General features: G+C 35.7%; 1 protein-coding gene across 4 annotated transcripts; it reads right to left on the bottom strand.

The window, feature by feature from the left end:
• Window positions 1-27,576: 27,576 nt before the first annotated feature.
• LOC121318115 (sodium-coupled neutral amino acid transporter 4-like) lies at window positions 27,577-65,342 on the bottom strand. Of its 4 annotated transcripts, none has more exons than XM_041254424.1 (16): window positions 65,222-65,342; window positions 48,501-48,755; window positions 47,894-47,987; window positions 47,695-47,810; window positions 43,907-43,980; window positions 43,706-43,798; window positions 42,449-42,530; window positions 39,161-39,243; window positions 39,015-39,073; window positions 37,358-37,618; window positions 37,180-37,259; window positions 36,303-36,403; window positions 34,714-34,838; window positions 30,212-30,356; window positions 29,268-29,365; window positions 27,577-28,106 (listed from the first exon to the last, which is right to left on the bottom strand). In XM_041254424.1, the coding sequence occupies exons 2-16, from the start codon at window positions 48,617-48,619 to the stop codon at window positions 28,005-28,007; spliced, it is 1,632 nt and encodes a 543-aa protein (XP_041110358.1). In that variant the 5' UTR covers window positions 48,620-48,755; window positions 65,222-65,342; the 3' UTR covers window positions 27,577-28,004. The 4 variants fall into 4 exon arrangements, with proteins under 4 accessions (XP_041110358.1, XP_041110359.1, XP_041110356.1 ...); XM_041254425.1 differs by lacking the exon at window positions 65,222-65,342 and adding an exon at window positions 64,898-64,999; XM_041254422.1 differs by lacking the exon at window positions 65,222-65,342 and adding an exon at window positions 54,330-54,452.
• Window positions 65,343-72,089: the final 6,747 nt, after the last annotated feature.

Below are 72,089 nucleotides of genomic sequence, written 5' to 3'. Positions count from 1 at the left end.
AAGATACTGACAACATGCCCCACATGTCATCCAGTTCCTATCCAGTTTTAAATAACTTTAGCATAACTGAGGCAGAAGTGTTAAAGGGACTAGGAGCTCTTAAAATAAACAAATCCCCTGGGCCGGATGAGATCCTCCCAGTAGTACTCAAAGAAATGAAAGAAGTAATTTACAAACCGCTAACCAAGATCATGCAGCAGTCTCTTGACACAGGGGTGGTACCGACAGACTGGAAAATTGCAAACGTAATACCGATCCACAAAAAGGGAAACAAAACTGAACCAGGTAACTACAGACCAGTAAGCCTGACTTCTATTATATGCAAACTTATGGAAACTATAATAAGATCCAAAATGGAAAATTACCTATATGGTAACAGGGTCCTGGGAGACAGTCAACATGGTTTTAGGAAAGGGAGATCGTGTCTAACTAACTTGCTTGATTTTTTTGAGGATGCAACATCGATAATGGATAATTGCAAAGCATATGACATGGTTTATTTAGATTTCCAGAAAGCTTTTGACAAAGTCCCGCACAAAAGATTAATTCTCAAACTGAACGCAGTTGGGATTCAAGGAAACGCATGTACATGGATTAGGGAGTGGTTAACATGTAGAAAACAGAAAGTACTGATTAGAGGAAAAACCTCAGAATGGAGTGTGGTAACCAGCGGTGTACCACAGGGATCAGTATTAGGTCCTCTGCTATTCCTAATCTACATTAATGATTTAGATTCTGGTATAGTAAGCAAACTTCTTAAATTTGCAGACGACACAAAAGTAGGAGGAGTGGCAAACACTGTTGCAGCAGCAAAGGTCATTCAAAATGATCTAGACAAGATTCAGAACTGGGCAGACACATGGCAAATTACATTTAATAGAGAAAAGTGTAAGGTACTGCACGCAAGAAATAAAAATGTACATTATAAATATCATATGGGACATACTGAAATTGGAGAAGGAATCTATGAAAAAGACCTAGGAGTTTTTGTTGACTCAGAAATGTCTTCATCTAGACAATGTGGGGAAGCTATAAAAAAGGCTAACAAGATGCTCGGATACATTGTGAAAAGTGTTGAATTTAAATCAAGGGAAGTAATGTTAAAACTGTACAATGCACTAGTAAGACCTCATCTTGAATATTGTGTGCAGTTCTGGTCACCTCGCTATAAAAAAGATATTGCTGCTCTAGAAAGAGTGCAAAGAAGAGCGACCAGAATTATTCCGGGCTTAAAAGGCATGTCATATGCAGACAGGCTAAAAGAATTGAATCTGTTCAGTCTTGAACAAAGAAGACTACGTGGCGACCTAATTCAAGCATTCAAAATTCTACAAGGTATTGACAATGTCGACCCAAGGGACTTTTTCAGCCTGAAAAAAGAAACAAGGACCAGGGGTCACAAATGGAGTTTAGACAAAGGGGCATTCAGAACAGAAAATAGGAGGCACTTTTTTACACAGAGAATTGTGAGGGTCAGGAATCAACTCCCCAGTAATGTTGTTGAAGTTGCCACCCTGGGATCCTTCAAGAAGCTGCTTGATGAGATTTTGGGATCAATAAGCTACAAACAACCAAACGAGCAAGATGGGCCAAATGGCCTCCTCTCATTTGTAAACTTTCTTATGTTCTTATGTTCTTAATTTTAGCACAACTAGATTTGGACTTTCTGAATTTGGCTTGGGGCAATGAACCCCCAGCTGACAGGGTAGGTCCAATCCCATTGACCTTTATTACGACTTGGGATCCGATGATATGCGACAGAATCTAGCTGAAATTATCACTTCAAACTGGTGTAGTTGAACAGAATACATTTACAGACGTATCCAATGTTGAAGCTCTTTGGGTTTTGGAATATGTGTAAATATTCCATTCAAGATGAACATTTCCGAATGATATGCCAGGAAAGCTAACACCTTAAATTAAAATAAATGGTCAACCATTTGCAAGCTTTTATTTTTTAACAAATATTTTTATTCATTTTCCAATTTTCTCCCAATTTGGAATGTCCAATTATTATTCAACCTGGCTCACCACTGCAGGACTCCTTAGCTGACCTAAACCTTACCCTGTCCAGGCAGTGCTTGGTCAATTGTGTGCTGCCCCCTGAGAACTCCTGTCCTCAGTGGCATAGCTTGGATTTGAACCAGCAATCTCCAAGCTATTGGGTGTATCTTGTATTCCAGCAAAGTGCCTTTACCGGATGCGCACTCGGGAGCCCCAACATTTGGAGCTTCTTGACATGATGAATAAAACCAGGTATAGTAAACTGTAAACACCAGAAGGAATAAATCAAAAACCATAATAAGAGATTTAAAAGTATATGAAATTGCTAGAACTTAAACCCATATTTTAGTATTTTCTGCATTTTTGTCCTAAATTACCAGGTAGTAAAGTAAAGTGAAAACAGTAAAACTAACAAACATTTAAATTGTGAAGAACACTGTATTTTATTGTTTCTAAATAATTAACTTAAATTCTAAAAAAAAAAAAAAAATGTTATCGCTCTTCCTGCAGTGATTAAGAGGACCGATCCCAAATCCCAGTGCACTAGAGCGGCCATTTGAAAAATAACTTTGAAAGAGATTTTAAAGTTATACATGTAAAAAGTTGTCAGGATGTTTACAATGAAAAGAAAAATTGCAGGTACGTTATTTAAACAGCTGCAGCAACAAGGGGGGACATCTAACGTTATATATTTTTGGAACCCTGCTACTTGTTCTTTGAGTAAAACATATACCATTATACATAGAAACATTTTTTTATGGAGTGTCCATAACGGCATTTGACCATTGAGATGACATTTTTCATTGTAAACAACACAGCTTCAGTTAATAACATGAGAACCTGATGATTCTGATGTGGATTCTATGAAGTAAAGCATGAGCAGCTGAATGCTAATGCACCTAAATGAGGGGCAAATACCATTTTTTTTCAAACATGAAGCAACAAGAAAGCAAGTTGTAGAACTCTAAGCGCTAGTCACTTGCACTGTTGGACGTGTCAGTCCTGGTATCTCATATCTACATGAACACATCAATCACATCTAACTGCAACCTGAACAACATGCTATTGATTCTGCAGACCAAGATTGAGGACAAAACTGATGGCATCAGAGCACAGTACAGGAGGTACCTACAGAAACATTCTACATCCTGCACACCTTCATTAGATGCTGAGCAACTGCGCGACCTGAAAACATTTGAAAATTCCCGTGGAAAAACCCTGTGATGATTCCTATTACAAAATGCTATGGATCTCAGTAACACAATGTTCACTCTTCTGCACCGTGCTGACCCTGTTGTTTTTGGAAGTGAACTTCTTGATTTAGGAATGCACACGTAGAATATGAGAATAGAAAATTCCAGCTTAGGTAAGTGATGTTCTCTACTCCAAAGCAAATCTTTGAAGCTGTAAAAAAACAATGTTTCTGAGTCATGTGTCTGAGCAGGCTGCCATGCATTTGAGGGTTTTATGTTGTGCCACCACATCAAAAGCACATTGAAATAAGCTTGTTACCTGTATAGTCATGAATCTTGTTCATGGTAATCAAACCTAGTCAGTAAAATTTTGAGGACAGTTGACCTAGTTTTGCCTGAAAACTGCAGTATCCTTACCCTGGATTTATTCTGTGGTGTAAATACACAGTTAATGGTCTCCAATCATTTTCATGTATGTCTTTCAACTATAAAGGCATTCCACATGGCAATTTTGAGGTATTTTCAGTTTTATTCAAATTTATGCATTTTCTTTAATAACTTGTCTCATTGTTCAGCTCATTGAGTTTAAGAGGCATTTAAATCCCCCTTAAAGCTGCAGTGTCACAAAATCATGTTTCCATAATAGACTTTCTACATAGAAGTAGCCCACCAGAGAAGTGGGTCAATGAATGGCAAGAAATGCCCAACACCATCCAAACAATCGTCAACAAATTTAACATAGCTTAATAAACAATAGAGCAGAAGGAGGTTACAAGACTGTGGCAAAATTGTATGTAGGTGCAAGAACACAACAGTGATCAATGAACAGACAATGATAATCCAGGTGCAATGGTGTTTTTTTTGTACTATCCAAAGTCTGATGACAAAACAGCAGTAAACTATAACAATGAGAACAGGCAATACAACGACGTATATTGCTCTGTTGTAATCCACGGGTTGGTCCCGAAATAATAACAATTCCGTTTCCTAAACACCCACATGTAACAGAAAACACAAACACAAGTCCACAGTGAGTGATTTAGTGGTTGCGTGTAAATACATTTTAAACATTTTTTGCAGTGATGTCCGGATATGTGCTGGCCCTTAGTAACAGCTCCGGATCATGCTCAGCCATTTAATAATAACAAACAATAATTCTTTACAAAACAAGCAAAACACTCACAATTACAATACGCAGTCTCCTTCCGGTTCAGCTCTAACCATACAAAGGAACAGATCACTTCACTGAGCCCCCTTTTGTACCATGACCCCTTGGTTAACTAATGTAACCGCTCCACCAATCAGTAGCTGCCATGTTTCCCTTCCGGGTCACTGATTTAGTGTATTGTAGATGACCCTTTCTAAATGACCTGCTTACTTCTAAACCTGGGAATGAATTGTCTGGCCATCCAGTCAATCCACATATCCCATGTCTTTGCTACTTTCTTCTCCAAGTAGTTTGACCATGTTGGTACATGTTTCTCTTGTGATTTCAAATAAAAGTTACACCCTTTTTTTTATCGTACTGGTAATTTTGATACCTACAGCTATAGGCAAATGTTTTGCCGCACCCTATAGGATTAACACATTTTGCTTCATAAACTCGAATGAAACCTGCTGAATAATGTTACATTAACATATTAAATTACAAACCGCTTTGTAGTTTTCCATACGGCTTCTGGTAGACTTTTACGATATAATTTTGTAGTTTCTTTGATTGCATGATGTTAAATAAAATATCTAAATTATTTATTTATTTATTTATTTGTGCCAATGCTGAAATTCTAGGTGATACAAAACTTTGGGCCATAACTGTAGTTTGTTTTTCAGAGTTTCTTTGGTATGTAGTATACCATATGTTAATAACTAGAATCACACATTTTCTTTTGATTTTCTGAAGGTAATATCACTTAAATCTTTTATAGACAACAACAGTAACCTTATTCCTATGCACACGTGTCAGGGTTTAAGCAGAATCAAATGCATAGGTTCAGAAACATTGATTACTCAGAACCTCAATGAGTTTGGCATGTTACCTCGATTTTGAATTTAAAATAAATGACAAAAGGAGACCTTGTGCATGTAATCATAGTTACTGATGAGACTTACTTGCACTATAGAGATGTATGATTCAGATCAAAGTGCCGTGTTCAGGTGTGGCCACCTAATACAAAATGATGGTGTGCAGACTCAACAACAACTGAAAGACATGATGTCTTTTTTCTTAGGAAAGCCACATGACTTGCATGATTGATGACATTATGGGCCAAGGGGAACACCCCATATCCCCTTGCAAGCTACCTTCACAGCTGGAGAGCAACACAAGACGAGTTCAGTCAGTGTAACTTGATACAGAGTCAAATGTCCAGTTGCTAGGCACTTGATTTGTAATTTATTGTCTGTTTCAAGTGCACAGATGTCAAGTCTGTCTAAACAGCATAAGGTGTTAAATGTGTGTGCTTAAAACTATATGTTGGGTGGACTCTTGCGTAATTTATAACTTCAAAGAACTGTGCAAGGTATGAGGGGTCAGTTCTGCTTTGTAGAGCAACTCTTATGCACTCTGCAGTTAAAAAGATGATTTACATCATCTTCATTTTCCTTGTATTTAATGTTTCACTTGTTTAATATGTGTGATCTGTATTGTTGTTTCTGCATTGCTGTCATGCTTACTAGCAATTCCAGCAATGCATTGCTTACAGATGATTTGTCAAGGCTCATTGTGTAGAAGTGAGAGTGGGGAGCTTATTAGTGTTGCACTGTACACTGAAGCCAATATGTGAATGATTGTGGACTGAAGCCTGTGTAACTCTGATATACTTCCCCACTATCAGCCTTAAGGAGCTGTTTCAAGGAACAATGTTTGCTGGACTAGTTTGCACTCATGAAAAATGATCAGAACATAAACAACAATAGAGTACGATATAGAATATACATTAAATATTAGGAAAATGTAGATGGTAACTGTGGCTGGGCTGAAGTGCTTCCGGTTTAAATAGGTGTGTGAATGTAAGTTTGGAAGGGATGGGGTTAAATGGGGCGATGGGGTGGTTCCCTAATTAGGTAATTGAGTGCTAATTGGGGAATGGCCACATCTCTATAAAGGAAGGAAAAATCCTTTTTTTGATAGTGTTGGAGGAGTTTGGGAGACGGTCCAGTGAAGGCATGGCTCAGCTTGGACAAGTAGAAACATTTATTAACACAAATAGAACAAAACAGGAACAAACAAAACAGTACAATATAGTGTCTAACAATCCAGTCTGTGCAGGTAAAGTGAGCCCACAGGGAACACTGGAAAAGAGTCCATATAATTATAGCTGGAGGTTAAATATCCTAAACCATGTCACTTACAATGTCCCTTTATGAGCACATGTTAAATTAAATATAGGTTTGAGGAGTGCCATTTTGATAAGTACAATAACACACAGCAGGGTGTTCAAATATAGTCAAATATCTGCTTGGCCAAGCTGTTTAATGCAACTTTCCTTTGCCTTGTGTCGAACAGCCCCTCTGGGCACAGTATGCTAATATTGGAATTTTCAGAATTGCTGAGTTGAGAATAATAAATCTTATTTCTATTATATGATGTTGCTGGGTTCAGGAGTTCAAAATAGTGAATAAAAGTGTGTGGTTCTGGAATTGAGAATGTAAATGAGTAAATTTAATCAAGCATCTATCTGTAGATATCCATGGATTATACCTAAAAATAATTGGTTGCTGCAATACAAGTAGATTGTCTGGTACTGTAGATCAAATTAACCCCTTAGTTTTACCTTTGTTTGATTCAGTGTTTTGCACTTTGATTCAGCTCACTTGTCAGTAATGCCCCAAGTAATGTAATTACTTTACTTTCCAGAATTAATATTTTAATCTTGCATATGTTTATAGAAAACCTTATTGCCCTAAATACAATGGTTTTATTAAAAAAAATAAAAATAATAATAATAGTAATGTATGCATGTTTATTAGTATAAGTCCTTCACGTTATTTACAACATGAGGATATTCAAAGTTGTTCATATTCTTGCAAGATAGGGCAGTGTGGAATTAATGGGAAGGTGTCATTTTACTAATTTACCAATATTCCATTTGATTGTATGCATGCACACTATAACACACTATTATTAGGACTTACTCACTGTCATATGACATACTATTGTCAATCACATGCACATTACTATATTTATCTTAATGATGTTTTCATCTATAACAATGCCTTTGTATGCTAATTATATAATTTTATGTGGCAATGTGGGCAATAATCCTTACTATCAGCAAAGCAGGTAACAGAAATAATGACCCATGATGTCGTACAGAACACAAAAGCCAGAACACTTGTAGTTTTTTTTACCCCTGATCTCAAACTCGAGTGCACTGGAACTGACATGTTGAAAAGAGCTTTGAAACAGTCTTTAAACTTATAAGTGTAAAAAGTTGTCAGGATGTTAACAAGTAAAACAAAAATGACAGGTAAGTTATTTATTTATTTTCATTTTTTATAGCGTTTTTTATACAGTAGTATCTCAAAGCACTATACAGTACATAGTAGAAAAATCAAACCACAACACAACTGTAAAACTTCTACCACAATCTTACCATTTAAATAATATATTCCAACAGTATAATAAATATGGTTTCACACACATGCATATATAGATAAATATACTTACATACCCACATCCATACATCATCATCATCATAATAATAATAATAATAATAATAATAATAATAATAATAATAATAATAATTAGAACTGCCAGGCAGTTTTACAGCTTCCAAGCTCAGTACCAGTTGGATATTTTGGCAAGCTGTAGCACTGCAGCACAAGTGTCAGCAACAGATCAGTTTTATGAAGCAGTTTCAATTCAAAATACTGCATTAGTTCATTATCTCACGATAACTTTAAACACCATAGTAACCATGACCCTATCTACACACTGTAATGAATTAAGCTAATTTTACATTTAGCTTTAAGGAGAGGTCAAAGGTAATTAGTCACGATCAAGGTAATGCTTTAATAGAGTACATGTGGGTTCCTAAATGTGTTGGATAGTAACCATAACTCTATATGCACTATGAGAAGATATAAACTACTTTTACATTTGACCTTACGTACGATCATATGTGTTCCATAGTAACCATAAACCAGTCTGTACTTTGTAAGGAGTTATAAGCTAGTTTTTTTACATTTGACTGAATATTTTGAAAGGTTTTTAAAGAAATGTGTCAGGTGCCCATATTGGTTTACGCACAAACACCATTTTTGAAAAAGTCAATTGTACTGACACAAGGATGATGCTTGTCAATCAAATAAACCATTTTTCAATTGAAGCTGTTTTCTATCTAAGAAGAAAATGTAGGTCTGGTGGCCATCTTGTTTTACGAAAGAACACCATTTTGCCATATATGAATTCAACTGTCCCCAGGATGACGCCAACCCAGTTCAGAGTTAGTTGGTTAAACGGTTTGCAAACAGAAGCAGTTTGATGTCTGGGCGTGTTTTGGCAAATTTGATGGCTACCATTTTGCTTTGCAAACTTGTAGCTGGTTTGGTTGCTGATGACGTATGTGAAGTTTCAGATCAATTGGTTCATCGGATCTGGTAATACTGGTTAGAGTTATTCATCATTCTGCAGTATTGTTTTTTAATTTAAATGGGATTGTTGTTGTATTTGGTGTTTTATTAAAAGCCTTATTTCAAGTGATAACCCCCCCAAAAAATCCCCTGTATCAGCCAAATTGAATTGAATAGCAATCCTAAGCTTGTAAAACTTTTTTTATGTCTATTATGTGCTGATGTTCAGATGTGTTATTTTAGACCATGCAATAATGTTCCAGCGAGCCATCTTCACCCCCACCACTAACTTGGTCTTTAACAGACCCATAGAAACAGTCAAAGGACATTAAAGAGAAAGTAGAGGGGTTCTGATAAATATAACATTATATATTCCCAAGTGTTGGTACAACTGTTTAAGTAACACACCTGTAATTTATCTTTTCATTATTAACATCCTGACAACTTTTTACACTTACAACTTTAAAGTCTGTTTCAAAGCTCTTTTCAAAATGTCTGCTCTGGTTTGAGATCTGTCCTTTAAATTAACGGTTTTCAACCCCGGTCCTGGGGCCCCCTGTGTCTGCTGGTTTTCATTCCAACTGAGCTCTCAATTACTTAACTAGACCCTTAATTGAACTGATCGTTTGCTTAATTAAACCTTTTTAATTGTTTGCAGCTCTTAGCAGTTGCATATTTCAAGTTAGCTATACCATTTTATAAGTAACTTGAATTTTGCAACTGTTTAAGAGCTGAAACCATTAAAAAGATCTAATTCAACAAATAATCAATTCAATTAAGGGTCTAGTTAAGTAATTGAGAGCTCAGTTGGAATAAAAGACACAGGGGGTCACCAGGACCGGTTTGGGAACCACTGCTATAAATCACTACAGGAAGAACGATCAAAAAAATAGATAGTGCAACCTTTGTATGAAGTTGCACAGAATTTTAGATATTACAAAACAGTTAATGAAACACAAAGAACTCAAGCTTTTTCTCAGAATGGTGTGACTGTATCAAAAGACTTGTGGCTAAGTTATGAAATACATGACTGCTACCACTGTTTTTCAAGTCAAGCAATCAAAAGGCGATGTAGATTTGGAAGGCATCCTGGGGATTGACTGTTATTTGGTAATTTCCTTTCTTGTGTATCAGATGTATCACTGAATATAAGGTCAAGGGTTCAGTCCCTGGTTGCATTTGATTTAAAAAAAAAGGATTTACAGTAAATAAATGTAGTGCTAACTGAAAAAAAAAATCATCCTTTAAATAAAAAAACCTTCAGGGACGTGGTCTTTTAAAAAGTCCTTTGACTGTCCAGCTGGAGATCCTCTAGGTGCTCTCCACAGAGTAACCCTTTCATTTACACTCTCTCAATATGTAATAATGAATAAGCATATACAGCACATCAAACCATGGGACTGAACGAATATTGTGCTTGTATAATGTTTATTACACAGAACTTCCAAAATACCCTGGTGTTTGTACAATAGTCTAATCATATACACAAATATTGACAACATCTGTTGTAAGGACTGTTCTAAGCCTGTTTTGGTTAGTTGGAGTTTGCAGTTGCATATAATCTTATTCAAATGTTTCAGAGTTTATTGGTTTATTCTAAACTACGGTTTCACCTAATCATTCCTTTATAAAGTCCATAATGTTCTGCCAATAAGCCCATAGTTTTATAATGAGAAATTCAACTGCATGCAACTCAAGAAGTGTCCATTGCTGACAAATGGTATTTGTTGTTGGCCATATTTTATAGCTATTGGATATGTCACTGATTCTCATTGCAATTTATGAACAAACAAGCTTCTTCTAATAGTTTAGAGCTTCATAGACATGACAAAATTCTGGCCCTGCCTTCCTTAGAACAGGAGGTAATAGTACAGTGTGGCAGACTTTATTTAATAAGCTGGCTAAGGTGAATTTCAGCTTCAATGCAAGAATGGAATAAACACACGTCATTTTCTTTTTATATCTTTAAAGTAATCACCACCTGCTTCTCTGAGGTAGTTTTACTAGTTAATATACGTTTTCCAATGTGTTCACTTGACAAAGCATTTAACATTGGCTTGAGACAGATACAGTAATGCTTGAGGACAGGTATTTTGAAAACACTTTGAGCTCCCCAAGGAATAAATATGTTTCTATCTCCTTGGCCATTGCTTGGATCTGTCTTCCATTAAAACTGCATAGTGTGCCTCATTCAGACGGGTTGAGGAATCCACTGTCCTATTTTAAAACTTTTCTTTTGTAAGATTGAAAACCTGCTATATTGATATGGAATTTGCCAGGTACTTCTTATATTGATTGTGTTTTTTCTCTGATCTCTTCTGTGGCTACTCATTGAATACTAGAAACTTGATATAGTACTTTAGCAGAGAACTGCATGTACTTTACAACACAATTAGTTCTGATTTGGTATGCTGTACTCCCATATAATAAACTTTAAAGAATAACTAAATTAAATTAAATGTATAACTGAAAGGGACATAAAATCAAAATACAGTGTATACTACATATAGGTATTTGTTACTGAGCTATTAGCTCAGTAATGGTCCTATTTTATGGTAATATTCATTCAAATTGTGCAAACCCTGAACATACCATTGTGATAAAAAGAAATGTGCAGTAAGTGATGCAAAAACACACCCATATGTTTAAAACACCAACAGCTTTTGAAGTCCCATGGGTTCTAGGAGTTTAAACAGTTATTGCTTACATTTGTTGTTATGCTAAAACGCTCCTGTCTGCCAAAGGACAATAGACAAATCATTCTGCAAAGTGTCTGCGTGAAATTGTTGGGGTGCTTTTTAGCACTTTCTATCTATTTCATTTACTAGATAGATACAAAACCAGCACAGGCACAATCAAATCCTGTGACTGTATGTAAGACAGATGTTCTGCAAGTGGTATAATGTATTGACATCCAAATATACATTTGCCTCCCTTACACGTATGCATGTAATACATGAGTTCCCAACACTGTCCTTTTGGGACTGCTACTGTAAGTCCACAGGGGAGGTGAGTGGAAGGGTTACAAGTGAAATCATAATGAAAGTGTTCTCAATTAGACTGTAATAGCATTATAATAAATGGCACACATGGTTGTGTAAATACAAAGCGCTTATATCATATGTCTAATTACAAAATTAAAATTTGGGGCAGTGGCTCAGGTCAAAATAACCCAATTTCCTTTTGTAACACATATGTAATTAAAGCGCCTTGACCCATAATTAACTTTTATCTTTACTTTTCTATTAACTATTCATATTGGAGCATTTTTTTAAGTGTTCCAATTGAACCTCTAGTTTTACAAACGTGACCAGGTTCTCCCTTCAGAGAACATGTCATTCTGTCCTTGACAATTAAATATGTATGTTGTCTGGGAAGTCTGTATAACATTTACAGAGGAGTGGACTGCATGTTTCATTATTTTTGTGCAGTGTTATTTTAGTTATCACTCTGATGTAGCTTGGGAATAGTTTTTGTTGTCTTTTCCCATTATGTTTCTATATACAGTTCAAATTGTTGTACTGGGAAACCTTTTTTTTTTAATCCTTACAGTATCTAGCAACAATTTAGTGGGCTTCAGATCCCAGGAAATGCCTGAAGAATGCATCTTGCCCTATAAAGGCGTTTATTGGCACATCCTTAACACTTTCTGGATTAAATAAGCCTCTTGAGTTCATCATCTATACATTTATAGTAAGTTTGGGTATTAAGATTAGTGCTGTCCAATTTTCTTATACTGATGGATCATTTCGTTTAATTAAGATGAAATATATCAGTGACAAACCCACTTTATTTTCTACTGCATCACATGGCACAAGTGATGATCTAGTCAATGAAAAAAAAATACTTAAGTAGTCTCATGAGACTAGACATGAAGTCTTGCCAGCATAACACTTGATAACTGTTACACAATTATCCCACAGAGCTCTGGAAATCACAACTTTAGGTGAATCGATGAAAGAGGTGGACAATTACAAACATTGTTAATGAGAAATTATTGCTGTGAAGTGATGAACTTTGTCGTTCTTGGCATGAAAATATAAACTTTCGAGGTTGATGGGTTCAGAAATAATCGTACATTTCTTAGTTCTTGAGCTAAGTCCTTTCCTAGATAATGGTAAATATCAACTTTTGACTTCTTTGTCACTTGCCTTGTATGCAATAAAGCAGTAATGAAAGAATGCATAAAGTGTACAAGCAGATAACACTGATAATCAAGCTTTCTTGTGTTCAGTTTCATTGGGATTCTAAATCCTGCTATCCCACATTACCTGACACAGTACAGTTAGGGTGTCCTTGATCCTACAATCAAAATGCTATTTGGAAAAACAGGAGATTTTTATATGTATAAATTGCTTTCATTATATGCAGTGAAGCTAAAAGATACCATCAGGAATAATCCCATGATGCTGTAGCAGGATATGAGGCAGGATTAGCCAGTGCACACAAACACACGGAAACAACAAACGTCAGTCATCTCACAATATTTACATTTCATTTTCTTACTTGAATTACTGTATTGTTGACATACTGTACCATTGACGTACTGCACCCTTGACGTTTCCAGGACTCAAGACTAAAATAACTTGATGCTTGTAAGCAGATTAAATTCCCCTTTCTCTTCATGTGTTGATGTAACAGGAGATTACTTGTTTGTCCAACGCATTTGCTTCTATGCAGTCATAGCAGTATACTTCAGATTCAGTATTGGTTATTGTTTATTTGTATCACTGAAATATAGATGTAACTGAATTAAGCATTAATTTCCAACACAGCTGTTAGGTCGAAGACGAGGGCACTTAAAGACCACTTAAAGACCAGGGCAATTATCTACAAGTAACAACCACTGCAGATGATATTGATGCTATACACCCTATTATTCACCCTAATCTAAATCCAAATTGAATAACCAATTTCAGGGTCCCAAAACTAAAAGTGAATATATTATCAACACAAAGAAAAAATATGAGAAATTGGATTGAAATTGACGAGAGGAAGTCAATATTGCTTTAATTCTATTTAAACTGTAACTAGTTTGGTACAAAAAAAGTTGTGAAATTGACTTTTTGGTAACATTACATTAACTGCAAACAGATTTACACATTACATTGTAACTATGCCTACTAACACTGTAATTAGGTGTAGTAAAAGTGTATTTATTAATGAACTACTATGTAAATACACAGTAATTAGAGACACTCAATGTAAACTGTTAACAACTTTTTAAAGACAGTTCTGGGCAGATATCTTATATGTAAGAGAGTAAACATTGAACTGCAGTGTGAGACAAATTGATTACAATTTAGACAGGTGTGTAGAGAGAGAGAGAGAGAGAGAGAGAGAGAGAGAGAGAGAGAGAGAGAGAGAGAGAGAGAGAGAGAGAGAGAGAGAGAGAGAGAGAGAGAGAACTTAAGAAAAGGTTCAAGCCAGTTGTAACAAGTCCATTCTACTGTAGGTGTCCTTTTGCTCCCACTTCTAACCACAGAAGAGATGTAAACATTGAATAATTTGTATACACAGTTAGGGACATTCTCTGATTATTCTACCTGCAGGGCACATCTCATACAATGGTCGTACTGACAAGATAAAACCACGTCGAAATTTAGGAATACAATCCTTTTAATTACAATATTTAAACTAGAAAAGATTTAAGGGGAAGTCGCCATGGTGACCAACTGCTAGCTATCAACTGTACATTCTTCAGGGGTACAGCATTTACAGGAAAAAAATGAAACAACATTTTTTAGTAGTAACTTTCAATAGAGCATTTGCTATGTTTTCTTTATTTTAACCCTCTCACCAATCTTATATGCATTACTGTCTGATGTCATTGATATTGAAAAGTACAGAATGCTGTATGCGGTTTATGCTTACTAATTAAATGGTATTATTAAATTAAAATTGAGTTTAGCTGAGACACCATGATTAATAAACCTGCTTTTTCCATAGGAGTTCCTCAAAATAGTGGGACCTCAGTTTAACACCGCAAACACTATCACAATTGTGCATTTCTGTAGTCCTCCAACAGCTCCAGCAGTCTGGGGCCCAAGTAAAGATTTTAACTTTTTTAAGCCCACAAGAGGAATACAATTATAATCAAAACGCAGCAGGGTGTCAGTGGCAGGGCGGAGCTAGGACACTTTTTATACATGCAGGTATTTCCTACATATTTCCAAAATTCTACTTATTTAATAGAGTGAGTAGGATCTCCTAGTGGTCTGTGAGTACTACTTGTCAGAAATTCATAAATCATATATTATTTTGTTTGTGATTAACTGTATTTTCTGTTTTCTTCTTGAAAGTGAGCCATGTAATAATAAGTGGTCAAAAAAGGACAATGGCTATATGGCATACATTGCTAACAATATACATCGTTTTTCTCACAGTGCAAGGAACATACCTTGTATTACATTATTTTTTTTACTGCTACAAGGAATAAAAATGTACCTGTGTCATCTTGATAGAGGGGGCAAAACAAATTTAAATAAGCCTGTTTTCTTGTTTGGATAATTTGCCTTTCAGCTAACAAGTTCAGAAACACTTTATGTCTGTAGGTAGATAATTTAGATCTTTTATTTAACATGATATAATCAAAGAAACTACAAAATTACATCACAGAAACCATAATAGTAGTACAGTACAATATTTCATGTTAGATTTTGAAATGTCACATTTTTTCATTTTTGCCAGTTTGTTGTTAATGTATGGAGACCTACAGAGCGATATGTAATTCAGTATGAATTCAGTGTAACATTATTCAGCAGGTTTCACTCGACTTTATGAAGCAATTTTTATAGATGCACTATCTAATGATGTATAAACTTAATACGAAATACCAATAAAAACAAAATTACGTAAGGCACGTTGGCATACAAGAATTAGTCTTGTGCAAATAAAATGCAGTAGACTAATTTAGAAAAAGCGCTCTGTATTCAAAGCTGCACAACAAACATCATTGAAAACATCTTGCAGCATTGAATTATGCATGCAACATTCATTTCACTTTTTGGACCATATAAAAAAAAAATCTTATTTTAATTTAAAAAAAGAAGCCTTACTTTTACTAAAACACCAAGAATAAGGCGCAGTAATGATTTTCAAATATAGTGAGTTGGACACAGTTCCTTTATAGTGATAGATATGATGTCATTTAATCATAATGTTTGTGGAGCTTTCTCAATGGCTATTGCTTCATTTCACTTTATTTGATTTATCCAACTGACAAAACAGTTTTCAATGGTCTAAACAACAAAGAACAAATGCACAAAAGAACAAAAGAACACAAGAACAAAAGAACAAAGGAAAAAGGAAAATCTTGTGAGTAAAGAAACCAAAACCTACATTTGCAACTGCAAATTCTGTAAATATTGTAAATAAATCTCTGCACTGTGGAGCATTGCAAAGTCAATTCACATGTCTCACCCAGCTCAGTGGATACCCGCAACCCTCTTTTACACCATAGTAACCTTAAAAATACCACGATAAGAACACAAGGAAGGTTATGAAATCACAGCGAAGCCAAGGTAAACACAAAGAAAATGGCCAGTGGGTAGGCTATATAACCTAGATAAACTCATTGAGTGATACCATGCTGAATGAAAGAGCCGAGGCCTCAAACACACACCTTTATGCAGCTCATTTACTGCACCATTGTTTTTCTCATGGCTTGTTCTGTGCTAATACAAAATCCATAAATTGGCTAGATAAGCCACAGTCTATGTGGATATAAATTAAGCCAAGCGACTCTGCCAGCCCTGCATGTCCATTTTTTCTTGAAGCAAATTTAAAGAAAACATTTCACATTCAACAGGGGTTAAGTAATTTACTCTATATGGAACTCAGTTGACAACCCTTAAATCCTGCTATTAAAAATCCCTGAAACAAAAGTTGTTATAATTCTGATAATATGCACCTACATTAGGGTTTGTCTTTACCATCCTTTATCATTATTTCCAAGACATCCCTAAATAGGCAATACAACTACAATGTATAGATGTACCGCTAATAAAGAAACCACATGTGAATATTTAACTGAACTATGTATCAGTCAAATGAAGAAGTAATAAGGAGTGTAGGAACTCTCTTATCAGAGTCAAACAAATAATATGCATGGTGTATGCATTTCTCTTAGGAACAGTCTTTTCTGACTCAATGTTTTGTGGTGTGTGCCATCATCCTATAATTATACATTGACTTTCCCAGCCACGCTATACATAACCAAGTTTAATAAAAGTTAACACAGGGGGTGTTATTGATACAGTTACACATGTTTTTTGTTTCATCAAGAAAGTCTGTAAACATTGATGTTTATTTGTCCTATGCAACACAAGTGCTTATGTACCATTTGAAACAGTAAATACATACATGTTACTCAGTAGCTGTAGTAAAATAATTGCATAACCACCTGTATGATGCAATATTTTCAAGACTTACAACATTTTGAAATACATGTAGGCTGTTCACATTGGGTGTTGGTTAAATATTACTCAGAGCATAAGTCAAAGCATGTCCTTATTCCTTTGTTCCCCCGCCTCTTATCATAATTGCAAGGAAATATTACTTGAAGCATTAAACATTTTAAAAAGCAACATGATTTCATAAAAAGATTCCACCTGTTAATTTATACATCTCAATTACTTTCTGTCTCTTTAAGACCTGATAATCTAAAAACAGATGTACAGTTAGTTACTGTAGCAGTCTGCAGTCAACTGTTAATTTGTGAGACTGTGTGGTCCAGTGGTTAAAGAAACAGTCTTGTAACCAGAAGGTATCCAGTAAATATCCCAGCTCAGCCACTGACTCATTGTGTGACCCTGAGCAAGTCACTTAACCTCCTTGCGCTCTATCTTTTGGGTGAGACGTTGTAAGTAACTCTGCAGCTGATGCATAGTTCACACACCCTAGTCTCCTATTTTGTGATGGTGATCCACTATGAAAGGCGCTATATGAAGATTATTATTATTATTTAGCGAAACTAGGTAAATACAAGTATAAAGGGGATTTTAGGGAAACAGACCAGTTTGAAGACAAACATCATCAAAAAAGTATAAGAAACACATAAACTACAGAATTTGAAGACATTTACTCTTTTGACCAAATTACTACTTGCATGGCTATGTGGACTGGTCCTTGTCTGTATCTTTGTCCTTAAATCCTTAAATAGGTGTCTTTTATCTGGCAAGAAATACTTGGGAGGTATGACCTTTCGTTTTCATGAAGGAACATCGAGTAACGAGTATTCTCTTTCACATTTTATCATCAGAAATGCAATATGATTATTTTGTGTGAAGATGCACAGGTCACAGGGCCCCGAATGGATCCATACTGTGTTGTTGGAATAGTTTTCTTTTAAAGATTTGTCATAGGGTTAGAAAGGCTAGATTCTCAAAGCTGTTTCCTCCAAAACATCATTTGCACAATTTTTTTTCAATGTAAAAATGCAACTGTTAAAATGACCAACTTTAATAGATGCATATTTCGGGGCTTTAAAATAGTAATCATTTTTTTTGTTTGTTTGTTTTTTTTTTTTCCCTTCAGACAAACGCTGACCAATGACAAAAATACAGAAATTAGACGTAAGCCTAAGCAATATGTTATTGTCACAGATACTGTGAATCAACAGAGTTGGCATATTGCTCTAATTCCCTAATCCACAATTCCACACTCTGGAGAACAATTAGAAAGTGATGCTTTTAATGACCACAAATGAATGTTAGGCTAATTTAAGGGAAATGATTTATTACATAATGTTGCTTGTACATGTAGATTTTGTACAACTAACATGGGTTCCCATGAACTGTAATAACAATGCAACTAATATGTCACCACACATGTAATTACAGTGTTATTGAAATGTAGTAGGAGACACTTTATTTAAAGTGTTAAGCAAAGTCTTAATTAATAATTCATTTTCATGACTGATCGAACTTGCTTTTCAATATTTATACTCCAAAGAAAAATCCTTTATTAACTAACTGGATTGGTTTTTATGACAGGAAATGGCTTGGTGGTTGAGCACTTGGTGAATTCCTGTGATAAATGAAAGGATGTTGAAATAATATTGCAATTGAATTTCACAACCTCAGAACACAGAGTGTTGGGAATGTGTGATATTCACAAATAAAATTGAATCTTTCATGCATTTTGGCCTAGAAGCTTTCATCACGTATGTTACATTTTTCACATGTTGGTGGGTAGACGGGCGTACTATTGCTGAAACTACATTTAATATAATAATGCTGATTAGATTACTTATGCTGCATTAACTAGATATTGGATGGTATATTGAAGGTATATTTTTACTACCCCAACCCATCCTGCCACACGAAAAGAAAAACAAAAAAAATCATTTTGTACTAATTTTACTTCCGACAAAAGCTAGCAGAATATACAAGCAGGAAAAGCAATTTAGCAGGGGGAACCCATCACAATTATTATTAACGTGAAGGTGCCTTTGCCCTGTGGGCATATCTGTGTCAGCTAGGCAGAGAAGATAGCCCCAGTTACTGCTACAGTCACACTACCCTATATATGTTTTACTGGAAACTGCATACTGGGTACACCCCGGCACACTACAAGATGTATGGCCCTCTTGTTCTAAACATTTGTACATGTCCTGGCTGGAAAGCTATAGGACTGACTACCAAAAAATACCATTCTGCTTATCACATGTTGAAGGTACAGAGGCATACAATATTAGAAAATGCAATTCATCCATTCCAGACTCTTTAATCTTTAGTTAACCATTTCCTCAGGGTAATACATTTAATTGCATCAAGTATAGATCCAACTGTTTTATCATTAAACATTATACAGAATGAGTTGAATTTATTATAGTTACTGAGAGGTCTTCAGAACCAATGCAATAGATGAGAGAAAGATTAGAAATCATGGTACATGGTGTACCTGTTTCTGATGCATCTGACCTACATATCAGGATTACCACAGTAAAGGAGACACACATACAGGGATAGTGCAGGATTCTGGCATACATTTTGCAGCATCCCTGTTGAGGATGCAGAAAATAAACTATTAAAATACACCACTTTTAAGCCTCTACTAAAAAGTCTTCCAGTAGATTGTAGTTGCAAAAGCAGTTGTTAATTAGACCAGATCACAATCTACAGCAGATAAAAGCTTTTTATTTTTATCCTGAAGCAGTAACATTTCAACCCACTTCAAAACTGAGACGGATGTGAGTCAGGGTTGTGACGGATGTTAATATCTACAGCATCTAAGCACAATGCATTCAAATGTTAAATATTTTACGTTTCAGACAATCAATAAGCACAAAAAGGCCTGCGCACAGATATGCCCGTACAGGAATAAACCCGCTATGGCACCACTCTCCTTTCTTTGGCACTGTCCCAGCTTTTGCCACATAGCCCATGTGATCTTGTCTGAAGCTTTTTTTTTTTTTTTTTCCTATGCCAGTAGCACTAACCACCAATGGACACAGCTTTACTGTCTCGCACTTGCACTGTCCAAGTAAGATGTGCCACATGGCAATCCATGTAATCGGCACTAGCACCACACAACACTCTCTATCCTTAGATCTCTCTGCTGTCCTCCGGATGCAATAAGGAATACCTGCACTGCAGCACGTCTCCACATGCAGCAGTGTTCACATGTTCTCAATGCTGATGTCACTGCCTTTACTGCAGGCTGCCTTTCTGCTGCAGGAAGATCCTTTGACATCCTTATTCCCTGCATTAGCAAAAATAAATAAATAAATACATAATAGTAAAGAATTACAGAAGAAAATACATAGTGGAATGTTTTTGGTGCTCCTTTTGGAGTACAGGATTAGAATCACTTCAAGGAAGGGCTATTTAGTTTGTTAGATTAGTAACCGAGCCCTCAGTATCGCACTGTTTATTTATACAGTTAAGAAAAATAATTGCTGTCAATGTTTGACTTCAAATGCATTCAGTAGTTTTGGACAAACCCTACACTTTGAGGAAATTAGAAGACATGTTTGAAGTAACTTTGCTCAAATGCCTGCTTGGCAGAAAAGTGATTGCCAGGTGGTGTGTTGAGAATTCATAGGAAAGGTAGAAATCTGAATAATATTTATAGGCTCATCCATACTTCAAATACTCAAACCATCATACATTTTGAGCAAAAACTATTAGTGTAGTAGACAAATGTTTCTTCTACTCCCTTCGTCAGCATGAAGACATTAACAGCAATGTCTGTCAGCTTGTATCAGTTTCTTACAATTTTGCCACAATATTAAAGTTAGTGCTTAATCTGGAGAGAGATACTGTATATTGTGTAATGAAGACTATTCCTCCTGTAAATGTCAAACCTCCATTAAGCATGTTGACTGAACAGCACTGGAGTAGTGTATGGGAGCCTGCATTGCTTGATTTATATAATTCAGTGTGTTACTGAAATATACATCTAGGAAAGGTCTTTTACCTGTTCTAGACAATCATTTGTTGTGCCAAATCCTCATCTTTATCTTTTCTGATTTCCAGGATTACACAATCTTTAATATACAACTGTTCACTTCTTTTAGTTGGACCCAGAAAGATGTGTGGTCTTCACAGTATCTTTGAGCAAAAGAGATTTTCTTGTTCTTTTTTCACTTTCTTGTTCCGAAATACATTAACGTTACTCAATTTATACTGTAGGGGCTTTCATCAAAATCAATAAAGCAAGCAAACTCTTTCTCAGTGCCTGGTCCCTTTGTTAGGACCTCACGCGCAGATTGAATTAGGAATCACCCGGGTGAGGGGCATGTCCTCCGGATGTATCATGGGTCGAATAAATTTGGTCATTTACTTACAGTAAACATTACTATGGATGAAGTGCAGCCAACAATGCTGCACTTGTACCCAGATGGTGATGGCTATCCCATCCACCGTGCCAGAATGACTGGTAAGAGGAGCATTACAGACTTCAGGCATCTTCCATGGCCACAAACCCTGGATCTCAATGTTTGGGATGAACTTGAACAATACATTTGCCATCCCGATCGTCTGCCTACCTCTTTTCACCAATAATGCGAAATATTATTGACCGAATGGATAACCATCCTTCAAGACATCTTCTGGCACCTTGTGGCGTCTATGCCACTTCATGCTAAGGCTGTGATGAGGGCCAATAGTGGCCCAACCCAATATTAAAAACAGTACATGGTCTTACTGTATTGCCACAATGTACCTACTTTTTATTATTAAATATTATCTTTAGAAATTAGCATTTGTGAACAGTACATGGCAATGTGAGACTGGAACATAATAAATGAAACAGCATCCTGAATTGAAGATTGCGAACTCCTTCCATGAGCATGTTTGGAGGGAAAATTAGTTTTTCAGATCACTCCATTGCGATTCACACAGCAGGTGCAATATGAACTGAATCAAGGGCAGTACATGTATAAATGAGGTCAATATCTGTTGCAGAATCATTTATTGCAACACTCTGTAGCTCCATCTGCTGTTTATAAAGTGCAGACGCATTTGGAATGGTCTGTCATGAACTGCAATAGGTTTTCTAATACTGTAGCAATGAATATCAACAAACAGGTAACCTTGTATGCTAGTGTTTCATAGCTCAAACTTAAATCAAAAGAAAATCCAGTTTGGTGTAATTACAAATTCTGGTCATTTTAAAATACAGAAAATATTATGCTTCAGCTCTACAGTGACCCCATTCACATGTAACAGAAATTATTATTATACTCAGACTCAGATTTTGAAAACTTATTTGCTTATGTGTTTGATTTTAATTCACTGATAAAACTGTTGTATTTTACTGGGCAGAAAGCTTAAGTTTAAATTGAAACTTTCATATCAAACACTTCACAATGAATCAGTGTTTTACAAGGAACTCAAAAGTGAATACATTTCCAGCACTTCCCTGAAGGAAACACAGGTGCCAATTATTGAGAAATGGCCTTGTGACCCTGCAGAACAATTTAAACACCTTGTAGAATCAGTGCCATCCTGTCTGTCTATTGTAGTTTAATGATAGGTGTTTCGAATGTTTTTGACCAGCTTCTCTCTATCTACCCAATATACAGTATTCTCAATGGAAACATTGTGCTTTCATTTTAAATGAAATATGGTTGAATTTTTCTTCCAGATCATTTTTGAATTGCATAAGATTGTGAGCTCAATTGGGTTCATTTTGAATTTAACAGAATATTTGGTTATGTCTAAAATACCTTATCCACTGTCTCATTCATATGCTACTTTTTACAATATGCGACTTAACTTTGAGACATCACACTTTGTTTTGCTTTTACCATAGTATACCACTTCATTTTAGGAAGTACTTTGCTCTTTATCAAGTGTCAGATATCTGAATCACATTTTATAAATGGCAATTAAATGGATGAACTGTATGGAAACATTTGTGGGGTTGTGATAAAGTCAATTGGGGTACATCCACACATGCTATGGCTTATTTAGGCCATGCAGAGTGCTGAATTTTGGTACTGATACTGAACTAGCCAAAGCGAATAAAATGACAAAAGAAAAATGCCCAGAGTGTTAAAATCACAGAGATGATGAGTTAAGGAGCAAAGGCCTCAAACACACATCTTTAAAACTGCTCCTAGTTAATTAACCAAGTTATATGGGCTTTAGCAGCATCCCCTACGAGCATTTTTTAAAATATTAAATTATTGTATTAACCATGACTTGTTCTGTGCTGCTCTATACTCTTCGTCACCTACATAAGGCCCAGCATGCTTAGCAGACAAACTATAGTGCCTTCATCAATGTTCACTTTATTTTGATTAAGCCATTTAGTGTTACAGATGTGTGCCAATAACCCTGGCCAAGTGCCATGTACTGACATACATTGTATGTTTTTTTTTTTTTTAGGTTGTTGGTTTTTGTTCTTCTACTCATATGGAGTACTGTACCCAAGACACATTTGTTTTTAAAATGTTTATTGTATATCTTGCATATATTGTAATTGTTTCTCTACAAAACAGCCTTCTTTGTTCCAACAAATGCACAGGTTGAGTTTTAGTTGTACCAGAGAAGAATTAAAAAATAAACAAACAAAAACTACAGAGTACAAAACTGGAACTACTGTAGACATGCCATTCATATTTTTACAACGGCAGCAACATGACAACCGTATGTTTGGTTAACATGCTTGTTGGCTTTCAGAACCATGAACCAGGAAACACCAATAAGGCATTTGAAAAATATTCCTAAATAGAATAACTGGTTTATAAACATAGTAGTTACATGTACAATTCCAGCATACAATATTAAAACTGTTATTAGAAGTCTCTGGATATGTTACAAAACATATAGTAAACTTCTACCACATTTAGGTCCAATGGTATCTGTTAACTGAAAGACTTATAAGGCTTTATATACTAGATATGTAACAATATAGTATATATACAAGTTTACATTGTGTTAAAAACTCCTATAAAAAGTGAAGTTGCCTTTTTGCAGACTAACTTGCTGAAAAAGAGTTAAACCACCCTGGAAGATATGGTAATATTAATTTGCCTGCCATAACTTTTTAGTGTTTTAATCCATCTCATCCAAGATTCCTCAAGTATTTTCCATGAAACATGTAGGGCTTATATGACAGGTACAAGCATCTTGGATTTAGTTTCTGTTTAAAAAGGTTCTCCTTGGTAGGGTACAAAAACAACTGTATATACAGACAGGCCAGAGTTGCATTGCCGATCACAATCTTACAGTGCATTGCTACGGAACAAATGGAAAGTGCTTTCATATTTAAATAGCTTCAAATTACATTTATATATTTTTTTTATTTTTATTTTACTGACCCTTTACATTGGGCTGATCTGGCCTGTGTTACTTATGTCTATGGCTGGCAACTAGAGCTGAAGGACAGATTCTGAATTCAGGTCAAAAGCACCTTCCCAATATCACAAGGTAAAACATTAAAAACACAGTCGTTGAGTAAAAGAACTACTCAGAGTGACTGCAAACATCATACAATGAGAGTAAAAACACAACTGCATATGTCATTTGAAGTCACTTAAGGTACACCTTGGATAACCATGAACTCATATATTATATATATAATATAATATTATATATATATATATATATATATATATATATATATATATATATATATATATATATTACACACACACACACACACACACACATTTAGGTAAATGAGACATGTTTTCACAACTGACAGCAGTATACAAACACAGCAATGCAACCCACGCTTGGCCATTTTTTACTAAATAAACAGTAAATCCAGGCTTACTATGCCGTAACAATTACATTGACCACAATCTCATTTTCAAAACCTTCTCGAAGGAGAATCTGGTGGCACAATCCCTTATAACCCCCACACAATTATATAAAAAAACTACTACAGAAAACATTATTTACAGTACATATACAATCGTCAAAAAAGACCATGTATGTAATCTAAAACATGCATGTAATATTAAGCCATTTCATTTGAAATATCCACTTGTTACATGTATATGTAGATCTACAAAAGATCTATAAATGTTGTCCATTTTGGCTTGCAAGATTTGACATGCTCCTTTCGTTCGGCTTGTTTGTAACTCTGTCTTGGCAAGATATGTCTAGCAGGGCCATGGCAAGATACTGAGACAAAAATATTAAGCATCAGCGTAAGATGTTTAATTGGCATCTGCATTTGTTAAACTGTTGCTGGCATAAGCTTCTGTAAACATTTAGGTAATCGTTTACAATTTAACCACTATAGCTGAAGATTTCAAAACAAATTAATTTCAGAGTCAGGAGACCATGGCCAAACTAACATCCTTTCTTACCCAGGGACTCGAGAGCGGATGTCAGCGAGCTACCGATCTTTGGAGTACAAAGGCCATTACAATAAGACAATCCTCTCTCCTCCAGCTTACAGTGAGAATATGGAATACAGAAATGAAAGTAAATAGTTATGTCCGTCTTTGAGCTTAGTGGGCGCCTGGCCAGCAGGGTTCACTATAGTGCAATGAGGAGAAACAGTCCCTGCTGGTTTAGCCTCCCAAACCGACGGGTGCGCTAGAGCCAATGCGACACTCCCTTCGGAGTCCCCAGCAAAGACCGCACTACTGTTTGTGATTAATTCTTGGCCACACAGCAGGCTGAATAAGGGTAACCTACTGGCATTATTTCACTTCTGGTAAGTTTCAGACCTAAGGCAAAAAAGCTGCGTGTACTACAGAAACAATGACTAGAACACCGAACATTCTTGTTTTAAATTCCAAGTGAAGCTACTGCAAGGCATGCTAGATTCATGCAATTACCTTCTGATGACTGCAGCAACAATTTAATAGCTTGAGTGGTAAAAAGTAACAAGCAATACCACTGTACAGGCACATCTCAGCATTCACATTCCAAACCTCAACACAAATATAAACATACTATACAAGTTCCTAAAACACGGCAACCAATATCTGTGCATTGGAAAAGAGAGCACTCTACACATTTGGAAACAAACGAAATCCTGTGATATTCACTCAAAACCAAAATTTAAGGCAATCAACAAGCTTATTATAGAAATAGTACCAATATAAACTCAGTCTCCTGCAATCAAACATCTTTAGACATATCTGGTCAATAAAGACAAACACAATCTCTTTTCTTCCCCTTGAGAAAAGCATGCCTAAATTAAAAGGACAATACTTGACTTGAGTAAAGGTTATTTGCTCCACTTATCAGTGTATGAAATAAAATACAAATATGCAGCCAGCACTGTTGGGGGGGGGATATTGGATTAAATTTAGCTTGAAGCCAATGTATGTATGTGTGTGTGTGTATATATATATATATATATATATATATATATATATATATATATATATATATATATATATATACACACACACCCAGTGTGTGTGTGTGTTTATTTTACTCTCTAATTTAACCTAGCCTGTTACTGAAAAAAAAAAAAAAAAAAAAAAAATCCTATAAATCCTATATATCACACACACACATACAGACACACACAGAGCTAAGGTCAGTGTTGGCAATGACCTGGACATGTTATTGGTTGCAGGTATAGCACATATACTGAAAGTGGAAAGACACACTTGCAACATATTTTTGCGGGGCAACTACAGTGGATATGTTCCATATTCAGCATCTGTGTTTATACTGCTCCTGTACTGCTGAGAATTCAAAAAAAAAAATGAAATAAAAAACACACTGCACACATAGGGGTAGATGTACTAAATTATTGCGCCTGTCGCAATGATCACAAACCAGTTGCAAACGAGTCGGAAGTCTAGCGTGAAATGTACTAAACATGCACAGTGCTGTTCGTGACTTTGTAAGAAATGCTTTGCTGCAGCAGTTTCTTTTCGGTTCAACCTTAGATGATTATGTTAGTATGGGCGGTCCTGCATAAATTAGCAAAAAGGGGGCGGATATAGTGCAAATGAGGGTTTACAAATATTATAATGAGATGTACTAAAGCTTCTGACAATTGCATCAATTTGTTAAGAACTTTTGAAAGCATGTTATAGTTTTGAGAGCAATAGACCTCACACCCACCTGTCCAGTTTAGCGAGGGGCAACTGTATCATTATGAAAAGCTTTTTGGAGGTGAAGGTAGGGGACCCACTACATAATCTGATGGGATTAAAATGCCTTTCATTTTTTACATAACAGTATTAAAATAGATAAAATGAAACGGACATTTACATTTAACAAAAATAATGCTATTTTGATTCTTGCCCACTTGCATGTATAGACGTTCTCCTTCAGGCACCGTCTGCTGCAGCAAACCACAACTCCACTCCTGCTATTTATTTGAAAAAATGTTGCACAACTCGATAGAGATCTCGCTAAGATGATGCAAATAATATTTAAATTAGTACAATGCTGCTCTTCAATAACATTTTTTAGTACACACGACAAAATGTGCACTTTGCAAACTGTCGTAACGAAAATACAAACTGCGGTATGTTTGCACTGCGACTGGCCCATCTTAGTACATCTACCCAATAATCATTCATTAAACTAAACAAGTGTTAATTTTCTTAAAAACATAAATAGAGACACATTCCATGTCACTAGAGGATGTGTTTTTTTCTTCTTCGAAAGAACACTTGTACTACATTTATGCACAGTCTTTAGGAACTTGCTTTAATATGGGCGTGGAACGACATCTCCCTCCTCGAGTGACACAGGTGCTCTTTCCCCGGTGGGAGGGGGGGGCTTGCTGGAGAATGGCATTCAGAGCTTCAAGTCATCAGTGTATACTTGTTTTTTCAACCCAAATGGGTTAGTGGCCACCAGAACCGGGAGGGTTGTGAACCCAGTCACTTACAATGAGTGACATGCTTCCGATCATAAAAACAATTCCCACGACGAGGAACACAAGTGCCTAAAGATTGAGAAAAAGCAGAGTCAGTACTATGCAGCATACATACAGTACGCATTGCCCTTCTCTTTTTCTTCCCATGCAGTTGACAGCCAGGGTCTCTATTGGCTTATCATGCTGGCTGCACCTGTCCATCACCTGCAGGGGGTACATGGCCAAATAACTAACTTGTCGTCCTTGCAGGAACACTAGGAAATAACCTCTTCATTTTGTACCAGGCACTTATGATAAACCTGACACACTCCTAAACACATTCTACCTACTTGCTGCCGCAGTCTCTTTTGTACAATTGTAACCGTCTCTTTAAAAACAATAGCTATGGTTTTGTTTTTGTTGTTGCCCAAGTAGTTTCACTGCTCACAGCTCATACTGTTTTGGTAGATGACCTCCATACCATCTTCTGAGTTAAAAAACAAACAAACACCTTCACCGCTGCCAGTGTTGAAACACAAAAAATAGACTGAGGACTGATAGGCAGACAGAAGCCGGGCTGTTGGACGTGAAATTACTCCCCAAGCTCAATAACCAAAAAGATGGGGAGAGAATCACAGTTAAAAAGGATAACACCGTCAGCAGACAGAAACCACAGCTCAAACACAGTAGTCAGGGGGTGCTGACTAATGCTTAGCAGTTCTGTTAGTAAAACTGTGCAGTACCACAAATAATTATTTATATAAGGAAGTCTCGGCATGAGGTTTAATGTGCAGATTATTTAACATGTCCCTTTTAAGTCAGTTGTAAGGTCCCATTGTCACATAACTTGTATGTAATGAGGAAGTCTGATCAATGTCAGGCAGATAGGCTTGTTCAGGCAAGTTGAAAGAGAGCTCTGAGCCAGGTAAAGACGGAGTACAAAGAACAATGATGAGAACTCAACATTAGAGCAACAGCAAAGCCAGAACTACACAGAATGATTACAAGGGCCAGAAAAGAAACAACATAAATGATCAATTAAAAAGGACACTCAACAATAAAGTACTTATATACTTTCTCTACAATAATGTAAATCTTTCATTTAACAGGAATTACTGTAAACCAAAAGTCATCGGCCACATTTGCTGAAGGCATTTCACAAACAATGATTTACGTCACATAGTATAGCATCAAAAGTAGAATGAACAGTGAATTAACTTCCAAATTAGTTTTTGTTTTTTTGGTACTTACCCCTATCTTTTGTGGTGATTTAAGAGGTATGCTTTTCACTAGTCTAATGTAGAATGCAGCTGGAAGGATAAAAATAAGCATGGTCGCAGCAGAGGAACCTGATAAAAGAAAAGTCGATTTATAAAAACATGCCAATAATATATATATATATATATATATATATATATATATATTTCAAAAACAGAGACTTGTGCACAAAAAGCAATTCAGAGATATTTCAAGCCATTCTTAAGCAAGTCATTTTTTTAATTATTATAATAATTATTATTATTTTTTTTTTTACATGGTTCATCAAAAATGCAGATAATAAATTTGGCTGACACTGACTTTAATTATTCCTCCCTTAAGTGATGTAACACCCCCTCCTAGCTAACAGATGTTCACAGTTGCTGTACAGCAAGAAGCTATCATTCATATGTCTGCAGACTTATTCCCAGGCCAGCAAAAATCACCATTATTATTACAACCCCAAGAAGCTGTTAATAATGAATACAGGATGCTTAAAATGTATGTATTGAACTAAATAACAATCTATTTGCATGCAGGGAAACATTGTTTCCTTCTCTTTGATTTCTAGTAGATTTATCTGCACTGATAAATATTTTACATACCCTAAGAAAGAATGCAAAGTCTTGTATTATATTAAAACATTTTCTTATTTATATTTTACAGTGTTAGTTTTCTTGAACGTTTTACAATTACATTGATGGCATGTTAACCTCTTCTTATTTTAATGGTTTTAAACAGTGGCAGATGTTCATACTTTACATTAACCATGATTTACTGACCACATCATTAAAAAGGAATAGCATCTGCTGTACATGTTTCTATAATGCTTCAACCAGTCAAACACAATTTGTGTGTGTTTGTTACCATATAGATCAATTACTGGTTCTCAAACTGGTGCACAGTGAAACATGGGCCCAACAAACAATGAAACTCACCAATGAAACCAAAGATGTCTCTAATGGTAGGCACAAATATCACCAGAAGATTGTTAAAAACCAGCAGGACTGCCGCAATCAGGAAATGCCGGACCCAGCTGAACTCTCTCCTGGCAAATAATAGGGTTGTAATCGAAGATCGGATCTACAGTGGGAAAATAATAAGAATAAAAAACAGACTCACAGTAGTTCAACAATAAAACAAAGGCACGTTATTAAACAATACCAAAAAAATAGCCATATACAGAGAGTGGAGATATCTTCTGCTATGTATTTTATAGGAGGACATTTCTGCTGCAGAGTAATAATTGGAGATGAAACAGTTTTTTTCCCCAAGCTTATTTATATATGTATATATGTGTGTGCATTGTCTAAATCAATTGCAATGGTATTTCAGACATTAATACAATGATGGAGTGCTTCCTTATCGTTACATACTTTTGGTCATCCTTGAATTATATTGTATTCACTAGACAAACAGTCTTCCCCTGCATTTTACATGACAGAAGAAGTATAGCTTAGACATCTGCCAATAATTCACCTGCAGCTAATCGTCTTTTGCTTTTAGTACTTTAAAACAAATCCTCAAATAAGCTTTAGTGTTATTGTAAATAGGATCTATAATTCTGCAAAATAAAACAGTGTCTGCTTTCAAACCGTTTTTTTTTTTTTAAGGTATGGCGCTAGATACATAGTTTTTTTTACATTGCAGTGAGGTCTGGGTGCTCAGTGCACAGATTAGACCCTTCCACTGGAAATTTAAGTAGGTGAAAGTTCAAGAGTTGCAAATGATACACCACAGAACAACAATCTGCTCAATGATTGGTCGGGAGAAGTTTTAAGGGGCGGGGCTTAAGCAAGTTTTTTTTCTAAGGTAAAGAGAAATATGGGGTCAAGGGTCATGACAACTCAAACAGAGGCTGTAAGGGAGAGACAAGCAATTGCAAGTGAAGCTTGCATCAGCCATAGGAGGCATGGCTTATGCACCACTGGTGCAGTTATACTATAGAACATTATTGCACAGATCATTTTGCTAAGAATAAAACACTGTATATTTAAAAAGCTGTTTTGTATTAAAATAATATTTTAATTCATGAAAACATCACAATGTTAACAGAGCAAAACACAAATTCCTTTTAAGTATATATTTCCTATACCTTAAACAGCATGTTTTGCTGACCACTGTCAAAACTTTAATGACAAAGGCAGCAGAGTGGTGTTGCTGTCCAGAATTCCTGAAACAGTACCATTATATTTACCATTAGACGTATTTACAGTTGTTGCTTGACGTTTGTACTGAATGACCGCAAAGGTCTCTAGCGACATTGATCAAAATGAGTGACTTAATGTAATACAAATGTGAGAAAATGGAGAAGCTAGAGAAATGTATCAATTTGTTTTATTCAATCTTATAAAATGCCTCCCCATGTGTTACCAATATGAACTGTAATGGATACTAAATTGTCTTTATTCAAACTAACATTTACAGCAGCTGTTCCGGTATTTTCTGAGAGTCAACATACACAGCAGTGCTTGTTCCGAACTTGTGTAACACAAGGCCAAAATGTAGACTGGTCAATCAGCTGGAAAGAGACATTCGACTAAGATAAAAATGTTGTATGACTATAGCATATTGCAACATTGTCCATTAATGTGCCAGAACTCACACAACTATAATCTCACCTGTGGAGTAGATTTTTCTTAAACTATGCAGACCATGTTCCAAAAGTATTTCATTTACAGAAAAGAGAGTTTCACTTGACTTAAAATTTGTAAGGTTGTAGCGTTGTGGGGAAATAACCATGCAGACCAACTGTGTTCTGTGAGGTTTGTAGAATTAGCCAGGCAAATTAAACAAGGCCAATACAAACCTGTTCTAGAGTTTGAATAATTTTTTTGGATAGGTACGTTCTATTCTTTTATTTATTTATTTAAAAAAGTGACATCGACCTGTCGAAGGCTGTGTTAGAATATGCAGCAACATTGAACTTGCTACATTAGTTATGGTAATAATGGCAATTAAAATGTCTTTTGTAACACAATAGTTCTAAATATTTTAGCTGTGCCAGAATATCGGCTTCAGTAACATGCACACTGCAGCCTGTCTTACAAACATCTCTTTGATCTGTAGCCTCTCATATTAAAGATTGGTGCCGAAGGCAAAGAGAACTAAAGCACTGTCTCTGCTAAAAAAAAAAAAAAAAAAAAAAAAAAAAGAAAAAATGGCAACTTTACATTTGACAGATGATACCGAAACAGCCACACATGCCTTGTCCTTTCTAAAGCCTTGTATGAACAAAGCATTCTACTGCTCATGAAAACTTGACAACAGATGTACTTCATGGGTCTAGCTGAACTGAACTGTTGACTGATTAACCACTAACTGTTTTGTATTGGCAGTCACTGAAGAATAATTCATACATCCCTGCACAAATGTCTTGTATTTTTCCTCTCAATGATCTTACATTTGCAATACTGATAAGTGTGAATGTTTATGTAAGGAATGATTGAATACGCATGGCCCAGGATCTTGCCTTTCGGCCTGAAATGATCCGGGTCATGGGACCCAAAAAACTTTGACAAAGGAAAGAGATATGTCCCTTGTTTAAGCAACTGAACTAAACCTTTAAAAAACAATTACTGCATAACCAAAAACCTCCCGTCTTTCTATACATTATATAATATATAGATATATACTATGTATAATATGTATGATATATATATATATATATATATATATATATATATATATACTTATATATATTAATAAATAATATATATATATATATATATATATATAATTAAAAAGAGTAAAAGCTTCTGTTAGTTCCAATTCCCACGTCATATTCCTGTCATCACTGGTAGTTTAATTTAAAGGCAGCACTGTTACACAGTCTACCCAGTTCAGTCTTCAAATAAAGAATACAGGCTCTGAATTATTAAACCTCTTCTACAAAACAGTGGTGTGAAAAAGCACCAACACCCACTTAACCTGTGACTGATCTCCATGTGATTGTTCTCCATGTGATTGTTCTCCATGTGATTGTTCTCCATGTGATTGTTCTCCATGTGATTGTTCTTGAGACTACTCATCTGTAACTAACAGTGAATGTGTGCCTCCTGCTGGCTGTTTTCTGTTATTTCTCTTGTAGAGAGAAAAACAGGGATGGGTCTGCTTTAAAAAATTTAATTCCACCGTAATAAGCAATAAAGTTAACATCATCCACTACATCCACATTACACTACCACCACAAGAGACACATTTAGATTGTATGGGGATAACTGTTTCTCCTGGAAATGCTATCTGGCTCCCTTTGATGGGTACTGTCAGGGATCATATGGAGCTGTTCACAGCTGTTCATTACATTCTCATACCACTCCTATAGTAGTCACACAGCCAAATTAAGACCAGACCCAAATATAGTAAGTAGGAAGGGGCCAGCCTATTGAAAAGACTTCCTGAGAACTAGTTTTAAATGGATTGTGTATTTACCATAGGTGTCCTTCAAGACAAAGCAGATATCAAGAAGAGCACACACTGAATGATAGTTAAATATTCCATGTATTAGCTCAAGCTTCCCTAACTTGGTCTTTGAGGATCTCCATTCTTTATTTGGGTTAGCGAGTACCGAGAGAAAAAGCTGAGAACATGCTGTGTACTTCTATTCTGTTATTGCCAACCCACAGCTCCCTTTCTTTCAAGCTGCTTGTGAGCCACACTCAATGTATCTGTCATTTTTATAGTGTGGCTAGCGACCAAGCAAAGCACAGCACAGGCCTATTTAAAGCAATCAAAAATACCCCCAAGGTGTTGACACTGACTCAAGAGCTGGAATGCAGATTATCTGGCATTTGTGTTGTGTTCTATATTACGTTTTCTGTTTGGCTGCTTTTAAAACATGAAACGATCCAATTTGCACTTGGGGTTCCATTCGGACATTCGTTTAGTGGAACCCGATTATTTACAAGCCTCCTCTGAAGGTATGGTCTCACAAAATTGTAACAATTTTTTTTTTTTTTTTTTTGATTACTGGACTTAAAGAACAATTTGTAATTCATAAACCCATATATCCTAAAAATGTCACTATGCCTGTAGAACCATTTAAAACAACACTGTATCCAAAGACTAAAAAAGTACATTTGGCGGAAGCATTCAATTACCAAAGCAAGCAAGTTGTCGGTCTGTCTATCTGTCTATACAAAGCTATAATTCAACATTTAACTGTAACAATTCAAGGCAATAACAATATTTATTTCTGTGTTCTGATATCAATCAAGCTTTTGTGAAGAACTTCTGAACCTAGAATGAATAAAATGGCATGGACACTGGCATTGAAATACTTTCTGAAATCTGATAGAAAGCTGTTTAGTCTGCTTTTAATACCAAGCTAACCATTTTGCAAATCGCTCACACCCCAGGAAGTTATTTTGGAGATTCCTCCAAAGTGACAAATCTATGCTGATGCATGATATGTGCTGTTTAAGGTAAGATGCAGGCTTACTGGAAAGAGGACAATGGGGACTGTTAAGGTGACAGCTATCAGTACGGCCAGGCGGACCATGAGGAGCAGGGTGTCAAACCTGTACACTTTGGTGAAGGTATGAAGTAATTCTGCTTCCACGTTACCTAAAATTAAAAATAAATAAAAAGGAAGATGAATGTTTCACATAAACATGAATGAAAAACATTAACCAGCAGCCTCTTCAATACATATTTACAACTACATCATACTGTAGTATACAAAATAAAAAAAAAATATTTATAATAAAACACACATCCAGTGCACTAATGAAGTAATTGTGGTTTAATTTAAAGGTCATTCTTTACACACCCTCAAGTCCATAATATTTTACCAGTTATACAACAAGCGTTGGGAGAGCTTGCATTGAATAACTTTCAAATTCAATGCTGCTGAGAGAATTTTTTTTTTTTATATATACAGGAGCTCATCTAAATTCACTGTTCCAAATTACACTGCATTGTTAAGCACAGAGCTTGATCTAAGGGAATATATTCTCTGAATTCAGTTGTTTAAATTTAGGTTTAAACTTACTTTTTTTCCATACATTGTACTTAGTGAAGTAGTGTGATTATTCACACATAACAATGGTAGTAAATAACTCACCCATTCTCTTTCGTGGAAGAACTACAGTATTCCATGAATGTTCATGGTGTATCTTTCATTTATTCTTTGTTTAAACAAAACAAAGATACTATGAAAGCAAAAACATTATACAAGTGGTATTGACGGCATCTACTATTTTTTAAAAAGAAGCACTTCAAAAAGGTGAGGGCTGTGACAAACCAGTTAAACACCACTGAGGTTAGAACAGGTGTCTGCAAGGTAAGTGGTTATGGGTTTTGATTTCTAGCCAGGGCTGACTCAGCCTAGATATCTAAAATAGGCCCTCTGGAAGGGGCTTGCAAAGAATGTGAAATGTCAATTTGGAAGCAAGTGGGACGATGTATGGTGTATGATGTTTGATGGATTAAATAAAGTTATGCAAGTTTTCTTGATGATACACAACTTACTAAAATCTAGTATTTTTCCCCCCCCATCTATCAAAACAGACAAAAAAAAAATTTGTGAACCAAGTCATGAGTTGAACCCCTAGAATTTCATCTTTTTCTGCTGTTTTTGAAACAAATATTACTTTTAAAATGCTATATAGAGAATATATATATATATATATATCTATATATATATATATATATATATATATATATATATATATATATATGTTAAGCATGCTAATGAGACTGCCACAGAAGATGTACTTATTTATGTAGGCTGATCATTGCAGAAAAGGTATATGGTTCAGGATAAAATTGTAAGACTGTCTGAGCCATTCACTCGAACACTTTATACTGGAAGTATCATACTGAAAAACAATCATAATTGAACATTAATAGTGAGGCTTCTTTTAGAACTGCATAGTTGTCCATGAGTTTTGTTGATTTTATTTAACTAAAACATGTTTTCATTACGAAACCCAAATTTATGCTACCCTTTACTATCATTTTCATTATACCGCTTATGATGGATTCAATGAAAGCTTTTTCAGCAAGTGCCATCATGCATTTACTTACCATAGAAAGTAAGATAGCCAAACAGAGCTGAAAACATGTACATGACAAGCATGGCAGAGATGGATATGTTCGAAACATTCTGCATCTTCTTTCGTGAACGGCTGGGAAGAGGAAGGAAAAGATCCCGTTAGAAATCCTACTCTAAAGAGATTCAGACTTTACACAGATGGTTACTCATTGGAGTTTTCACAGGAGATGGTGCAAGTAACAAACCCTCTTCTTCCATATCTCACAGCTTAATGCCTACATGGAGACATTGTTTGAATTGGAACTATGGAGATAATTGGTCTCTACATATGTGCAGATGTACACATTTTACAGTTTTGTTAAATCCAGCAGATGTTTTGTCAAGTGCCAGACTGTTAATTTAATTTCAAAACTATTTGAACTTGTTTAAAACTTTATTCATTAGACAATTTTTGGCTTAATCGAGACTAAATATCAAACTTTCCACTCTGAGATTTGATTATCGACCTGACTCTTGGTTTTTTTTTTTAATTTTATTTTTTTTTATTTATTTTAATACTACAGGTGAAATTTGAAAACCGTTTGAGCTAACTATTTACTCCTTGTCATTAGCAAAAAATAAAATTAAAAATCAGAAAGAAAAAACACAACCAATAATGTTCAGAAACCAGAAATAACCATCTCGGGAACTTAATTTTGGGGCTTGTACAGTTAATATTGATTTATTAATCATTTTAGAATTAATTGGTGTTATATATTTTATGACAAAATAATGGACTGGCAGTTTGGAGTAAATAGCTTTGCAAATCTATCCTTTTGTTACCAAATACAGGAGGTGAGTATTGCACTTTCTTTGTAATCATGGCAGCATGCAGTCATACTGGTACAAAAATAGGCTGGGTATTCTTACTCTTTCAGTTCACTGAAGATTGGCAGCACCTCTGGGTGACACACAAATGCGAATGCCAGGATTGGTATTGTGTAAGCTGTCTAAAAAATAAAAATAAAAATGCAACACATATTCAGTAACTTAGCGTGCACTAGCATCAGAGGATCTATACATAAATGTCCTCCAAAGGTCAGCATACCTGCGAGTTGAACACAAAGTACTTTGGTTTGCACATATCCTCGTCGTTGTGGCGAGGTTCATAAACCACCCCATTGCTGTGCTCTCCAGGAGCTTTTGTTTCCCCATGAGAGTATTCCATAACGAAGTCAGCACCAGAACGAACCGTTCTGTTGTGTAAGATAGCTGGAGACATGTGCATGCTGGTATTATAGGTTTGATTTGCTCCAATTGGGTCCAAAAGGGGAAGTGGGCAAGGTATTTGGGACTTCTTGTAGATCAACTGAAAACACAGGAAATTATATTATATATATTATATATATACACATTTACAAAAAAGTAAACAGTATATAACGTGAAAATAATAATAATAATAATATGCAATATGCAGCTGATGTAACTTAACAAAAAATTGATGGCGAGTAAGTGTGCATTTTCTTGAATCTAGAGTCCTTTTCTTCAATCAGTTGTTAGGTTTATTGAAATATGCAGGGAGTCTGGTCCCAGGTACAGGACAAACAGAACACATTCTTACAATTTTTGCTTGACATTAAATACCCTTCTTTATAGATGGTCCACCTCCTCTGACACTTAACCAATAGCAAAGGTACAATACATTATTCTGTTACCATATATTTAATTTATTGTGTGTGTGTGTGTGTGTAGTCTTGTGTGACAACCTCTGAACTCAGCGCATTCTTCAGACCCCTGGCACCCCAAAAGGTCCATACGTCTAGTTTTTGTCATCTTCCTTGTTCATATCTCTGTTTTGCTTGAGACCCTTTGAGTCCAGTGATGTTATCTCTTATTCTCCTTGAGAACTTCTGGGTCCAACACCAGTCCCTGGGAGCCTTTTAGCCCCTTTATGCTTTGCATTCCAAAAGTCTTAAGCCTGGCCCCTTCTGGTCCACAGCATTGTTATCTTGTTAGCTTGCCGTCAATGCTGGGCAAGAAGCTTGTAGACGCAAGGGCTCTATCAATTGTTAGCAGTACATGCAATTTGAACCAAACAGTCTGCTATCTGCAATATTAGTCTCTTTTCAGAAAAGAACACCAGTATAGCTCTGCCAGTCCACATGCTTAACAAACTGCTATTCAATTCTCAATCCATGTTTAGCAACAGCAGCATAAATTGAAGTGAAAATAGTCCTCATACATTTTTTTTTACACAAATGCCTTCCCTGATATATAGTGGTAACTATGAGCTATCATTGAAGAATATTCATCTTGCAGACATCTTATAAAACAACAAAGCTTTATTTACTGTATTTTAGGTTTCTAATGCCAATGATAATTAATGGGGTAACAGTCTTCCCCAAATGGATACATTCTGAGAATATATTAGTGAGGGGGCCCGTTACCTTCAACTACAGCACAGACTACACACCCTTTAGTTACATGACAAGTACTTTGGTCCTTGAATTTTAAAGTTCTGTTTTTTTTTTTTTTTTTTTAAATAAAAAAGTGAAATCACTTCTGCTCTGAGTTTTCCTTCAACACAACTGGTCATTCCGCTCGACGACAGAATGCTGTTGCTATGGTGTCAATGGACTCCTTATTTTTGTTTATCCAAATGTATAATTTTACCACAAACTTGACTTGGAATCCCAATGAAAGTGAATGGCAGAGAGATTCCACCTCTCATGAAATAATGTATGATATTAACATGAAATACTTACAACTCCGAGGAAAAACACCATGCATGTGAGAGAAAAGCCACTGGTGTAACCAAGGTAACCTGTCCAAGAACAACAATTGTATATTTTATTTTAAAAAGAGAACAATTAGAAAGCAAAGAATGAACCCTATAGTCGAAGATGCTTACCCAGATTTTTAAGCATGGAAAGAGGAAGGATAATTGCCAGTGATACAATCACCACAAGGTAATTGCCATTTAAGTACCATTCTCTGTTAAAGAAAAAAAGATCAACATTTGTCTGAGTTTATACACAACTTCCCGTTCCAAGTTCAAGGTTTGCTTATCTGTACCAAATCATTAGTTTCAAATTAGCTGTACAGTTAAAACTAAACAAAATGCTTTCTGAACTTGCCTGACATGTTCTTTATGCATAGGGTTATTTTTGGTGCTTTACGTTTTTAAAACATGGTTAGCACTGTTGTGTAATTACTGTGAGTTTTAGATAGTCAGATGTTCCACTTGGTTTCAGACACATCATGCAAGTCTGTTTGCCACATAGCTGGGCAATAATGTAACACATTCCTCATGTTCAAGGAGCAACTCTTATTTTGTACCTTCTAATAGCTCTACTGCTCTTCAATTACCAAGTGTGTCTGCAGAATACATATTGGACAATGCATCTTTTGATCGTGTTTGATTGTGTGTGTTACAAGCTAGAAGTATACTGTACGCATATGCAGGATTAATGGGGGCTACTCTTTACAAGCTACCTTCTTTATTCTTTAGCATATCAATCTAGGTTTGCACATACCATACTCCTTTAAAGAAGTAGTATCAATATTCAATGCTGTGAAATATGGGAGGAAATCTAAGGGAGAATGGTCTTGCTTTATTTGTTTGCATCAATAAACAAAATTTGCTTGATCCCTAAGAAGAAATCATGGTAAAGCAATACAAATGTTAGATATGAAGGTTAATCACATTTTTTAATTAAATGCAGCAAAATGTTCATTTGTATACAAAATAATGTTGTTGTTGTTTCAGTTTTTTGTAAATTTCCAATAAATTAAGCTGCAGGTAGAAACTTTAACATAGTCATGCAAGCTAAACAGGTGCTTTTGAATGTCATCTGCAAACTTTATTGTGAGGTTCATTGTGAAACTTGTTTTATATACTGATTAAAATGTAAGTAGCCTACATGATAGTATTGAAATAATTTAAATTAAGAGTTAACGAGTATGCTTTCATTGACTTCTAGCTAAACAAAATCAGTAACTATTATTTAGTGAATGCACAAATGCTGGGACAGCAACAAAGTCAGCTTTCTAATAAACTGGATAATAATGTATCTCTAAACAAAACTGTGTGGCCTATACAAGGTATAGAAAATCTAGCCCTTGATCGGTAAGCATTCAAAGTCCCCTGGTTATAGGCAATACACTCTTCAATCATTTTATTGTATCAACCACAAAAAAAAATCAAACAATTAGCACTGGGTAAAAGGACTGCAAGTCATTTTTCAAAGAAATAACACTGATTATTAGTAGGCTTTGCTGATAGCCGTGGCAGTGTGAAAGCCCTGCAGGTGCACAGGTGTGTGTGGGGAATATTCGGTGGCAAGGAGGGGGTTAAATTCCTCCCTGTCAAAACCTTTGGGAATGTGGCTGGAGCCATACATTGAATACATGATTAATTAAGCTCCAGCCACCGGTGTATAAAAAGGGTAATCACAGGTATTAGTTAGAATTTGTGGTGAGAATTAATCTGTGTTAGTTGGTGAAGGTATGTGTGCTGTGCTGTTTAATACATGCAAATTATTGTTGGTGTTAAATCAGGAGTTTTATGGAGCTGTGTGTTATTGGAAACAACCGTTCGGTCGGGATCCATGGTAGTTAAACATGTTTATATTATTTTATTAAACTGATTTGTTTTGGTCCTTGTGCGTGTTTGTTTTGTGTTTTATTAATTATTATTAAAGTGCGCAAAAGCATGTTAATTCTTGCAGTCTCTGTCTCTGGGTCTCTTTTCTGCCAGTACTGGAATTGGCTGTAAGGCTACCCTACCACAAAAGCAAATAGACAATAACACTTTTTCAGGAATTGGAATTTGTTTTGCTGTACGCACCCACATTATGAATATGAATTTGTCACTTTTTTGTTCACACATACCTGACAGCATAAGAGGTCAGGTAAGGGCAGCAGGTAAGAAATACTAGCCTTCCTTTAAATTTAGTCATTATTGTTAAACTCTTAAAAGGCAGTAAGACAGTCTTGTTTGGTCACGGTTTTGGGAGGAGTCGGGAAATGGAGGGTGTCTAACAATAAACTGATAAAGGATAGCTTTTCATTTTCCCATGTTGATTGTTATCTGGCTTACTGAAAGTTGTTTGAAAGGTTTAAAGGAGTTGGGTATACTAAATCAAAATAAACCCTCACAACTAAGACGTTTGTTACTGGGAGTAGCCTTTCTGAACCAATACCTTGCTGTCCAGTTCTTAGTCACTTTCTGCAGTAGAAGAAGTGGAAAAAGTACACAGTCCATTTTGCAAAGCCTTATGGAGGCTGCAGTTCTGTGGCACTTGATTTTATGATTGTAAGATTTGATGACTTTCTTGAAGTGGAGTATTTTAATTAGTATCACATGGCCATTACATATTGTTTGTTTTACAAGGAACAGGGACTGAAAAAAGAGGCCCCTTCCGTTGATTTAAAAGTACGCCATCAGGCGAAATGAAGTAAGCCCCCCCCCCCCCCCAAAAAAAAAAAAAAACAAAAAAAAAACAAATCAATCCTTCAAAACAGAGCTGCACCAAAAAGCATGTTACAAATTAACTGGACCCCTCTTTCCAAACTATTATATTTGAATTTTGTATTCTTCTTCATACTGTACATAAGTAATAGCCTTGAGTATTAAAAATGACATGTATTTGGTTTCATAAAGTCACTGAAATAATTAGATGTGCAATCCTCCACAAATTTCCAAATCGAATACTAGACAGGTGATGATCACCAATCAATGCATTGTAAACACTTCATTATTCAAAAGCAAAAATATAAAATTTAAAATCTTCAAATACAACTGAAAACATGCATGTGATAGCAATATAATATTAACAAAACTTTATTATTCAAAATCAAGAAGACACACATTTCTTTCATTAGATTCTGACATTTCCGATTACAAAACACAGATGGAAGAACTTTAGTCTTGCAATGCTGCTGGGTAGCTAACTACATCAGGCATGAGGCTCCAATTATGGCCCGATATAACAGTTCTCTGAATGCATGCAAAATTTAAAAATCATGGGAACCAACAATGCGCTAATTGTATCTCTGGAAATAATACTCTGTTTGTTCTGTACAGGTCCTTAAGATTTCTCTTGGAATTAAACATCAAGCTTGAAGAGACGTTATTTAGTAATTACATTGCTGCTGTGAATCAAACCATATGTAGAGTTTTTCATTTAAAACATACCCAGTGTTCTCCTCCAGGCCCATGAATGCTCGAATTACTTCCGGCAATTCATATTTCACTATGAAGAGGTAGCTTGACATAGCTGTAGAACAAAAACCATGAAAAGAATAAAATACAATAAAAACAGAGTCCCATGCACTTTCATTTAGTGAAGATAAAAACAAAAAACAAATGACCCAAAGACAATTCATTTGAATATAAATGACCCAAAGACATAATCCACTTGAATATAATTTCTGTTAACTACTGCATAGCTGATCCTGCTGCATAGTCTATTACTGACATTTCTCGGAGGTCCTCTACTAACAAACTCTGCTACTAATTGAGAGAGAAGCAGTGAAAAGTAAGAAGTTAAATCTTCAAGGCCAGGAAGCAAATGGTAGAACAAAAAGGTATTGCTTTCATAACCAAAACCTTTTATTTTTTTTAAATGTACTTAATGTTATTTGTAACTGTAAATATATTTAAATTGGGTACACATCATCATTTATTGTAAGAATTGCAGGAATTCCAATGCACAAGATCACATCCCAGCAGGGGTTTTATTCACAGACTGGGCATGCAGTGACAATACTGATAACTGCAGGTGGGGAGTGTCATATTCATGCAATGTCTTATTAACTAATTGAGAACAATGAGCTGGGTTGGGCCTATAAATCAGCTATGAAGTAGTGATCGTAACGGTTGTATTTTTCTTCTTGAATAGTGATCTTAACTAAGGAATTGTTCTTATTCAGAATCACTTTGTAAATCATTTCTGATCCGTTTCAGTCATCAAGTTTAAAGCACCCATGAGGCCTGACAAAAAGCTGTTAAAACATATCTTCTGACTAAGCTCAGCTTGTAAACTACATTGTAGCCAATAACCCCCCCCCCCCCTCCCCTCCCCTCCCACCACTGCTCTTTGTCAATGTACGCAATACACAGAGCAAATGTGGCATTGTTAACTCCACCAGGGGGCAGACTGCTGCTGGGGGACAGGGTACGGTCACAAAACATATTTGAGTGCCCTTTTGAGGCCATTGAGTTACTTAAAAAAAAAACACACACCACGATGTTATGATTAAAGTAGAAAAATATCAGAGTCTAAACAAGAAGACTGCATTAGTTAAGATGACCATCATATTTTATATAACCGTACAGTGAAGTATTATTGCTGTTTAAATCTTAATGAATTACATACAAACTTTATTGCAGGCCAAGCCTATATCAATTGCAAGCACAATGCAAGACAAGCTGATAACTGCTTTCTCTTACCTCCAATATTCTGCATTGTTATAGATAAAAATGCAGCAAGTTTCCCTGGCCAGCCGAAGGCCTTTTCTCCTAGTTTCTCATATATTAAAGACCCTGAACGGACAAAGAAAGCATTATGTTAAATAATTCATAAAGTATGTAGCAAATATGTATGTGATAATGTTAGGGTGCACTTTTTATGGAAAAAAAAGAGAAACAAACCTCCTTCTTTTGATGTTAGCAATAAAAGATGAACAGAATACAGTGATAATATTGCTACTCCTAGCAAGAGGATTCTGGAAAAAACAAACCAAAAACACGTATTCAGTTGAAAATCCAGCAAACAATGAAATTGGGTCAAGCATTGTCCCATGTTTAAAGACATTTTTCAACTCCCAATTAGTTTAATACTTTGTACTACCTTTATTGTTAAGCTTGTATGAGTAACTATATATAATATATATATATATATATATATATATATATATATATATATATATATTATTAATATATATATGATATATAATTTACAGGTAAATAGTACATGCCTATTTCATGTATGTACTGTAGGTACAATTTAAAGTAAGCCTATTTTCATGTATAAAATACATTGATATTTATGACTTCTTTTTTTATTTAAAAAGAATAAGGTCCAGGATATATAGGTATCCCAAGTAATATATTATTCGGTTCATTTTATTATATACAAAAACAAAAATGAAGTGACAGTCCAAATTCTAAATATGCAAGTGGTTTCAGGCACAATGTGTTGCATGTTGATAAACAGTCAGAAGGGCGTGGCTTCAAAAGAGAACAAATAGCAGATACCACAGTCTTAGTCCTTTCTGTCTTCTCAAATACAGTACTTAAGTATTTCTGTGAGCTATGAATCCTATGTTTCTGCATTCACAATGCATTCTTTTTGCAGTCCTTTTGTATTGTTTCAGAATACAAAATGGTATGCTGTACTATAAGTCTGGATTCAAAGTAAATGCTATTGTATTATTTTTCAGTAAACCAAAATGGATTCATCCTTTTAGTTTTTTGCCAATGAGATCAAAATGGTATGACCCTATCTATGTTCCAAACAGACAGTGTGGGTTGCACACTTACAACCCATATGCTTGACATTCATTTTATGACGAGACCTCTCGTAAGTAAAGGGACAAGACAATGACAAGACCTTTCTGAAAATCCTGTTTAAATGCAAAAATTAAATATTTCACTTAATCCACCAAAAGTCAATATACTATCAGAAGAGTAGCAATAAACCCGCCAGCAACTTTAAGTAAAGTCATTGCAGCCTGTCTGGACGAAACTACTGGTTAGGCAAGCACTGAACAAGTTCTGAAACACTGTAGGACACTGTTGCTAGGTAGCCAAAAACATGCTTGAATACACTGTATAGTGATAGGTTATAAAACAAAATCTGATTTGCACAATTTTTAAAAGGAAAATAAAAAACTTAATGTTACAAACAATTCAAGGACTCAAAAATGTGCCTACGCTGTTTGATAACGGTTGCATTGTCCTTACACAAATAGTGCAAAATAAACTCTGGCATAGAGAGCATCATAATCCTGGCCCTTTGCTTTTACATTCACTCCTATGGCTTGTTTTAACGACACTTAACATATTACTACCCTTAAGGGCATGGAACCTGGCTGCCATTGCAGAGTCCTCTAATAACACTCAGCTTTAATCAAAGACAGTATCTCTCCCACTGTCTTTTACAAGTGACCACCACATTTAAACTCAGGATGTTGATTATAAGGCTGTGTGAAGGGGTACACCCAGCCCCAGTGTTCATTTGTATATTATCTAAATGTATTTGTGTGATTTTATAGTTTACTGTAGTTTGGCAGGGGCGATGTTTGCTTCTCATCTCTGCCAAACTATGTCCTGTGAGAATGCGGGGTCGGCAGGTAATAATTTATTGACAAATTTGCTGTCGACCACATGTATTAGAATGCCCGTGTAGAATGTGGTCGAGGGATAAACGAGGTAATTTATAGTCAGTTCATCCCTCGACAGCTATATAAACCAGCAGCTTTTGCTGACTGGGGTTGATAAGAGTGGAGAGAAAGAACTAGAGAGATCTATCACGAAAGTAAACTAAAAGACAACTACTACGTGTACTGGTTTTAAACCAGCACGACACTTGTTTTGTTCGGTGTTTGCAGTGTTTTATGTAACTGTTTACGTTGGGCCACCACGCCTTTTGTTTTGTTCCAGTGTTTTTGTTTGTTAGTTCATTTATTAAATAAAAGGAGCGCATTTGCGTCTCAACCCGCAGTACCGAGTGTGTGCCAACTTCCTGGTCTTACATCACCCATGACAGGCTGTAATTAGTAATCAAATTCAACTCTCCAATTTTCAAACCAGTCTTAAAACTTATGTACCAAATTTTTGCACAATAGTCACAGATGCTACGGTGTTGTCAGCAGTGTGCCTTCACGTAAAACGAAATCCACTTGTATGCCTAAAGTGTGAATTGCCTACAAATTAAACATAGGCGTAGTTGTACTAAAAAACATTTCTAAAACTAACATTCGCATTCCTCAGTGTTAGTGTTAACAGGCACATAATTAATCACAAATTTATTTGACAGTTTCCTGCACTGGGAGGAGAGGACTAACTTGGTTTTGGGGGGGGGGTGTGCGGGAGACTAACATTACAATATTAACAAATGTACCATTATTTTGGTTGGGTCTTATCACTTTACATTTCACTGTCTCTCCTGAAATCAACACATACTTGGATATTTTTTAAATGTTACCAAAATGGTTTAATCCTTATATAAAAAAAAAAGGATTTTCTGTTTCCTAAACTTTAGTTACCTCTCAAATAACTAGAGCAAGACAAGACAAAAAACAAAAACAATCTAAACCCTACACTCACAGCATGAGGATTAGCTTCTCTGTAGATCAGAATCACTGTCAGCTGCTCCTTTCTGTCAGTTACAGTATAGGACACAGTATCCTAAAACCATGAGGATCACTCAGCAGCACCAACTCCTACATTTACACCGTGCTATGGGTGCAGGACGGAAGGCCGCTCGGGGCACTGGCTGCGGAATTAGAACACTGCACATTGCACTGCAGTGTGTTCCATAAATTACTTGAATTTCTGCTTCAGCTGGCAATACAACCTCTACCTCATCAGCATGCATAGTGCAAGCTGATGGTCCGCTACAGCCGAGTGGAAATCTACCAGAGTCTACTTTGATATCTACTGTGTTATTCTTGGATGGCTTGTGGTTTGAGATTTGCACCACCAAATATTTATTTCAATTTTCTTTAAGTACATCAACCTTCTCTATTTTTATATAGCACAAAGTAAACAAATCTTCACTTTGTCCTAACCAGTAGAAGACAATTAAAATGATACTGTAAATCCAGGATTTTAATAACATTTATTTTATTTATATTTTTACAATAGAAGCTGAAATACAAATGTAGACCAGGATTATATATAGTTCTGGGTAATAAACTGTATAATTTGGTCTTCAACACTTCTAACCCTCGCCAAAATAGTTTAAAAAAGTTTAATTAAAAAAAAAAAACTTAAAAAAAAAGCCTTCAATAAGCAGTTCTTAAACATCCCCTGAACAGTTCTTAATGTGAATAGGACCCTAGGAACAACTCCAGCACAACTCCTTTGCGCATATTCTTCTAAATGTCAGTTATTTGTTAATCTAAGTAAACATGGTATCAAAGGATATGCCATACAGTTACATCTGAAGGCTTTGAAAATCAAAATTACAACTGACCTTGAAGTACCTTAAAGTACAAACCTTCGCACACAAACTTTTCTTTTTGTTCTGACTGTACATTATTTTTGTTGTGACAATAACAGGTTCTGAAATAACACCCCATTGACAGATACTACTGCGTTGGTAAAGCAAATAAATATTTCCAGTATTATTAAAAAAAAATCTAACTCAATTAAAAAGTAAACTGTATTGCATTATAAATTAAACATGTGTGCGTTTACTTTCAAATACTTACACAAACAAAACAATCCCAGTGTTTGCCATGGCATAAGACAGCCCAAGGATGCCACTTCCCATTATGGCGTTGCTGAGGTTAAATACTGACATCCCAAAGGAAGTGGTTCCTGGGTGCTATGAGACAAAACACAGTGTCGGTTGATATAAATTAGGTTGTACAGTGCATGACATTGTTCAGGGCATTCAACTGTACTTACACATTCTTCCTGATACTCCTCATACTTCTTACTCCCCAAACCTCCATTCGTCAGGAACTTTTGACTTTCTGCGTCGTCTTCATCAGCAAATTGACTGGAAAGAGTAAAAAGGTTAAAGTTGTGTTGTATACAATATTTCACGCACAGCTTTTGCACACAGTTATTTTAAAAGAATTAATAATAATTAAAAACAAAAATGCAAAAATTGCAGATTCAATTTACGCTCAAGACATAACATTTACCGTTATAGATGTAATACTCTATATACAGTATATAAGGAGAGTGTCTGGGGAATAAACTGTGATAAATGCAATAGATAGTTGTAAAGAATAGTAAGGAGGAATGTGGTCTGCACAGTTAAGCCTCAACTCAACACCACTCCCACCGACGCCCACTGACTTAGCCACCCCCCCCGACTCCCTGGACGGGAGATACAGTTGCAAAAGGCTGTTGTAAAGGAGGATATTTTGGGAAGAGCAAGTCTGGGTTTACAGAGGATGTGTTACACCAATAGAAATAATCTGGAAAGGGGCTGCAGCGCTGTCCATAGACAGCATCCACACAAATCCACTTTAAATGTTCATGTATTAGTTGTGCAGCTCCTTACCTGCTAATTGTAGCCTTTCCTGAATCTGTTGGTTCATTGAAGCGGCCATCCATGCTGTCTTCACTGTTGCTCTCATCATCAGGGTCAGTGTGGACTTTCTTTAGTTCCATGCGGTCCATATCCACAAGAATCTGTTTTGAGTGTACTGTTCAAACTGGAATTCCGTGCCGTATGTAGTGTTTCTCTGCTTTACTGTATTTGTTTTGGAGTTTTCTTACAGGTTCTTCTGCTGAATCAAACTTGTGACACTGTGTTCTGTAAAAAAAGCACAGTACATTATATTGTCAGTTTTCCCCATGGCTCAGATAAATGGCCGGACACTCATTTTCTACAGGCACTTGTGAAGGAAGTCATAATCATCAGGGCATTGTCCAGCATAGACTGCATACAATACCCTATTGTAAAGAAATATAGGAAAAAGAAAGAAGTGGACTGCTTGGAAAAACATTAGTTGGTGGTTCTTTGGCAGTGTACTTTTATTGGTTTCCCTTTACAGTAAGGATTATGTAACTTTCCTATTAACTGGGTTTTACTGTGCATGTGAAAAAGACAGCTTCACTGGCAATGTATTTAGTTTCTCATTTCTTTCACAGTAAAGGTGTCAGGTAATATATATTGTCCTACACAAGGCAAGGAGTTTCCCCAAATGTACATTAGGCACAAATAGATTGATCATTCACAATTTAAAACAATTTTTACAATAATTTTTTTTTTTTTTTTTTTTTTTTTCATAAAACATGGTGCAAGTTTAATTCTGGTGTAAAGACCTTTGGTATACAGTGAACTGCTGGTTAATTCCTTCATCTGTGTTCTAGTTTAACCATATAAATACATATAGAAGTCAAGCTGTGACATTGCTTCACAGTAAACACATTGAAGCTCTGCATACTCTTTACCAGCTGAAAAACCATGTAGTGCACATGTTTTGAACGAAAGATTGAATCAATATTCATAAGTGAATTCAAGAACAAATCTGCTTTTCAAATCTGTGTTTGTCAGTGCACTTTGTGAAAAAATACCCCCAGTGTTATTCTCAGTTCCATTTTACCTACTGTGGAATATATACAGTGCAACACCATTGTGTTAACTACCCCCCAACCCCTGTACAGTCACACGAGTAGAGAATATATTACTGGGAAAAAATATCCTGGACAAGGATATAAATAGCGGCAATAAATTAACATCACAAGACTACATATAAAAACTGTTTTAAAATTGTGCTGAAACTATTGTCCATAGAATACAGATATTCCTTAATTTAACAACAAAACTATTACAACAATAGGTTCAATCTCAAATAATCTTTAACAATTATTTGAGATTTAACATGTACATTTTCAAGGCAAGGCATTTTTCATTTTTTTTTTTTTTTTTTTTTTTTTACCTCTGAGCAATATTAAACACAGGTCCAGCAGGCAGTCTAGTCTGTGTGTTGTACGCCTCCCTCAGTCAGCTTTTTCTGTTACCAAATTCCAAGAAGCTATCTGTCCAACACCCCACTTTATCACGTGCACAATTTGAGCCTTGAAAAGAAACTGAATCGTGAACCACAGTATGCTATTTAACTGCTTTTCTGTAATTAAGAAGAAAACTAATATATTATATATGTATATATATTATACATATACATACACACTTACATACAGCTCTGGAAAAAATTGAGACCACTGCAAAATTAAAATTCTCTGGTTTTACTATTTATAGGTATGTGTTTGGGTAAAATGAACATTTTTGTTTTATTCTATAAACTACTGACAACATTTCTCCCAAATTCCAAATAAAAATATTGTCATTTAGAGCATTTATTTGCAGAAAATGACAACTGGTCAAAATAACAAAAAAGATGCAGTGTTGTCAGACCTCGAATAATGCAAAGAAAATAAGTTCATATTCATTTTTAAACAACACAATACTAATGTTTTAACTTAGGAAGAGTTCAGAAATCAATATTTGGTGGAATAACCCCAATTTTCAAGCACAGCTTTCATGCGTCTTGGCATGCTCTCCACCAGTCTTTCACATTGTTGTTGGGTGACTTTGCCACTCCTGGCGCAAAAATTCAAGCAGCTTGGCTTTGTTTGATGGCTTGTGACCATCTGTCTTCCTCTTGATCACATTCCAGAGGTTTTCAATGGGGTTCAGGTCTGGAGATTGGGCTGGCCATGACAGGGTCCTGATCTGGTGGTCCTCCATCCACACCTTGATTGACCTGGCTGTGTGGCATGGAGCATTGTCCTGCTGGAAAAACCAATCCTCAGAGTTGGGGAACATTGTCAGAGCAGAAGGAAGCACGTTTTCTTCCAGGACAACCTTGTACTTGGCTTGATTCATGCGTCCTTCACAAAGACAAATCTGCCCGATTCCAGCCTTGCTGAAGCACCCCCAGATCATCACCATTCCTCCACCACATTTCACAGTGGGTGCGAGACACTGTGGCTTGTAGGCCTCTCCACGTCTCTGTCTCACCATTAGACGACCAGGTGTTGGGCAAAGCTGAAAATCGACTCTGAGAAGATGACCTTACTCCAGTCCTCTACGGTCCAATCCTTATGGTCTTTTGCAAACCTCAGCCTGGCTCTTTGTTTCTCATTGATGAAGGACTTTTTTCTAGCTTTGCACGACTTCAGCCCTGCCCCTAGGAGCCTGTTTCGAACCATCCTCGCCGTGCACTTCACCCCAGCTGCTGTTTGCCATTCTTTTTGTAGATCACTTGATGCCATCTTATGGTTGCCGAGTGACATTCGAATGAGTTGGCGGTCATCCCAGTCAGTGGAGAGTCGTTTTCGCCCTCTGCCGGTCTGTAGCTTTGTTGTCCCCAATGTGTGCTGCTTGACCTTGTTCTTATGAACCGCAGTCTTTGAAATTTTAAGGATGGAAGCAATCCGACACTCACTGTATCCCTCTGCCAGTAAAACCAGAATTGAACTCTTCTTTTCCTCACTCAAAACTTTCCTTTTCAACTCTTTGGGCATGGCCAATAGTTATTTTTTGATTCCAGTTACTTTTGAGGTACTACTAGCACTGTTTTGCCATCCAGCTGGTCCTATTACAAGAGGATAGTGATGACCATAGGAGTGGTTTTTATACTTTTCCTCGTTAAATAAGATTTGGTTCAGGTGATCCCCTAATCAGTACCTCATTCAGTAGAATGAGGTGTGCCTGTGTTGGAATTCAGACACTGGAATGGAGTGGCTGCCATACATGTAGAGATGCTGATTTAAGAAATTTGCAGTGGTCTCAATTTTTTCCAGAGCTGTGTGTATATATATATATATCACTTCGTGGAACTTCGAGAAGTATACGAATTAGCACTTCTAACTTTCCTGTCGCCAGACATTAACAGAGATGAGGCTATAGAGGACATCACATTTTGTGGGATAGTTCATTGTTATGGAACTAATGCTGTCAGGAAGCAAAAAGAACGTGAACTTATTTTCAAACTGGGCACTTTGGAGCCATTTGGAATGAATATTCTATTCTGAGATCATTAACATCATGAACAGTCTGCAGTTTTGTTTAAAAGACTACTTGTTTGTTTTTTGTTTTTTTATCAACTTCTTAAAAGTACTGTTTGTTTTTTGTATTCAGCCGATGAAGGGCTAATAGTCCGAAACGTCCTGATAATTGATTTGTAATCAATTATTCTACCTTTTAAACTAAAATGTCCTTTTCTTGTGTATAAAATATCCTTTTCTTTGTTGGAAAACGCGTTTAAAGCTTTCTTTATTTTCACACGCTATGACCCGCCAGAAAAGTGTTGACGACCCAGAATTTAACAGCTGCAGCGGGCACGATGGCCTGGCTTCGCGGGCACGGCCTTTGCCCACGGGCACCACTTTGAGGACTACTGGTCTGTAGTATGGCTCTTTAAAAACAATAAATGCCTACTACAGCTTCTTATTCAAAGGTAAGTTTCGCAAACATTAACATCCTAATGTATTTCAATAACATGAATGTATAAATAGATAACAGGTTCTAACAAGCCCATGACTTGATGCAATAAAAAAAATAAATACAATCGCTGAGAGCTTAGCCTACAACAAATGATTCTTTACAAGAAAAATTTAGACCAACGCATTAATGCCCAGTATTACCAATACTACACAGCTTAGCTTTCGTGCTATGTGTATACATGATCACTGGATAAATCATATTAAGTACTGTTTAAATTCTTCTTTTAGTATGTACAGTGAAACTTTGATACAGCGTACTGCCTTGGGACCGTAAAAACTGTATGTTATAACCGAGGTATGTACTAACCAGATACATGCACATACCCGCCAAATCAGCACAAAAATCAAAACCTAGTACAGTACTATTTATAATTTAGCTGACCATCTTTATCCAAGGCAACATAGAATTACTGTATTAAATAATTAAACACAATGTTACATACTGTATAGTAATGTACAGTACTAGGTACATTGTGTTATGCAGTTTATTCTATAATAAACCTTTATACTACATGCACTGTATATGTACAATAATCAATTAGTACTGTACTAGGTTTTGATTTTTGTGCTGATTTGACTGGTAGGTGCATGTATCTGGTTATTACATACCTCGATTGTAACATACAGTTTACGGTCCCAAGGCAGTACGTTTTATCAGTTTCACTGTATAAAGTAAAATATATAGCGCAATACATGGGACAATTTACAATTACAAAAAACAGCTTTACAATTCCATGGATTGAGTATCAATGAAATGGCCGAACTGGTCTTTTTTCTAACCTGCATACAACAGTCTTATAAAATATTTGGAATGAATTTAAGTCTCCATGCAATATTTATAGTACAGCATATACAGCAGCAATGTAGTAAAACAGCTGATAAGCCAAGACACTAGAAGTGTAGCATCTGGCTTTAACTTGAGAGAGCTTTCCCTGGCCAGATACTGTATCTGAAAGTTGCAGTGATAGGAAAGATATTTTCATAACCCATACAAATATGTGGTTTACTGATTGTATAGATCTCAGCGACTTTTTTTTGTGTTAAGCATAGTTAAATATTTCCTTAGGAACGTGATTATTCATATCAGTTGCCGTGTCATTAAAATAACGTTGAAGATGTAAAGGATGATTTGTTTAAGGGATGTTTTTTGAATACTGTTTATAATCAGATTAACAATAAAAAAAAAAAAAAAAGATTCAATGCTCAGTAGCAATATGCAAATCAATCTTAATTTTTCCTTTATAGTAATATAAATGGCAGAGTTTTAAATAATCACATAGCCTGATCTCCTGATTAAACAAATAGCAGATATTCAAAACCAGGTATTAGAGAAGGCATGACCGGAGATCACATATGCACTGCAGATATTATTAACCATAACTATGAATGCTTTATGTGTTTGCTTCAAACAATGTTATAAAAGCAATGATTTAGTAAACTGGAGAACAAAACACATTTTTATACTGGAGTTAACAAATGTCACCCACCACATTTAACTATTGACAATATGCATCATTATATCATTACATACCAGTAACTGAAGCAAGATAAGCTGTATTTCTTACTTTATTATCCTACTTCTTTTACAATAACAATTCATGTTTAGGGTAAAGCAAACACAACTTAGTATACAAAACCAACTACATATAACTGTATGCAGTATATAAATACAAGCGTTTCTTTTTACAACTAAACAGCTACCTTTGTATACCAGCATGATATTGGAGATCTATTCAGCTCCGTTTATTTGATCTACAAAATGCTGCAGCAACAATAGTTCACAAGGGATTTACTAAAGAGATGCTCTGTAAATCTTTTATTTAAAGAAATCCATTTTATGCATCCATAGACTTTATATTATGTATATAAATATTACCTTGCTGGATGGACTCTTCAAAGACTTTGCTTCCAATGTATTCAGTTTGAAATGTGGACTTGGAATGACAAATGCCCCTGGCCGACAGAAATAGAATGTATCTTAACTTAGTCCAGTCAGGTGAGGGGGCACTTTTAAAGAGAAGTGGGTGTGTGCGAACAGGGCCAATCATCACTGCATCTAAACTCCTGCCCTCCACTTCCACAGTCACCAACAGAAAAAAGCCATTGCAAACTGCGCCCAAGATTAAACATCAGGATTGCAGCAGATATTTGTTTTGGGGGGGGGGGGGTTCTTGGTGAAACGCAAACTGTGCGTGTGTAGTACGTACTAATAATCAATACTGTCACCGGCTATAGTATGCCATCCAATAGTCAACTGATGCTAGGTGACTCTTGGGTTCATTCATTAACAGCCATATTTACTGTTAATGTTCCAATACGCCAGTACTGGTTGTCTGAGGGCTGTGACCAAGGTCACCAATCATTTACTTTGGTATTGCACAACATTTGGGAGTCAATATAGTGACTACAAATCTATTTAACTGGACAGATTTGTAGATTTATATTTTTATATGCTTATTTTGCATCTGTTTTCTGCAAGCAGAAAATTATAATGTTAGAAGTGCCAGCAAGGTAAAAGGTTTCTAAAATAAAAGGGGACCCCTTGCCATATTTAAATGATTAACATACATTTCTTTGTTGTAGCATGTCACCCCCTGAGGGTGAAAGGGAAGGGTCTGAATGCAGCTGTAAGACAGGCAGTATAATCGCTGTATCACTGTCCATCATTATTCCAAGTTCAGCAGCTGCTCTTCTGTTCCAGTTACCTGCCATACATATATGTAACATAGACTACATCAGCCAAAGTGTATTTATAGAACTACGCACCATGGTTTTCTTTAGTTTTACTGGAAATACACAGCTGTGTATGCATTAAAATAACTGGTCATCGATGCAAAGGATCAATAAAGTTGTCCTATACGGGATGGAATGGTGTACATACTGTATGCTGTAGGTACAGAAAACTGTTGAGTGTGGAGGTGGGACAGTTTTTAGTGTCCCTCTCAATATCAGATACACCTCTTCCCCACTGGCACAAACAGATCTGGCCTGCAGACATGTATAATTCATATTTCATTACTCATACAACAATGCAGAAATAACAGCTGGCATACAGTGGTGGCAGCACGTTCTTACCGCCTGGCTGCAGATTACAGTATGCTTTGTGTCGCAGGAATTGGGAACTTTCTGAAAAACTTGATTCAGCAGCACTTTGTTATTCCTGCCCCCTGGTGTCTGTCTGCTTTTGGTATCTATGACAAACCTTAGCTTATTTTTGTAGCAAAACTGTTGCCCAAATATTAAATTGATACCTAAACTTGTGCAATACCTATTATTATTATTATTATTATTATTATTAATAATAATAAATGTAAGCTAAAAAAATCTACTTTTCAGTGAACGTATTTCAAATATTTTGTATTTTGTTTATCATGAACAGTTTGAAATAGGCTATTTGTTTGTTTTTGATTAAGATTAGGCTTTGGAAAGTTTAACCTTGAACTTTCTGGCTGAGAAATTGCGGCACAGCTAGTGCACTGAAATAGTGGTCAACATCTAATTTGCTGGTTTTTGTTTTGATCAAATTAGAACGTTTACTTTCCATGTATATTTCAAATGTGTTATAGCCCGTTTTCTAATTGTATGGCAAACTATTGACAGTCTTTCATAGTAACATGATCTACAGTGTGTGAAACCTGCTGGCGAACAGAGGTATTCCAGTTTCGAGCCGCATAGTGCCCTCTATCGTGCAAAAATGTAACGGCTGGTAATACAAATGTATGTCAACAGGCTTGCACCTTTTGTGCAGATGCCTTCCAGCTGATGTAGACATTACTCAAAATGTTGATTTTATTACAGCATTTACAATTAAGTTAAACATGGTCTAGGCCAACTTGAGTCTCTGGTTTGCAAAATAGAAGGACCAAATATACACAGGATACTTCAGGATATATTCAGGAGTGATAATTTATTGAATACTATTACAAGTTGCAAAACTGGTACACTTCATTTGCCATACAGTTTTAAAAGACTATTACCTTGAATCTGCTGGTTTAAATTACATGTCCTGAGCCTTGACACTCAATTACTTTCCGTTAACTTGACCAATTTGTAACCCTATAGTGTGGTGTAGTATATTGCACAAAATAACACATTAATGATTGACTGTTTCAAGGTTTATTTACTCCTTTACTGCACTGAGTACAGTAATGTATGAGCTTCAGGGTGTTCTGTGAACAGCAGTGGTTTTTCAATGCAATAATACACTATCAAAGGTTGTTACTGCTCATCTTTTTAAACACTGAAATAAATCTAAAATGTTTTTATGGGTGGGGGAGGGGGCGGCCGGGTCAATATAAAGCAGAACCAAATCTAAGAAGGTTTTTCTACCCCAAGCTTTTGCAAAACAGAACATTTCAGACAATTCAGAAAGTGTTTATGCTCATTGCTGCATGTCTGCTGACTTGTTTAAACAACACTGGCTATGTTTACAGCACAAATAGAAGTAGTCTGCTATGATGGTAGCGCTATATTCCTGAAAATAAAATCCACTTGACACTGTCCTTTTTATTCTGACATGAAACAGACTACTAAAGTGCCCTGCCACTGGGTGTCATTTATGGTATTAAGGAGGGGCTATGCTAATATGCTGGATTTCAGGCATCAGTAGAACCGTACCCTTAATTAAACATGCATTGCATTAAAAATGGTGTTTACAAAGACTGTGTAAGATTTCAGAATTCTAGTAGTTGTAGCCTTTGCTTTATAGTTAAGAATTGTATATCTTTTCCAACACATTGTGTTTAAACATGAAGTTCATATTGCAGTGAAGCGATTTTATTTGTAGTAGCGGTAGCCTGTTGTACAACTTTAAACACAGCACATTAACACATCTATTTTGTGTTATGAAGCAGTCTTATTGGAGACATTTAACAAACAGTTACATTCAACCACCCTCAAAAATATACATTTTTTAAATAATAAATAAATAAAAGCACAACGATCCTGTTACGTCTGCTGTAAACCCGGATGGGCACGATTAGGTAATGTTTCTGTAATATCATTTAAAAATAAAAAATAAAAATCTCAATTGTAAACACCCCCTTGTAATGCAATGCACGTTTCATTTGTAGTATGTCGATTTGATATTTGAAATATTAGCGTAGGTTTTCCTTAATTCCCATGAAATGACACCCACTGGTGTGGTACTTGGATTTTTTTCAGGAACAACAGTGCTACTATCATAGCGTGCTACCTCGGTTTTTGTTGTAAACACAGCCAAAGTTAACTTCCCTGCCCTTCAGTCACATAACGTACATAATAACCTTCCGTTTTCATTCAGGCAATCTACATTCACTAACAAACAAACCTAACTGAGAAAAGCAGGATGGCAATGACCTGCCATTTACATCAAAACAACCCTGATGAGAGATGTTTGATGTTCAAGTACCCTTTTGAACTACATAAACATTCTGAACACAACTACGGGAAAAGTTATCTAAAAATAAAGTGCTAATGCACGTCATAAAATGAAAAAAAAAAAAAAACAGTTTCAACAAACACATACTCACATGTAGAATAGCTATGTCTGTTTGTATCTGCTTTAATATTAGAATGTTATTACAAAACCATGGAACTATCACAGACAAGGCCACCTTGTGAAACAGTAATCTGTGAGGCTGGAGCCCTAGCCTATTGGCTAACAGCTGACCGGTGTGTCATAGACAATTTATATGCAGATGTTTCAAAGACAAGCCTATAGATGAATAGCTGCTACTTACTGGTACCTAATTGCTTCATGTGTTGACTGCAATCAGACCATGTGACATGCAACACACAAAATATATATATTTAAAAAAAAAATGCATAAGTATACCTACTAACAGCACACTGGTCCAAAATAGGGTTCAACATTATGCGGTCCATGTGACTCAGATTTGAAACAGATTTTTAGATCCCCACATCAAAACACTGTGTAATGCCACAAGACAGTCACTGCTCAAATCAGTAGGAACACATGGTTAAGTTTATATAATAAAAATATTCCAGACACAGGAACAAACCAGCACAAATGTTTTACAATGTCATGCACTGTTGTACTGTACATAAAACCTCATCCCTGCACTGTAATCAGCGGAACTGCAATGGAGGGTTTTGATTAAACCGATGCTGGTAATGTGACAACATCGTGGTTTATTTTCAACTTTAAAAAAAAAACAGGATTCCCTTGTTAGCATCTGTCACCACCAGGGTTTCAATTGGAACTCCCATCAACCGAGTTACAATTACAGACTGGCATTCTCTCCACAGGAAGTGGAAGTGACATGGTGTTGCCCATGTTGATCCAAAAATCCCATTTACTTAAATGGGACTTTGGATGCAACATGAACACCCAATCAGAAACAAATCAGTCTAAATAATATTAGGGCCCTCTGAGAACTAACATTATAGAATTAGAACAGTGTTGTGTCCACGTTGCATCAAAAATCCTACATGGAAAACAGGATTCTGAATGTACATGCACGTAAACCACAAATCAGCCCCAATATTCTGACACATATTGCATGACATCCACAGGAGGTATTTGTTTAAAAAACAAAACATTCACAAAAGCCTGGTTTGAAAACGCAAGCAAGCTGTATTGCAAATAAGTAATGTAACTATGTACTGTGTTCTTATTAAGCATAGTCATTTTCAGCATGTTGGAAAAAGAGAATCAATGTTCCATTTTAATAGCGATGGGGATATCCTAATACAGTAAAAACATGTCCAATGCAACGTCACTTGTGTTGAAAATCATGCTGAATTATATAGAATGCCAGTATGTGGAGGGGCTGGATTAGACAGGTTTTACTGTAGCGGGTTAAAACACAAATGTGATACAGAACATGGAGGGTTTTGGTAAACTGGTCAGTTTTAGAAAACATCTTAGTACATGGTACCAGGATCAATGTAGCATAATCAAATGTGATCAGCTCCTACTTGTTCTAACAAGAGAGGAGATGGAAGAGTAGCAAACTGGTGTATGCCAGAGTGTGGGGGTTGAGTTTGTGTGGATAGAGTGGGGATTGGCACATGTGCAAAATCAGGTGCAATTACTTCTTTACATAACTCTTCCTGACCCTTCTTCCAGCAGGTCAAGAGAAAGTAACTTGAATAAAAGGAAACACGTCCTGTTTTGCTGTGCCCAACAAAAGGAACTCTCCATTCCCTTCAGTTCAGCCAAATGTGTTTCATGACAACGTATCTTCACGCTATTTCTGTGGCCCAACCAGGTCAGGAACAGAGGAACTGGCGATTCCTCTGCTGCTTGAAATTCAATATAAAGGATCTTTAAAAATTCAAGTTTTACACTGCTGGTATTTCTTTCAAAATATACCATGGATATAGACCATGGGTAAGTATACCACAGATAACTACACAATGCAATCAAGTTTGAAAGTCATTAAGTTAATAAAATGGTTTTGGCGCTGTGTTATATGTCTGTGGTGTTGAATACTAATGTTCACTTTCTGGAAAACATTCTGTATTTAGCATGCCAGCCAAAAAGGCTTACGTGACACAATGGATATAAACACTAAAGTCTGCCAACCTGACTAGACAATGGTCCTTTCCTGTTCCTTCTATTTCAATATCTTGGTGGTCTTAATGATTTTATTTTTTTTTTTTTTTTTTAAAAATCACCAAACTAAATTTTAACCTACTGATTCAATAACTGTTGAACTGCATTGGAAGACTACATGACTGCAGCTAAAATATCTGGTTTTGATCTGAAACCTAACGCACATCATTTGAAATCTAGACATAATTTTGATGTGCTTATTTTGCTGGTTTGGTTTGTACAGATGTTCCGAGATTAAGTCAAGAAAGAAGCTTGTCTTTAACAAGAGGTTGCACATGCAGTCCTACTATCTAACAGGGGCTTGCAAATAATAAGGCTGTAAATAATAATAACACCATGTAACAATTTTTTATATTTTTTTGGTTCCTGGGTAGTAAGTGTTATTTCCTAATTGCTTATGCCTCAAAAGTTTAGAAAATGGCTATTATTCCCCACAAACTTTGCTTTTGTGACCAGGACAGTGACATTTTGAAATTTACCTATTTTCCAGAACATTCCAGATAGATTCAGTGCTGAGTAAACTTGGAGTAACTTCTAGAACTTTCTAGGACTTTCCAGTAATATAAATAGTAGTATAAATACAGGGGCCTTAAGCCCACCAGTTCAGTTTAGTTCCAGCTGCCCAAGTGGATACATATCTGCATTTTTCTGAGATGGCATCAAGAGGCTGCAATGGTGGCATTCCTGATGGGTCTCCAAGGCCGTTTTACCAAGTTTCTGCTATCTTTGCCTTTGGGACAGCAGGGACACCAAGGCGTACTACCACAGACGGGACTGGCCACAGCGGACCGCATTCTCTATGGGGAGGAACAACGTCAAGTGGGAGCCACTGGTGGACCCCCGGAAGGTGCTGATGCCACCACTGCACATCAAATTGGGCCTTATGAAACAATTTGTTAGAGCTCTAAATATGGAGTCAGCAGCCTTCAAGTACCTTCAAGACTTCTTCCCTAAGCTGTCTGAGGCAAAGGTCAAAGCCAGTGTCTTTGTCGGACCACAGATAAAGAAGATCCTGGAGTGCAATGAATTCCCCAAGAAGCTCACTAGTAAGGAGAAAGCGGCTTGGAACAGCTTTGTCACAGTGGTTCGGGGCTTCCTGGGCAAATCACAAGGCCAAAAACTATATGGAGCTGGTTGAGACTCTGGTGAAGAACTACGGCACAATGGGCTGTAGGATGTCCCTCAAAGTCCATATCCTTGATGCTCATCTTGATAAATTCAAGGAGAACATGGGAGCATACTCGGAGGAGCAAGGCGAACGCTTTCACCAGGATATACTGGACTTTGAACGCCGCTACCAAGGACAGTATAACGAGAACATGATGGGAGACTACATTTGGGAGCTGATTCGTGAAAGTGATTTACAGTATAACCGTAAATTCTGAAAAACTACTCACTTCTAAATCTTTGGTAGTCATTTTTGTATTACTTTATTATAAATACATGTTCATTTGGATTCATATGTTGTTTTTTTCTGACTTTATGTGAACGAAAAAACACACATTTGCCCGTTTTCTCATTGGAAATAGGTAAATTTCAAAATATCACTGTCCTGGTCACAAAAGCAAAGTTTGTGGGGAATAGTAATTTTCCATATTTTTGAGGCATAAGCAATTAGGAAATAACACTTACTACCCAGGAACAAAAATTATGTTACATAGTGTAATAATAATAATAAACAACAACAACATTTTACTTTGAGTAAGACTATGTTGATTTTATCATTTTCTCGACTGAATTTCGAGTCAGCTACACTTGCAATCCATACCAGCAGGAAGGAGAGAGCTGCACACTTCTCATTGCTAAAGAAGTGTTGAGTTTCAGCTTGTCAGAAACAGTGAAGAAATATGACAGATGAATTGACTGTGAAATAGAAACACAGATGGAGCTGTCCATGTTAAGGTTTTCAAGTAAAATTAGACCACAGTCAAAATGTTTTTATACCACAATAAAAAATGAGCACTGTGAATTCATACATATATATATATATATATATATATATATATATATATATATATATAAAAAACATTACTTCATTTAAAAAGGCAAATGCTTTTGCTTAGTCGTCACTGTACACCACTTGGTAATCTCTTATCCTTAAAACTACTAAAAATGTTTTCTTTTGGCTCAATTACAGGATTTATATTACAGAGGACTCAACATGTCTAGCTGCAGTATTCACTTAAAATATTCCACCTTAAAAAGATAGACTTATTACCTTTTTTGTTTTGTTTAAAATCTGTTTAAATTCATGTTCAAAATGAATGTGCCAAAACAAGTTTGTTGAAAAGTGGCATTTTTTAACTGAACTCTTCCTGTTGACTTTTAACATTCTTATTGGGGGAATGGCAAGATCTGAAGAGAACTCTACAGCAACTGTCAGAGTGCAAATTGTTTTTGAGCAGGGTTGGAACTACGATGACGACAGCAAATTACAGAGATTTCTTTAATTTTTGTGTTGCTGAATAGTCTTCATTTTTGGCAGGCATTTTTATCCTCAAATATCAACTGTTATATTGCACAAAAAAGTCCCTCATTTCTGGGTTTGCAGTACAATCTGGTTTACAATAAAAAAAAAAAAACTTTCTATAGCGCCTTTCGTAGTGGACCATCATCACAAAGCGCTTTACAAGATACAAGACTAGGGTGTGAGAACTATGCATCAGCTGCAGAGTCACTAACAGCAACATCTCACCCGAAAGACTGAGCACAAGGAGGTTAAGTGACTTGCTCAGGGTCACACAGCCTCCTATAGACTGAAATGTGCATCTAATGGAAAATGGTATTATCTGACAGTTAGGCACTGTTAGTAGCCTTCAACTAAAGACCACCTGTCAAAAGGGGCCACTGATGAGTCCTTGTATGTGTAGATTGTGAGCCAAAAGCTATTAGTAAATGTGTTTTGTGTCTCTTATTGTATAAGCAATCTCATGTTTGGGCAAGCGGCACATGAATTAGAGACACTCTACATACAACATATTAACATTGTATAAACAAAACTGGGAATATATTTTAGTACATTGAACAGGTAATAAATGGCTTGGCATTGCTATTTTCCCTTGTTATCCTACTTTCTATCAATCAATCTTTATTTTATATAGCACCTTTCATATCGGACCACCATCACAAAGCACTTACTTTACGCTGAAGATTTATATTCTTTTAATACATGAGGGGTGCCATAGGGAATCATAAGGACAGTACACAATGCGCTTCCAGTAAAAGGGTTTGCTTTCACAGAGTACTTAATAGCTCACTGCTTACTCACACCAATTGGTTTGTTTGTCAAACATGAAGTCTTTATTTATTTATTTATTTATTTATTTTTTAACACCCATCCAAACGTTACAGTACTATTTTGTTCCTTTACAGGGGTATATGAATTCAAAATACTACATGCGTAATTCAATGAAATGCTGGTAAATGCATCAGACTGCAAATCAACATTTATGTACTCTATTATCATTTATCCAACATTTTAAACCCAGCTTTCAAAAGGTATTTTAAATCAAAAGACAAAAGTTGTGATTTGTGTTTGAAATGTGCCATATACATGCTTGCCTTTGCTTTGCTTTCACAATGCTTTACAACACTTTGCTATTATTTGGCATGGTGGTAGACAGAGCTACACCTACATTATGTTATCTGTTTGTAACATCCGTCTGCAGCTTATATCAGAACGTAATATGCCAATAATAGCTACATCTGCCTGCAGCTTATATGTTCACATCACTTGCTGTATATGCAATTTTTATCAAGATCAGTGGCATATTGGTTATACTGCAACTTACTGAGGAAAGTAGCTTCTATTTACACAAGTATTTTTCAGGTAGAACTTTTTAGTCTGTATATGGAGCTCCTAGTGAGGATATGTTGGTATGTGGAACAACTTAATTTAGGGATGGTTTGCCAAGCCATACCAAATACAAACTGATTGATATATATATATATATATATATATATATATATATATATATATATATATATATATATATATATATATATAGTAGTAATACGCACTTAAAATGTCATAGCCCTGCCAGGTGGATAATCAGTGAAGACACAGTATGCACAGTACCATATTTCAAAATATTCCTCTGAAACCTTAGTTCATAGTTTAAAACACTAATACAAAGTACCTTTCTGGTTATTCGTACACCAAAAGGACAATTAGCTTAAATCCATTGGGAATATGACCTTCCATGAAATGGAACTTAATTTGGAGATAAAATATGGAGTATTTCCAAATGCATAATGAAATACATTAAAATGAATTTATACTAGCCATAACTATTACAATAAATAAAGCACAGTACGAATAATTGTTGACCGACAAGGGGTCACAGAACACAGACCAACCAACAGGTTTAGTGACAGCACATGAAATTAAAGTCAGGTACAGATTATTGGCATATTACATTCTGATATGTGATTCTTTCCGCTGCTCACTTATTATCTGTTTTATACATAAAGCAACACGTGTTTTAATGTGAGCATTAAAATGGATCACACCCACAAATCCGGTTATATCAACAATTTGTAATTATTAATCTGTAAATAAAGTAACATCGTAAAAACATAAGATACACGTCTCTCTCATATATATCCTATTTATTATAGTCTAGCCACATTCATAAATAAAACGACATTACTCGAAACTGCTGCAGTTAATTTAATTTGGTGAAATAACTACTGTGGATTTAAACAAAGCACCATAAATCAATAAAACAATAGACATGTGATAAAAATCTGCTTCACTTTTGAAAATTATAAAAACCAAAAGAAAACTTTTCATTAAACATAAAACACGGAATAAGTGTTTTATATATATTATTATTATTATTATTATTATTATTATATTTATTATTATTATTATTACATACCTCACCCCCACGCGCAATTATACCACCATCACCTAGAGGGTTCTTCAAATGTTTAACTGTAGCAGCCATCAATTACAGTGTTTCAAGGTATATCAAAAAGGTGTCAAGTCCACTCTACATTGTTTTAGTGAACACTTGAAAAGCACTCAATAGAAAAGCACTCCTTAGAACTCCGCATCTTGGGTTTGCGATTTGCATTCTGTCAGAGACAGATGAAGAAACAAACCCACTACCAGCTATTGCAGAACCTGCCAGTTCTATGAGTGTTTAACATAACGCATTGAGACGTGAGACTTTAGTTAAGAAGCTTACATTGAAACCCACCTTGTTAGTAATATGCAACAGGAATCGGGGTTGAGGCAGGGGCGAAAAGAAGAATTTGTGAATGCATCAAAGAGACCCTTCCCATTTAACAGCATAAAGACAGAGTGGAAATTTCCACCATGTGATCCCGACCCTCCCTTCGCATCGTGTTTCACCCATTAAATGGAACACCCGGGACAGCCTTGCAACCAATCAGGGAAAGAGAGGCGAAAAATGTTTATGTATATTTACCAACAGCACAGCGTGCTTCTTCACGTGGATTTTGGTAATCAGTGATTTCTGCGATAAGTGTGTGTGCGTGTGTGCCTATATATATATACACACACACACACACTTTGTACAATAATATAGAAAATACGGGAATCACAGGTATATACATTTGTAATGTATTTTGACATGTTTTCTGATTAAACAATGCAGTTTCCACGTTGATTACCGCCACTCCAGCACAATAGCTTTGATGATATGCCACTGACACAGCGTGACAAGAGAGCGTGAATCAAAAGCTTAAAGTCATAAAACGCCAGATTTTAGTTTGTCTGACGAGAAAGTGCTTAATTTATTGTATAGGCCTATTCTTGAAAATTATAGACTTATAAATATTACGCGACAATTCATTGAACAGTTTAAATGGTATTTCCATAACAAATCATTTGTGCGTCAGTAAATACTATTGCATGCATTACATTATGCACATTCCATTGCAATAGTCTTGAAATCAAACATGCTGCTGTCCCCTCGGTCGTGTGGTTTGCATTGTCTCAGTATCAACAGCGCTTATCCTGAAGTTCACTTACCTACTTGTTGATCGTCAGCTGTATCAGAGCAAAGTCGTTCAGCCAGTTTATCTAGATGGAGGCCCTTTCAATGACTCTGAAAATGCACCGACAAGCTATTCCTTAAGGGTTCAAATTCCGTTTTCTGGGTGGTGTTTTTTTGTCCCCCCCAAATTACTGAGTTACTGAGTTTATTAGAAGCCCCTGTTGAGGTTTGTGTGTGTGTGTGTGTGTGTGTGTGTGTGTGTGTGTGTGTGTGTATATATATATATATATATATATATATATATATATATATATATATATATATATATATATATACACACACACACACACACACACACACACACACACACTGTCAAAGTACTGGCAAAAAGAACCAAAAAGCATAATGAATAAAAAAAAAATGATGTGGAGCAGCAAATTACTATAACTGTACTATTACTGTAATGAATATTTGGTTTTACGTAGATTCTTACTTTTGCATCCTTGCTTCTCTCTTGGAAGCCTTCATATCATTCTATCACTCTACACTGCCTCGTTTCCTGCAGCAGCAGGAGGTTATTAATGTTGCCTGCAAGCTGTGATGTGGGCCTGGGAAGTAAAACAAAAAATGTAAACAAAAGAAGGAAAAGAAAAGGCCAGTCAGTTTTGTTTTAATTTTTTATGTAACAGTGTTTTTGTTACCCAGATACAAAGAAATGACAGGAAACACTTCCTGACCTGACATTTTCAACATTAACTTCTAATAACTGGACTACACCATTAACAGTATTATTAAATGCATTACCTTGTATACAGGAATAGCCTGCCATTTTCAATTTTTTTAAGAATTAACCGATTAGTACGTAATTGAGAAATATTCACAAAGATGCCCTTCTTATTTACGTTTCTTGTAAATATAAGTATAATATTGTATTTTGAATACAGTATTTAGCATCCAATTTTAAATATTTGGGGAAAAAAATGAGTAGATAAACTTATGGATTAAGGTTGTTCTTTTTTTTTGTTTGTTTTGTTTTTGTTAAAAGCTTATATGGTGTTAAAAAGAAAGGAAAACAGAAAACGTGATGCGTAACAAAGCACATGACCTTTTATATAGACATCTTTCAATATGTGCAGTAGTCACAAATGCTTTAATTTACTCTCTTCTACAGTAGACTCATGAGAAATGGTCAAATGGGGTACTGGGAGTAATGTACAAGAGAAAGACACAGAATAATGACATACACCAATATAAGTGTCAGAACCACGTGAGTCAACCCAGTCGAGCTTCTAGGGCACAACGTGAAGTAAATCCCGTTTTAGCCTACTTATTATTAAAAAAATTTTATTCTATAAATATTATTAAATAAATTAGCTACCTTGTTGGTCTTGTGGACAAACGAATTTTCATTAAAGTAAATACCAAAACACACACACACACACACACACACATACATATATATATATATATATATATATATATATATATATATATATATATATATATATATATATATATATATATATATATATATATATATATATATATAGTACACAGCAGGGAGGGGGTTAATAACCTCCCTATTTTTGTTTAATTGTTTAATTATTGTTTTATTGTTAATCATCACCTGCACCTAGCTCTTATTGTAAATTAGAGCCAGGTGTAGGGTATTTAAATAAAGCAGCCAGTCTGCTTAGGGCTGCTTTCTTTAAATAGAGAGAAATCTAACTGGCCCAGGTCACCATTTGTAACTCGCATTCATATAACATTTACAAGAACACTTTACTGTGATTTATTGAGGTTTGACAGCCTTGACCTATGGCCAAATGCGAGAGTTTCTTTATTCTCATTACATTGTGTACAGTAGCATGTGTGGCTTTAAGGAGCAGTGTTGACCTGCAGTTTAATAGCTTGTCGCATTTTAAATAGGCGATGTAGACTTGTAATCATGGAATGCTGGTATTGTGTAAGTGGTTAACTGTCATTTTAATGCATGCCTTTGTAACTTATCAAATTTGGTAGCCATAGGAATTGCATTTACTCAAAACTCATGTGAATGTGCCGGGTGTGGTAGCGATTTTATTGTTTGTAATACTCTACACGCATGTCGGTTTTGTGAGATTAAATAAAGTTTGACTTTCACAAAACTGGTCTAGACTTGCATACAAATCTTATTTAATCAAACTGAAAAACATTAAAACGGCTAAGTAAACAGCTAACATTTGTAAATTACTGGTAACGTGACAGTTGTAATTTGCAACAAAAAAGAGACCAAGAATTAGATTATTGTGAGGTGAAAAAGCTATTTCGCACAAATGACCCTCTCCCTCTGATTCGTTTTAGATTCTGCATACATTTTACAATATTTATCTTTGTAAAATGTTCTGAGAAAGTCTGATCAAAGACTGTTGTTGAACAGTAACTAGTTTAAGAAAGTATTGAGACAAGTTTGGACAGCAACCCTACTGAGAAAAAATACAATACTTAGAATGTTTCTGGATCAGAAGGCTGGTTTCAAAACCTGTTTAAGACAGTGAGGTAATTTTATTTGAGCTTGATTTATATTGTTAATGATTTGACAGCAAAACCCAAATTTGTGACAGTATGTCAATCTGTCATGATAAGAAGATTTTAGTTCTAAATATTACCCCCATGCTTATAGTTCCTTTAAGGAGCCATTTTTTTTTTGTTAAGTAAAATATATTAATAAATTTGATTGATAGAGATGATTCTAGATCCAAGGTGATTAGAAAGTTTAGTACATAAACGCACCATATCATTGATGTGGTAAAGTTACTACTTTATCGCCCTGTATATTTAAATCTGTCCATGTCCTTGATGTTTGACTATGAGGTGAAAAAAATGTGTATAATATATACACACACACACACACTCACACACAAACACCATATGTCCTCAAAATTCAATAACCATCAGTTTCTATAGCAACCATGTAGCAGCTTCAAAATCAAAACAGTGTCTTCAGTGGGTACTACCTCCTCCAGGTTAAGACTGAGCCTGATTTACCCATTGCAGTCTTGTAACAGAACGGGATATTCATGGGCCACTGCTTTGGACATTGTGTTCTAATGCAAATACATTTATGTGCTGTAGTTTATCTAGTTTTGCCTGTTTTAAAAGCACAGTGCTGCCAGATATAAACCCTAGTAACCAGCAAAAACCTACATACTAAAAACAAACAAAAAAAAATATTTCTGGACCAGGGAGAGGTTTGTTTAATTGGTAATAGACTTCACAATCCTGAACTCTGTACTGTATATCTATTCTTGGCACTGCCTAGAACTATATAGTATGAGAACCTTATTTCTGTAACTTGCTCGGGGTTTCCTTTCTGTAGGGGTAGGAGAGACTTGCTGCCTTAGTCTGCAGCATATTCTTTGCATTTCAATGTTAACATATATCAGATTCTTTTTCTTAGTTACATTGCAGATGGTTGAAAGAGAGTTGGAGGAAGCGAAGACATCCACGCCAGTACTTTATTTTAGATAATGCCTGTGTCTGGTGTACCTTACACACTCGGCGATCCTGGTTAGCGAGGCTGTTAAAAATTATTAACCTCTTCAGGTTTGAGATATGTTCTGCAAACACGCAAATATTTGGAAGGTCAAAGATTTTTTGGTTACTTTTCCTTTAGAATGCAGACATGATGGCTTAACTGTTGTTCCAGAGTAACTGTGTTGACAATCAAAGTGTTGTGAGTTTAGATAAGCAATATTTACTGTGATTTTAAATGTAGCACTTGCTGCGTGGTGGAAAGGTGAATATAAATGTGCCTATAGGGCTGTGTTCATAAACATTAGCATGGCAGACATTACATAGACATGCTATAGATTTACTAATGCTTTACAAATTCACCTTGCCATTTAACATTTGTTTGTTAAATGATAAGATGTATCAATTAATTAACAATGAAAAAACAAGGTACTTACAGTCCAATTATATAGACAGAGCAAGGTAGAGGAGAAGGTCATTTCTATGAAAACCTGAAATATTGTTTTATATGTGTTCTTGTTTGGATGTTTGTTTCTATGGAGGCTTATACCTTTTGATGGCCTTGTCCAATCTTTTTCCACCAAATCGTTCCTTCAAAACTCTCCAGAAACACACAGACTGACCATTAATAGATCACTATCTTTATTTCAATCTGAGAAACACATCAGACGTGATTCAAAATAAAACTAGATTACCAGTAGAGGTTATTTGAACTGAGGACAAAGATAAGTTTATCAAGGACTAGCACTGGGGTTTTTTTAGAAACTGTCAGACAATATATTTAAATACATTTAGTACAGGTAGGGTTGTCATTATGAAGAAGGCACAGCTTTGCAAGACTTGTTCTCTAAAAGGTTTTTTTTCTGGCAGATGAGAGTGTCTGTTACCTTCATTTGATCCATTGATGTTGAGAAGAATACACACTTTAAAGCTAAGCTACTGTGTGTGCCGTCAGTGTTTTATAAGGTCATTACAAAGTTAGCACCTCCAGAAATACATGCCCCCAAACCAGAATAATTGAAATAGAACTCCCGTTCCTGTAGGAAGATTAAGTTCCTTTTCAACTTTCTACCTGGCCATTTCACAGTGGCATGATGTGAGTTTTCAATGCTGTCCGCTCACAAAAGATCATGTTTCCCACTAAGCCAGTTCTGATTGTCTGATTCTGATTGGTGCTGGGCTACTAAAGCATTAAGTTTTAATGCTTGTGGAGTGTCTGTTATTAGAAGACATGTCATCATGAGTAGTTTGGATGAGAGGACTGAGAACTATAGATTTATTTATTTCTTTAAACATTTGAACTAATGTTTGTTCTAAGCATTGGGTGACAACTATACATAGGATTGGATGTACTACAATTGACAAACCCTTATTTACTCATGCGATTTATCATTTTTAGTATGCAACAAAATAATACTTGCTATAGCATTTTACCTTAATTTGGATGCTTTTTAACCCCGTAATGCCCTTGAAATGAGAAAAGCTATATTTATTTATGCAACTAGGTTTCATATCTTGTACAAAACATTTTGTTTTTTTTCACTATCCGGCAAAATTGCTCTTGACTTAACATCTATATATTACAAAAAAATTTTATTCCAACTATTTGCACATCCCCATTATTTATGTATTTATTTAAAAAAGAACACCTATCACTTCTGATACAGTACTTCCTAAATCCCTCAAGTTCTTTTGTTTTCCTCAGTGAATACCAATCTAGTACACTTATCAATAAGAATGTCAAAGCCTAACTTAATTTCTATGCATGCCAACAACAGAAGGACTTTCAGCTAGCTAAAATGTGTGTGTGTTTTTTAAATTAATTTAAGTTTCTGTATATTAAGTGATATAAAAACCATGTTGTAGAAATCTGTTACTCATTTTATTGTTTTACAATAAATACATTGGTAAAAAAAAAAAAAACATTTCTGTATTTTCAATGTTTAGTTAGGACTTCTTGGAATACAATAAAAACGGTTTCAAAACTATTTTCTAATGAGCTGCAGCTCAAAGCAGTTACTTCTGCAACAATGATTGTTTAGAGAGGAATGAAGCCATGACTTCAATAAAAAAGAAGAGATAACAAAGGGGCCCACTTGGAGATTTACATAACGTTCTCAATTACATCAGACATGTTCCACTCTGCAGGGTCTAGTATTGATGTCCTAATATTGGCCACACCATTGCAGGAAAAAAATACATACCAGTCCAAATACTCTACAATAGTGGTTCATACATTGAGCAAGAAAACGTTACATGTCATCCAAATAACTTTTAGTCTGATAATTCCAGTTTAACATTCAGTGAAAACAGAAACAAACTCAGTCGGTTCGTTTGAGTGGAAGATTAATTTTAGAAATGTACAGTATGTCTGCTACTAAGCAGCAGCTCTACAGTTACGTTTAAAGTGCAGGGAAGAGGACATAGAGACATTTCGTCTTCCAGATGATTCCTTGCAGTTTTGTGTTTATGTAAATTTAAAAGGTAAACCTGGCCCTAAGTGATGCATGTAAGCTCAGTAAAATACTTCTGCCTATTTCTTTTTTTAATTATTCACAGTCAGATGCTCTGCCCCACCTTCAAACTGTGTTTG

The sequence above is a fragment of the Polyodon spathula genome, chromosome 7, assembly GCF_017654505.1.
Source record: "Polyodon spathula isolate WHYD16114869_AA chromosome 7, ASM1765450v1, whole genome shotgun sequence".
Lineage (NCBI taxonomy): Eukaryota > Metazoa > Chordata > Actinopteri > Acipenseriformes > Polyodontidae > Polyodon > Polyodon spathula.
The sequence above is the reverse complement of the archived record's forward strand: the minus strand, read 5'-3'. Positions and strand labels throughout refer to the sequence as shown.

Excerpts from the sequence above, each read along its gene's own strand:
- LOC121318115 (XM_041254424.1), bottom strand. The coding sequence starts at position 48,619 with ATGGACCGCATGGAACTAAAGAAAGTCCACACTGACCCTGATGATGAG. Across the intron at positions 36,404-37,179 it reads ATCTTCAGTGAACTGAAAGA|CCGTTCACGAAAGAAGATGC; the intron begins GTAAGAATACCC and ends TCCTCTTCCCAG. Across the intron at positions 30,357-34,713 it reads TCCCCATTGTCCTCTTTCCA|ATCCGATCTTCGATTACAAC; the intron begins GTAAGCCTGCAT and ends TTCCCACTGTAG.